At 31.8% G+C, this 61,973-nt stretch overlaps 1 protein-coding gene and 1 pseudogene across 1 annotated transcript; both read right to left on the reverse strand.

Annotated features, from left to right (window-relative positions):
- Window positions 1-35,651: 35,651 nt before the first annotated feature.
- LOC120154146 lies at window positions 35,652-38,327 on the reverse strand (annotated as a pseudogene).
- A 1,453-nt stretch (window positions 38,328-39,780) lies between these two features.
- LOC120153896 lies at window positions 39,781-42,082 on the reverse strand. Its single transcript, XM_039165759.1, has 4 exons — window positions 41,377-42,082; window positions 41,197-41,334; window positions 40,856-41,048; window positions 39,781-40,464 (listed from the first exon to the last, which is right to left on the reverse strand). The coding sequence occupies exons 1-4, from the start codon at window positions 41,890-41,892 to the stop codon at window positions 39,989-39,991; spliced, it is 1,323 nt and encodes a 440-aa protein (XP_039021690.1). The 5' UTR covers window positions 41,893-42,082; the 3' UTR covers window positions 39,781-39,988.
- Window positions 42,083-61,973: the final 19,891 nt, after the last annotated feature.

Genomic DNA, 61,973 nt, shown 5'->3' on the forward strand with positions numbered 1-61,973 from the left:
TTTATCACAAGGAGGAAAGGAAATATTCATTAAATCAATACTGCAAGCCTTGCTAGTTTTTGCAATAAATTGTTTTTTACACCCCGAAGACTTATGTGAGGAACTAGAAAGAGTTATGGCGAGCTTTTGGTGGCAAAAGTCTAAAAAAAAAAAGGAATTCATTGGTGCACGTAGTATCAACTGAGTAAGCCAAAAGAAAAAGGAGGAAAGGGTTTTCGTAATTTGGCAAAGTTTAATATAACCCTTCTAGTAAAACAAGGGTGGCAACTCCTCAATCAACCTATTACCCTAGTTAGTAGAGTGTTCCAAATCAAGTACTTTCACACAATAGATTTCATGAAAGCAAGAATGGGTAGCCAACAGTCATATATATATGGAGGAGTATATGGAGTGTGCGATGATCAATTAAAATAGGAACTCGATGGAAGTTTGGAGGCAAAACATCAATTTCCATATGGGGAGATTTTAGGCTCCCGGAATCCCCACCGAGACGAGTGGAATCACCCAGAATTAAAGACAGGGAAAATGTTTCTAATTTGATAAATACAAGCACAAAACAATAGTGAGAGGAAATTGATTGATAGCATGTTTTCGACCATAGAAGCAAAGAAGATAAAAACATACCACTCTCAGGGTTTGAACAATCTGATGTATAAGTTTGGAGCGGGGAACATTCAAGAGAGTATACAGTAAGAAGAGGTTACCGAATGTTGTTAGGAACAGAAGAAAACATTGTTTCTAATTCCAAAACACTTCAACAAATTTGGGATTGCGAATGTTAGAGAATATACAGTAAGAAGAGGTTACCGATTTAAGGTGCTACACGGAACCACCGGCTGATCATTTTTTTTCTTACTTTCTTTAAATATAAAACAACTGTAAAATAAGCTGAAGAATAGTTAAAATCTTTACAATGAGGACTTCAAATTTAAAGAATTTACACTTTATAAAAAATAATACAAACCGCTCTACTGAAACTACGACTCATCTGGACAATAAAATTTACAAATATACATGCCCTTTCAACATGCTGAGACGTACTTTGATCTGCACTGGTCTGAACTGGATTTTGGTCTATCTACTGCTCCTCACCTGTTGGATCAACTAAACTGCCCACGGAAACAATCCGAAGGCTGAGCTAACTAGCTCAACGACATACTAATAGCTAAAACATACTAATTGCATATCACTGAAAGGCTAGCTATCAAGTCTACTGATCTGACCTGCTTAGTGAATATCTTTACGATATTCTCTCTCTACGCTACTATAGACATCATGGTGAGACTGAGGGATTACTGCATCTCAGAGCTCACACACCCCTCTAGTCTACTGGAATAAGGCCCTCAGAATTCTGCATAGGACACCATATCCCTAACTAACCCACCCCTCGCAAGTGTCAGGCCTCGACCTTAGTCGGTTTTAAGGGCCTTTCGCCCTACCTAAGGATATATCCAGACTGTATCTGTAACACCCCCAACCCGTTATCCGACCCGGATACGAGTTTGAGGCGTCACATTGCTTTACAAACTTTGACTTTTAAAGAAAACCGAAGAAATTTTAAACTTTCCTTAAAATAACATTGTTACTTTACATAAGTTGACTAAAACAAGACACAACTGATCAGAGCATTTGTAACTAACATATTTCTTACATGCCAACACACTACATACAACAAAATACATAATGTGACTTTACTTCTGATCTGATCATTGAATGGAGATATGTTGCTCTGCAAATTCCTATTCTTTATCCTCTTGCTCTTCGGAACCTACGTGTAAAAACACTTACACGCTAAGTCGTAGACTTAGTGAGGCATAATTACATAATAAAGAATTACTAAAAATATAAACATGCAATCTACTATCCAATTGCAATTATACTATCATATCATCATTTATCATACCACATATGAAACAATGTAAATCATAATAATGCCATATTAAAATACAATCATACATATACTCTTTATGTCTTGTTTAAGCCCATATACACTATTGAGAACTCAAGGTATACGAGTACTATGAGGTTGTGCACACATATAATGTCACCACAACTCAATGATTGTCCCGAAGGACCTATCCAGAGGTCATAAAGAACCTCGACAACTGTCAATAGGTCCCAAAGAACCTAGGTAAACTATTCATATGTTCCTTAGAACATAGGTATATTGTCCATATGTCCCGGAAGACATAGGTAATTATGTCCATATGTTCCGTAGAACATAGGTAAACCCTCGAATTTTGGCATGTCAACTATACCCCTAACTCTCATATCACATAACATGGGCATTATCATTTATAACATTTCATATCACTTGTTCTTTCTCTTCTGTCACATACCACATGTATGTGTAACCATATATTTCATATCATATCACATGTATCACATATTGCATATTCATGCAATCATATAGATCATGCCACATAGCTTATATCATTTCTCATATTCATATATATATATTTCACTTTCACATATCACATTTTCCTTCTCTCATGTTTTTCATATCATGTCTCTTATAACCACATATGTCTGTCTTATCTCATATCATATAATTCTTTAGCTTATATCTTATATCACATGTTTATATCATATAACCTATGTAATCACATATATTATTTATACTAGTTCACATAGCTTATTTCACTAACATGTATTCACACAATTCATGTAACATATGCAATAATATATTTATCACATACACTCATGTATATAAGCTCTAATATGGAAAATAGACTTACCACAATTCATATAGTATATCCCATAGACATGTAACTTTTCATGCATGTTCATTTCAAGCATATCACATAATGCATATGATATGAATTCATATCATGTTTCATAATATTGAATGAATCATGTATCAAAATATTAAATCTAGACTTATCGCAAGTCTAGAACTGAATATACTAACATAATCATGTTATGCATATGCACTCACCTTAGCCTTGTTTGAATTGAATCAATTCTAACCCTTCGATTACTTTGAAGCAAAGTCACGTTCAATATCTACATTATTATATATTGATGCATATCAGTATTCCACTTGATATACGTTAACCGTTCATTCCTTAGACAAAAAAAAAGGCTAATTTCATCTCTTAATGAAGGTATGTATCGATGCACCCTATAGTGTATCGATGCATTCCTTAACGTGTGCATCGATGCACTATCTATGCATCGGTGCACAATTTACATTCGATGTTTTCTTCTTAATGGGGTGTACCAATGCATTACCTGTGCATCGATGCACTCATTGCTTTCAATGTTTAATTATTTGAGAGTACATCGGTACACATTGAATATGTACCAATGCACACAACCCAGAATTTCCATTTTCAACACGAAATTCACTCTCTTTTCAACTCAACTCTTATTATTTCACTTCCTTTAATATCCCTAACTTGCATACATATACTTACACTCATTACTACTCAATAACCACTTCTTTAAACTCAAAATTCAATCCTCCACATAGAATTCAAGAATCTCACTCAAATTTCAACTTGTTCCAAATCTAATTCTAACTCTTCATCTTCCTTAATTAGGTTGATGGCAAGTCAAATTCAACTTCTTATTCCAATTTTGAACTCTATTTATAAATTTCATTCAAGAACTCCAAATCCTTAAATCCTCCTACACTTTTCATCTTGTTGTTTTAAAGCAAATTAAGTTTTCATTAATCTTACTTAACATCTAATAATCAAAACCAAACTTAAATTTCAGCACATAATCAGCTCAAGAGAAAACTCACCTTTGTTGGCTTCACACGTGAAGAATAAGAGAAAGGAAAAGAACTCTGGAAACCTCTAAACTTTGTTTCCTTCCTTCCACGTGTATATATATATATTATTCATAAATATTTTTCTTTACAAATGACCATATTATCCTTTCATTTATCATCCTTTTCAATTTGATCCTACACCACATTTCTCATATAAGTCTTTAAACCATTCAATTATTCTAATTAAATCACCAAATTTTGAAACCTTACAATTTAGTCACTAACCCATTATTGAGGATGTTACAGTATCTATACTTTCGACTCTACTAGTTTTTCTAAAGGAACTCGGATATCTGAATCATTTCCCGATCATAAAATAAGGCTAGTCTTTAATTAGTTGCTTTCTATGTTTGAATTAAACATCAATTATGTTCTCACTTGTAGTCTTATTTGTTGATATATTAAAGTGTTGGGATACCTCGAGTCTAATTCCCTTAAAAACTGACCTTTTTGCCCAAAACAGACTAAAAGTATCGATACTAGCTAAGAGTATCGATACTCATGCAAAGGTTTCGATACTTTATATAAGTATCAATACTTTTAAACATTCTGTTCTACCTAGTTTCGATACTTTCTATGAGCTTCGACACTATGAACCAAAGTTTCAATACTTTCTATGAGCTTTGAAACTATGAACCAAAGTTTCAATACTCTTGTAAGAGTTTCAATACTTTTGCCCAGAAAATATGATTTTACCCAGAAATGAAGAACAAGTATCGATACTAACCCTATAGTATCGATACTCTACCTGTAGAAGTCATAAAACAATCACGAGAAACTCTATTTTTTAATCCCAAAGACCTAGTGAGGTCCCCAAACATTCTTAAAGTCTTATGTGATATTAAGGCATCATAACTAAGGCTTAGAAACATGTTGAAAACATTAAACATAAAATATATCTTGGAAAGCTAATAAACATGCTCATACTCAACTTTCAAGCTAAACTTCTTTCTAATGTTCCTATAACTGGTATGAAAAAGATAATAGTGTGCTATTTGGATTCTTTGGATGCTAAAACCTCTCTCAAACAACTAGGAATCCATCTTTCTTTTTTTTCATTGGCTTTTGAACCCTCTTCAACCTCTTTCACTAACAAGGTATAAAAATGAGTTATTTACTCAACTAGAGGATGGATAAAACTTAAATACATTCCTTATAACCCAAATCATTTCCTAAAATGGCTTGAGTCACTTGATTCCTTAAAACCCATAAAAACCCATTTCATAAATCTTAACCAAAACCTAAGATTAAGAGCTTGAAATGAAGCATGGGGGAAGGAGAATAAGAGTCTTATCTTGGTTAATTCAAACTAAGTTTAAAACTCCTTAAAGCTTGATCTTGGATAAGGAGAAGAAATTAAGAAAAAGAGTCTGGAGAAGAAGAAAATGGGAAGATATTTTTGGGGAATGGCTCACGTGAAAAACAAGGGAGATAAGGGTTTTTTAACCTTTAAAACAAGCTATGGATAAACTACACTTTTAGTCTTTCTCCCTTTAACTCACTTTTAAAAACACCATTATCCTTAGCCTATTGGACCAACCTAAGCCCAATACCCTTAATAATTGATCTAGTTTAGCTTGAAAAATCTAATGGGCTCTATCGACGGGTTTCAGGTTGATCGAAACTACTGACATGAAAATAGGGGCATCACATGAGCAATATGGCAGAGATTACATTACCATGGCCATGACAGAGTGCCCAATTAAGCTTTAAGGAGTTGCTAAGCTGGTTTTTGGAAAAATAATCATTGTGGTAAACACGCGGAAATATTAGTATGCATACGATTACTATGGTATGCTAGAAATAAGAGAACACGTGAGGGGGAAACAACTAGTTCAGATGATAGAGAATGGCAGCGGGTTGTTGAACGTTGTTTGTCGTTGAGGAAACAAACTTGGAAAGATCTAAACTAGATCAAATAACGAGAGAATGGGAAATCAATGGTGACAATTAGGGTATATGAGGAATTAAGGTTTATGAAAAATTAAGACAATAGCAAGATTAAGAAAAGGAATATTAAGACAACAAAGATAAACAAAGACAACGAATGTAATATGATGGGAATAACTAAGCCAAAATTATGGTTTTCGATAAAATTGTTCCTTGCACAGAAAGAAACAAACAAATACTCGTTAGAAAGATAATAAACTATAGATTAAATATATGCAAAAAGAATTACGAAAGGATTAATGAATCTAATGAAAAACTAAATTAAAAATTTCCCCTGATAGGTATAGGGGCTAAAGTAAACTTGTATAATGGTGGTGGTAGATGATTTGATGATTGTAGTGATGATGGTGATGGTGATGATGATGATCGATGGATATGTATCCTACGAACCCTTCTAATTGTAATTGACTAGTCAAACTTGATAATCGACTTAAAATAACTTAATGACGAAGAATGCTTCGAAGGCATAAGACAATCAACACTTGCAAAAATGAACTCTCATTGTATTATATTCAAGAAAAGATGTGATTATAATGGTGGGAGGAACATCCTTTATATAGTGTGAGGGGTCTTCTTCGTAGTTAGACTAATGACTAGAATAATAATAAAAATAACAATATAATATTATCCTAATTTCTAATAAAATAATAATAAACTAAAGATAATATTTTAACTCTATCTTAATTCCTAATAAAATAATAAATCTAATTATAAAAGATAATTTTTCATCTTATATTAAATTATATTACAAATAATCAATAAAAATATTGAAAATATGTAATATTTACAAAATCTCGTATTAATCATGCATATGAATTTTTGCATGTGTTGTCTTCACTAAAATGAGTGTATCTTGAGTTCTTAATATCGGATTGATGGGATTCAAGAACCGTTGGAAAGCTAAGATAGAGTTGGTCATATCTCCAAAAGATATGTTGACCAAATAACACCTAGATCCATGGTTTTCAGAACCGGACCAGTTAATGAACCGATCATGCTATCAGTTCACTGGTTCAACCGGTCGGAAGAATCGGACGACGTCATAATTATTTAAAAAATTAAATAAAAATACCAAAAATATTTAATAAAAAATAATTTTGTATATCACAAGTCATATTCAAAGCAAGTCATAACATATATGAGTTAAAAACCATAAAATCAAGTAAAACAAAATGATTCAAATTAACTACAACATAATATTTAAGGTAAAACATATTAAATAATAAATATAATTATATAACTATAATTAAAAAATAAATTTGGGGCTAAAAAAATCATAACAAAATGATATTGTTTGGTTTAATTTTTTTTTTTAAAACAAACTCACATGGCTAAGAAACATAGAAGAGCTTTCCAAAAATCTAAAGAGTAAAAATATGATAACAAAACAATCTCACATGGCTAAGAAACATAGAAGAGCATCCCAACTAACTTCTATAAATAATAGAGGTAATTTGACATTCAAAATCATGGAGCCTTTTGGTGAGCATAGAGTGAACTATTCTTTCACTTCAATCAAGCTCGAATTTTAGGCTTCAATCGAGCTTCTAAATTTTTTTGAGTTCAAGCCTTTTCGAGTTCAAGTTTCAATATTATATTTCGAGTTCAAGTTTCAATATTATATTTCGAGTTTGAGTTGAACTTGATAATTTTTAGTTCGTGAGTTTGAGTCGAGTTGAGCTTACTTTTAAAGTTTGAGTCGAGCTCAGCAATACTCGAGTTCGACTTGGCTCGTTTAACAAACGACGTCGTTTGGTTTAATTTTAAAAAAAAAAATGGCTATTTTTCTCGGTTTTTACCGGTTTTTTCCGGTTTTCAGCCGGTCCGGTTCGAACGGTTCTGACCGGTTTACTAGTAGCGGTTCAACTGGTTTAGTTTGAACCTGACTAGGCAATGATTCTCGGTTGAACCGACCGATCCAGTCCGGTTTTCAAAACAATGCCTAGATCTCATTCAAAAAACCGTCGCAATTTGGTCCTGAAAAAGTTTCAACTTGTGTTGTGGTGATCCAAGTAGATTTTGGAGGAAATATATGTGGATTTCCTTCCTTGAATTCTTCAATATTCATATGGATGTGTAGGCCCTTGATGATGAAGGCTTAAACTGCAGTCTAAAACTTGTCTTTAAGAAGTTTGGTATGTCCTCGTGTGATAGGACCGAATGGAAGAGTTAGCCATCTTCCTTCACTTGAGACGTGGGGTGCATGTATTATCTCCCTCCTAATAAGTAATTATGCTATCACTTGATTAATTATAAAATGTTTTATATATAACGGAACTTCACAACTATTCATCTAAAGTGATTATCAATAAAGAGAAAACCTTTTAAAAATAAAATTAAGAACGTAGAATGGAATAGTTTTTTGTTCTTTTAGATCGATAATTGAAGAATTGATGTAGATAGGGTAGGAATGGCAATGGGGTGGGTTTGGGTTTGGCTCGCCCCGTCTCCGAACCCGAAATGAATCGTCATCACCGACCTCGACCGATTCCCGTCGGGTTTTTTATCAGGGCGCCCCGTCGGGGATTTTTTTTGCCCCGTCCCCGAATCCGACCCAAAATATTATATTCAAACCCGAACCCGAAAATATATATATAATTAATATAAAAAAATATAAAATATTATATATATATATATATATATATATATATAATCGGGGTGGGGCGGGGATACCTTGCCCCGTTCCCGAACCCGATCCGAAAAAATCCACGATACCCGACCCGATATCATTCAAACCCGACCCGAACTTGACCGGATTTCGGGTTTCCATGTCGGATTCAGGTCATTCTGCCATCCTTAAGATAGGGTAGAGAGCCCTCTTATTTTTGTTAGGATTTCAATGTAAAATATGAAGGCAGCCCATGTGATTCCAAAATATGATGGTGATGTATGTACACCCGTACTACCAAATGTATATTTATTTACTTATTTTTTAAATAATAATAGTATTCGCAATTATCATATTTAAAATGAAATTAATCGAGTTACAAATGGATTTGTTTTTTGAGTATGGAATAATAGATTTTGTTGTCCCCAAACATATATATTTTCAAATAACTTAGTTTTTTTATTAATTTAAAGATATTATAAGTGGTAGTATATTTTCTAAAGACTGAATGTTTAAATACACTACAATCGTTAGTGGTTAAACCTAAAATCTCTCGAGATAACAACTATCTCTTTAATCACTCAGTAAATTTGTATTTTTACATCTATATTATTTGTTTTGTCGTATATATTTAAATTTTATAACTATTTCTTTTAGTTATATATATCATCTTCAAGATTTAAACATTTTCTTAAAATATAATATATCTTATATTTTATTTAATGTATTTTAATTAAATTTTTATTACTATGTTGAAAGTTTATCACCATGTTCAAAGTTTGAACATATTTTATGACTATTTCTTTCGGACGGCTTTTCCCATGTTTAAGATTTAACTTTATATTCAACTCGTTAAGTAATTTTAATAGTTAAAAAATATTATTATTTTTGAAATTTTTAGTTAAAGTAATTATATTTATAGGGTATATATTTTTTCAATAGTTAAAAGGGATTATAAAGATATATACAAATGTGTTTTAGGATGGGCACCTTGAAATCCAACCTTTTTATATTAGTTGTCAATTTTACAGATAATGTTTACATTAAAATCTTATTTATGTTCACCTCATACCAAAAATTTCTAAAACCATATAACTTTCATGTACATTATCATCAATAGTATTTTATAATATAGTCGACAAGCTAAAGAGTTTTGTTTAATTGAAGATTTGTTTCGAGTTTGATCAAAAGCAATTTCTTACATTTTTTTAATAAAAAAGGTTTTAGTAAGATAATATTATGACATTTTCAGTGAAATAATACAAAAAGAAAATAGGAATTGTACTATAATGGAAAATATTTATGGTAATACGACAATTTGAATAGAATTGGACAAACTCGTCTATTGGTCACGATAATTTTATTCAAAATCGTCATTTGCTGCACAAGAATAAGAAGTTAATTTTATTATTGATTAAATATAAAAATATCATATTTTTGAAATGAATATCAAGATTCGAATTTATACAAAAATAAAATAATATAAATGTTTTTAATCACTCTATCAATTAATAAATTTAAAAAATATATATTTTTAAACATAACGATTATCACCGATTCACCGGTATTATCGAATTTGCCAACGTTTATGGGACGACTTGGGTGTCGCCTTGAAAGACGCTTGCATTGAGGACTAATTTCCCTTCATACATGAATTGTGATTGACGAGGGGGCAACGATTTGGGGGGTGGGGGGGATGTTGCTAGTGGTCTCTACAATTCATGTGAATAAATTAAAAATAAAAATATTTTTTAACGATATTTATTTAAGGGGCGAGGAAGAAAATGTATCTCTTAATGAGTATTAAACCCATAATCTATGAAAGAGTGGAGATATCAACATAAAGTTTTTAATTATATGCTCTAGAGATTGTTGCAAATTTGAAAATACATTGAACTTCAAAATATTCAAACTATAAACATGAAATATTCAAATTTATATGATTTATTTAGTAATATTGTGTATCATATATTAAATCTATTATAAAATAGGGTAAAGCACACAATGGTCCCCGACTATAAGGTTTTATTAAGTTCATCGATTATTAAAAGTTACAAAATGATCTTCCGACTATAGAATATTACTTTGTTATGTTCATCGACTATTAAAAGTTTCAAAATGGTCCCCCAACTATTTATTATGTTCCTTTAATATAATGATTGAGATGTGATAGTCTTTGAGATTCTATGATAAAATTTTATCATATCACATTCAGTAGGTTAGCATTCAACTCATAATACTATCAATTTTTAGTAGCAAATGACGAGTTTAGAACATAAAAATAGTCGGGAGACCATTTTGTAACTTTTAATAATCTACGACTTAATAAAACAATACCTTGTAATCGAAAATTATTTTTGTACTTTACCTATAATATATAATTAAATATTTAGACCAAGAGTACACACTTAACAAATATTTGAACAAATCAAATTCATCATATTTCATTAAATCAACGTACAAGTCTTAAATAAAAATTAAACAAATTTACAAAAAAAATAATAAAAAACTTGCATGATTAGGAGACGCAACAGTTTGTTATTCAAATTCTTTATACAAGATCTTTTTATGTCCAAAACTAAATTTTTCGAATATTTTTATTTTTCTAACGGATGTGATAGATCAAAATCTTAAAAATAATAAAACTAAAAATACTAGATCCTCACATTATTTTTAAAAAAATGTTGATACTTAAATAAGAAAAATATATAATAAAAATATTTTTATATTAAACTATTTAAACATCAAACTATTTTAGGGTGATATTTGAGTAAAACTGTCATAATTGAGGTGGTGACGTGGAGAATGGTGAAATGGGGTAGGCACCAGGCAGGCATGCGTAAAGAATTGGACTTTGGAAGTCCGGGCAAATTAAGACAACAACTGAACAGAAGAGCAACCTGACAACTTTTATGTGATGTGGGAGTGTGTGTGTGTTGAGATAGCTAAAATCTGATTGCTTTGCTTTTCAATTTGCAGAACGTTCCATCCATGCACATGCATGCATGCAGTTTACAAATATTTATTTATTTGTAGCTAATACTTTTCACATTTACTACGTATAATGCACATATATATTACAAATAATATCATATTTTGATAGTTATATTTTTTTGGTTGTCATCCCGGTTCTAATGTTTCACCTTTACTAATCCGGATCAACCCGTGTCGCATACCTGACTTTGATAGGTGAGTCTTCGAGTAGGGATTTTCTGCATACACAAGGATTCGAACTTGAGATATTACTTAATCGATATCAAGTTGCTTACCACTCGAACCAACTCCTATTGGTTCAATATTTTGACATGGATAGACATATTTTAATAAATTTTAAAAATTATATATGTATTTTAAAATATTTAATATGATATATTTTTTGACAAAATCAATTACATGAACTATGTATTATTATGGTATCTCTAAATTTTTATTGATTGCTTTTTCATTTACTAACAATGTTAACTCATATCATAATATTACACAAAATAATATTTCGAGTACGACACTAGCTAATAGTATTAACTCAAGTTCTTAGTACTACACGAAATTGTAATTCAACTACCATATCAATCATCTTGGAAAAGTACCAAATTGCATATTTTAAAAGCATAGGTACTAGACTGAATATTTCATCAAAATATAGATATCATATTAGATACTAAAATATGTACATGCACGACATTGAATATTTTAAAAGTATAAATATTAGTATCATATTTTGTATCGAATACACTATAAATTAAAATATGAGATCCAAAATAAGACATGAATACTATTAATTTGGTACAAACTATATCCCATCATCTTTATACTGAAGGAACCTCAAAAGTCATGGATAGATAAAGTAAGGTTGATTCTACTAAAAAATATAAAATATAAATTTTTATTTTAAAATGTTAGCATTGATGATTATTATTTTGGATAAATAATTATTTTAAAAAAATAATTTTGTAAAGATACTTAAATAATTTTAATATTATCAAATATATTAAAATAAAATAAAAGTAGTATTTTGGGGAAAAAGTATTTATAGTGGTACATTAAATGAAATACAATTTTTTGGAATTTTGAAAATGCCACTTCATTGGGTGAGATTTGAATTATCAAATTCTCTTTTTGAAATACCTTGTAAATTTTGAAAATTTATGTTATGGATAATAAAAATATTTTTAGAATTTTAAAAATATTAATAAAAATAAAGTCCTCGCAGTTCATCATCTAATTACACTTCTAGAGTTATGAATTACTTGAATCCTATCGAATATATATTTTGATATAACAAATAGAGACAAAAATGATTTTGGATTTAGTTAAATTTGTTCAAATATTTCAAAAAAAATCAAAGTCGAACAAACTTGAAAATATATTTTAAAGTTTTTAAAACCTCAAAAATATATGTTATTAATTATTTTGTTTTTATCAAATATTTTTTAGTTGCTTAAATTATTTTTTAAGTATTTAAAAATATTTTAAAGCTTTTAAAACATGTAAACATCATTATTTCACTATTTGATATTGTTTACGATACTATTTACAACACTTTTCATGAACGGATAATGCTCATGAATAGTTAGTATCAATATTGCTATTCACAGTATCAATACAGTGACGGTTGTATTTTGAAGGAGTAACAATACTGATACTTGAGTATCAATACTACTAAGTGCACGGGCCTAAAATTGCTCAAAAATTCACCTACAAACGACTCCAAACATCCTCTAAAGGCTACAAACTCATTCTTCCTTATAAATATTCATCAAGGAAACTTTAAAAAGTAGGAGATGAACATCCAAACCTAAAGATCAAGAGAAAAGAGCTCCAAGTATTTGCTATTTCATTTTCTCTTGTATGCTTTGTAAAGAGTTCTATTGTAAATTTTTAGTATTCATCCTTTTAATAGCCTAATTGTGCAAATACATTTGTCTTGTGAGATTTTTTCATTGTTTGCTAGATTTGTATTCCTCTTAGGAAGAGTGTAACTCAAAGTTCTGGGTATAAATTTTGAGGAAAATGATTCATAAGATTTTGAGGTATAAATCTTAGTGAATTGTGTAAGGTTACTATTTGTCCTTAAAAGAAAGACAAAATAGTGAATTTGTAGAAAATCCTTAGTGTGGATAGTTAAAGTAGTGGATGTAGACATATTTTAAAAGTAGAACTACTATGAATCGATGCATAAATTCTTTATCTTTCGGTTGCTTTCACTACAATATCTTGTTTGCCAATTCATTAACTTCTTTGTAGTTTTCAGTTGATCGATTCGAGCCTAACAATAGTATCAAAGACTCGTCTCCATCGAAGGTTTTATAACCATGAGTAAAGATCGTCAAGCTCGAATTCCATCATTTCAAGAAAAAATGTCTCTAGTTGGTGTATTAGAACAATGGTGATAAAGGTAAAAAATTTGATCGTTCTAATCACACAAAAGGAATGATAGGTAACCTTTAAACTTAATTTTATTTATTATGTTTTATGGTTGTCTCTATGATTTTTATGTTTTAACCAATGGTGGAACACAAGCTAGACTAGAGGGGGCCATGACCCACCAAAATTTTAAAATTTAAAATTTATACCCTTAAAATTTTTAAAAAAAATAATTCGCCTCCATATTTTTTAGAAATTCAGATTAAATTTAATGTTCTTAATTAAACACACTCTCATAATTTTTAAAAATTCTCATTAACCCTCTCAAAATTTTAAAAAATTTAGTTAGAAATTTAATTTTAGTTAGACCCTCTCATAATTAAAATATTGTTTCCGTTAACGGATGGGCGGTGGTGTTGAAAGAGGAAACTGGTCCGCAAATCAAAGGGAACACGATGACGGCAGCAATCGATGATGCATCGGTTTTTCTATTGAGTACAGTGATTACCCTTCGTTAATCACTCTATTTCAATTAGCGACTACTCAATTAACCATCTAAAAACAGTATGCATCGTCGTGAAAAATCTCACTAAAATTCATATTTTTTTTATTTGTTAATGATTTAATTAAGAAATGGAGAATCATGACTATTCATTTCTACGAGTGTGAATGAAGAGCTGTTGTTTAGGTGATTGAGAATAATCCCACATATTTTAATCATATATGGGATACAATTTCTATTAATTTACAGTTTAGTAGTTTATTCTACAAGTGTTAAGATATGTTCTGTAATTTTATTTTATTTTTAAAAATATTTCAAGGGATGACTTATTAAAAAATATTTTATAAATTTATGTTTATAAAATTATACATAAAGTTACGCGATTGATAGTCATTGATTTGTCAGTATGCTTGAGTTATTCTAGACAAGAGTTGTTTCAAAAGAGAGATTAAATATAATAATACTGATATTTGTTTGCACCCATAGTAGAAGATATTAATTTTGTTTTTACTTTTGAAATATTTATTTTTTAAAACTTAATTTTGTTTAGGTTTAATTATAAAAAAGTGTTTAAACAATACTTTTTTTGTTTAGGAGTATAATGTATTGTCAAAATAAATGTTTAATATTTTCGATGTTATCATTTTAAATGTCTGATTTTGTTAAAAATCAATAAACCAATCAGCGTTTGACACGTGATATTTTTTATTTTTTTAAAATAAAATTCATAAATTAAAAAATCCAAATTTTTTATTTCCATAAAATATCCCAAATTTATAAAATTCCAATATGCCCCTAAAATCCCTAATCCCTAAATCAGTTTATCGCCGACCACCATCATCACTAGCGATCACCTACTCACCCGCCAAACATCATGTAATCTGATTGTGATTTAGGGATTTTAGCCTTGTGATTTATAGATTTAAGATTCGGATTTAGGGGTTTGTGTTTATGAAATTTAGAGATTAAGACTACGACAAGGGGATGATCAATCAAAAACAGATAAGTAGGCAACAAGTGACGGTTGATGATAAAGTTGATGCTTCTAGATTAAAGATTTTGACTCTTTTTATATTTAGAGACTCTTTTAAGAATAATAATAATTTTATATTTTTAAATATATTTTTAAAAGATCTAGAAACTTGTCATGTGTTATATTTTAAGTGATTGACAATATTTTTTGAACGATCATGACAGAAGATATACTTAAAATGATAACGTCAAAAAAAACTAGACACATACTTTAACCTAAAAAATCTAAGCATCTAAACATAAAAAATATATCAAAATTGAGATTTTTTCATTAATCTTTTTGTTTTCTCTAAAAATTAGTTCATTCGTCTCATTTATATTGTCAATTGTTGACTTTTTGACGTAGTTTTAGATAGAAAAAATTTGTGTAAGGAATGTGTTGTCGGAAAATTAAAATGATAATTTTATATGAAAAAGTTAAATTTTATTTTATTGGGAAACTAAAAAAAGGGTAAAAAGGGAAATTTGTCTAGTAAAAGTTGTTAGTTTTTTAAAGGGACAATTTGAATAAGACAATTTTAAAACATAAAAATGAACAATTTTAATGAGACAAAGTAGTATAAAATATCACTAATAAAAATTAAATATCTACGTACGACATACAATTTAAGTTAGAGGAAAGCCTTAATTAACATGCTTAGCATAATTAGGCTTAATAATTGATTGTTTGATTGCATGACTCGATTTCAAAACAAGGCAATATTCCTTTATTAGGGGATTAATAGTGTATCTTCCGCATTATGTCTGGGGGTGACCACTGTTAATTCCCGAAGTAAATCAACATCATTTTTAAAATCCTGCGTCATTATTTCTAAATTATCGAGACATTTTTTGTTTATTGGGATCGATAACGACACTTCCACTTGTGCCTAGGGGTGGTCGCTACTGATCTTGGTAAATCAACATCCTTTTCAAAATTTTGCATATATAGTGGATTTTGAATTAAATAAAACTTGGAATTTAAAACTTTTAATTTTAAAATATAGAGTAATCAATTAGGTACCAATTTTTGATGTTTTGGGTGTTAGTCTTTCCCTATGAGTAGACCAAAATTTTGTATTTTTAGTAAAATACAAATATTTTATTAAAATTATTTGATTGACCGCGACACCCATATTTTCCCACCATTTCAAAAATCTTTTAAAAAATCCAATTATTGTAACTAGTCAATTTTTTCCCGGCAAAAGGCCAGTTGCGACACTGCTCTATGATCGAATAAAACAGTATAATTTATACTAAAAATGAAAAGAAACATACTTGAGGGTTTTTTTATTGAAAAAAAGGACAACATATAAGCCATAGCAAGATATTGTAAATATGATTTTAATTATTAAATTATTCATCAATATCAGTAAATAAAAAACCGGCATTTTGACATGTAATTTCACGTAAAACAATGAAATTCATTGAACCCGAAAACAATATTAATTTCCACAATCATAATTTTCAAATCTCCTGGAACCCCACGTAGTTACTGCTACGTGGGCTGTCTTGCATATTCAGGGTATGCAAAAGTGTAAATCAACAAACCATGGCATGCAAAAGCAGCTAAATTTTCGCAACTATAATTATAAAAAGGAAGAGGGTCCAAATCATATTAAAAAAAGCAGAGTTTATTCAATGAAACACTGTCTCCATTTCAATAATGTTGCAGCCTATAGTGAGTGAATGCTTATGATCACGAAATTTCGACATGCATATGTGGGGGCTGCTTTTCGAATGATGCTACCGACCCCATGCATTATAATGATGATAACCTCTACCGATGGGATTGCTCAATAATTACATTCATACAAAGACATTTACATCAAATTGTAAGGGTGAATGTATAATTTTTTTTACTGATGTCAAATTATAATGAAGATGATAATAGGGTACTTTAGACAATGTCACTTCGGTCGGGCACTTTAGGGTTAAGAGAGTCAAACAAAGGGTTGATTGCTTAGCCGGAAAACACCCAAGAAAAGAAGCCTACCCAATGCCAAGCTTTCTTGGTTGAATTTTTGTATTTAAAAGTTGTCTTATCGATTTGTGTGAGAGTGAGTTGTCACCTTTGAAATGCTTAATCATGACGCTTAAGAAAAGTTTGAAGGCTTTGATTTAGGCATTTATTAATTTCAGATTTCCTGACTTCCTTTTTGTTGCCCGAAAGCATCTTTCTTTTTTATACAAGTTATTATTATGGTGATATCTTTGATTCCTGTAATCACATATTTATATTATTATTTTATTTTTAATATTATATAAAACTACAATTATCATCACATCAAATATAAATTTATAAATTAATTTTTAATTTAAAAAATTAGTGCTAAAAATATTAACTTTTAATTTAAAGATCAATTACCACTGTGTTCATATTTTAAAGGGACCCACAAATCAATATGAATTAAATCAAAAGGTTTAGGTGATCGAGAAGAGCTAATGAGGAAAGGTAACCTAGACTACTTTTCAAGAGGACATACAAAACATTGTTTGACAAAATTATCACTCAAAGGAGTAGCATAAAAAAGGAATCTTATGTAGTTTAGTAGTAGTGGCATGCCCTAATCGTGCATGTCAAAGCATTATATTATTAATAGAAGAAGCAGACATACAACCAGACAATTGAGAATCAGATATACAAACTTAGGATGACAAAATAGAATTACAATGCTTAGAAGAAAAACCAGAAACAAGATCCTTCAAATAAAAAACATATAGGCCACGAGACTCCCTATCAATCCCCCCTCATCTTCCCAATGAAGAGATCCTACAAAATACAAAAATGAGGATAGAAAATAATGTTGCAATTTAAATCTTTGGAAAGCTTTGACACAGATAAAAGATTATGGTGAAAGTTAGGCATAAACAAAACATTTGGAATGATATTAGTGGAATCAAAACAAAAAACACCAGTGTGTGTAATAGGCATTGATTTACCATCAGGTAAAAGAACACAACAGGAACCAGAAGCACGTGAAGTAGGAGATTGCAAACATTGGATATCAGACACCATATGATCAGTAGCACCTATATCAAGTATCCAACACACAGAATCAGAATGAGCAGGTAAACAACTAGAACAATACCTGCTAGGTGGACTGATGTATCAACCGAGGAAGACATATTCATAAGCTCGAGAATATGATTATACTGAGCTTTGGTGAAAATCGGAGCAGTATGAGCATTACTAGAATCACCAAAACGCAATTCACGATCAGAATCATCCAAGGATTTATTGGTAACTAGAGCAGCCTGATAACCCTTCTTAGTGAACTTGAAATCAAGGGGAAAACCATTTAATCAATAACAACTTTCAAGCTTATGGCCTTTATTTTACAGAAATCACAAATCCTATTGAATCGTCTTTGATCAGAATTTCTAGAAGCATTGGAATACATTGCAGTCACTTTTGAAATAGGCAAAATCCCAGAGAGCTGAACCTGTTGTGCTTCCTCTTGTACAATCATATAATAAACTTGGTTAACAGTGGGTAATGGTAGCATAAGCAAAACTTGGCTTCGAATCGCTAAGTATTTGTAGTTAAGACCCATAACTACTTTAAACGAGTGAAATAAGCAGAGACGGTTGAATCATCTTGAGATAGCTTTGCAATTTCCCAATGCAAGAAAAAATCTGAGATTCGTTAATCTTATCGAACCGCTCCTTCAAATCGATCCACACATAAGCAACGCTTGAAGCGAAAACAATTCTGGCGGAGAGATCACTACTTGCAGTATTAAAAAGCCAGGATAAGATGAACGCATTACAACGTTCCCACTGAGAGTGCAAGGACTCATCATAATCCTCTTTACGATAGGAACCATCAATGAAACATATCTTATTATTCGCCAGCAAAGCAATCTTCATTGATCGATTCCACACATTGTAATTGTTAATGCCAACCAAACAATGAGAAACAATAACACTGCCCAGAGTATCAGAGGGTGCAGGAACAAGGGGTGATTGAAATCAACCACTGTTTAGGTAAGAATGAGAGAATTTTATTTAGGTAAGAATGGGCAGAAAGGAAGAAAACGACCCAACGAACCTGGCTAGATTGATACCATGTTAAAAAATACAAGCTGATATTTGGGTATAGTTATTTCATTCATTTGTTCAGGACTCCTCCGGGGCATCTTCATTTGTAGCAGCAGCTGGGGCATCATCGGTTTTGTATTTCTTTTTCTTGCTTTTCTTTTCTTATCATCCTATTTATTAACTTCTCTTAAGTTCAACTTTTATTTTTCTTTTTTTCACCTAGATCTACCTGTAAGTGTCAGTATTTATACTCTGCCTATTGGTTTTCTTTGTGGGTTTTCATTATTAAGATTTGTATTTTCCATTTTTTCCCCAGAAAATAGATAAAGACTTGTGTTTCTTTGATTAAGATTTACTTGCAAGTGTAAACCTTTCAACTATACCTGTTGATTTTCTTTCTGGGTTTTCATTTCTGTGATTAAACACGATTGCTATTTTCACTTTTCGTTTTCAAAATAAAATTTATTTCTTTTGTTTTTCTCCTTGCTAATATCTGTTGTGAAGTGTAAGCATTGATCACTCGTTCTATTCATATATATATCCAACAATTTCAGTTGATTTTCAACTTTTTAATTAGTGTTCAATTTTTAACTTGGGTTCTTGTTTTTGAATTATTAATAATTTTGTGTTATCCTAATGAGTTCTTTCGTATAGATTTAGCATTTGATCAAATTCTCTTGACTTATATTTTTTAAGTCTGTTTATGATAGGAATTTATTAAATCTTACCTGTTGGGGTTGTTAAATTTATAGATCTTAAGTGTTCTATTACTTAGATTGACATATTGGGATTTGGATACTAAGTTATAAGTCCCAGTAACAGAGGGGATAATCATTTGTTTGTAGTTGTAGACCTAAGTATAAGTAAGTTAGTATTAACTTGTCTTGAAGCTTTTAGATTTGTTTTTTTATGGTTTTATATGAGTTTTTATACATGAGATCATTTTTCTAGTGAGTTGGCAAACTTTAATCTCTGTGGGTTTTATCTAATTTTGAAGCAAAGATTTTACTGTCATATGCACATGTTTTAGTGACTATATACTTAGTTTAATTAAACTCCAACCTTTTTATCTTTTTCCCCCTTTCAATACTAGACTTTTAACAATAAAAATAAAAATAAAAATAAAAATAGTATTATATAAACTAAAATCCTTTTTAGTAACCAACTAGGCTTCTTAGTACCCCTCAATTCTCTAGTGTTTTTTTTGTGCATCTTCTGTCTTCTTTGGATTCCTTTTTCATAGTTCCTCATAGCTTCAACTATAGATGATTACTTGAGGTCATGTCCTTCTTTTAGATCCCATAGGGTGGATAGGGGCGGGCTCGATAGAGTGGTGTCAAAGAGACTAGACTTAGAGTTTGTACGTTGAATACAGGCACATTAAATGCTAGGCTGCTGGAGCTGACCGACATGCTAAGTAATAGGAAAATAGATTTGGCATGTATTTAAGAGACTATGTGGAAAGGGGCTCGCGCCAGAGAGTGTAACAGTTACAAGTTGTGGTATTCAAGAGTAGATAACGCTAAAAATGGGGTGGGTATCTTGGTATCCGCTAGACTCAAGGAAAATGTAGTTTAAGTTTGTAGATACTAGGATAAGATCATGATGTTTAAGGTTATTATAGAAGCAGAAGTGATGAATGTCCTTTCAGTGTACGTCCCACACGTTGGTCTAAGGGAGGGGGGAAAACGCTGCTTCTGGGATTCGTTAGATGATGTACTTAGGAGTATTCCAGAGGACCAAAGAGTTTTCATAGGGGGAGACTTCAATGGCCATATAGGTAGTGAAATCGATGGGTATGACGGTGCTCATGGGGGTTTCGGCTTTGGTAGTAGGAATGAGGCGGGGCATATGTTTCTTGATTTTGCTACTGCACACAATATGGTGGTCACTAACTCCTTCTTTAACAAGAGAGATGTGAACTTGATTACGTTCCATAGCAGGGGACATTGTACCCAAATCGACTACATAATGGTTTGAAATCGGGATCGATGGGTTTGTATTGACTGTAAGGTGTTCCCTGAAGAGACGTGCATCACAACACAGATTATTGATTTTGGAGTTTCGCGTACGCCACGGGAAAATCACTCTTAGGAGGGCTAAACTAGGTAAACCTAGGATACTTTGGAAGAACTTACATGGAGCGATAGCTGATGACTTTAGGAGTAAGGTTTTGTCTCATACATGTTTTAGAACTACAAACTCAAATAATGCAGATATGTTATGGAAAAATATGGCAAATTCAATCCGAGAGGTGGGCAAAAACACCCTTGGGCTGTCGACAGGGAAGGTCAAGGAACATAAAGAATCTTGGTGGTGGAACGACGAAGTCCAAACTAATGTGAAGACTAAGCAAACTTGCTTCAAGGAGTTGCTACAATGCAATGACGACGAAGAAAGATCAAGAGCTAAACAACGATACAAGGAGGTAAAGCGGGAAGCAAAGAAAACAGTGGCTAAAGCAAAGGATAAGGCATACGAGGAAATGTACAAGAGATTAGACACAAATGAAGGACAAAACGACATCTTCAAGCTTGCAAAATCCAGGTAGAATAGGAAAAATGATCTAGGTAACATTAGGTTTATTAAGGATAACAATGGTGTTCTTTTAGTAAAAGATTATGATATTAAGAGGGTTTGGGGTAGTTACTTCTTTGGCTTATTTAATAATGGTGCCTCTCCCTGTAGAGATAGTAACATTGATGGGTCAGCCGATCATCATACTACGGCCAATGACTGTCCTACAAGTAGGATTGGGATTGAGGAAGTCAAAATGGCCCTTAGAAAGATGGGGAGGGACAAAGCTGTCGGTCTAGATCAAATTCCTATCACTGTGTGGTTGACCCTAGGATAAGAAGGAGTTAAGTGGTTGACCAATATCTTTAATATTATTTTAGAGACTGTCAAGATGCCAGAGAAGTGGAGAGAGTCTACGGTGATACCAATCTATAAGAATAAAGGAGATCCCCAACGTTGTGGTAACTACAGAGATATTAAACTACTCAATCATACCATGAAGCTATAGGAAAGGGTGATAGAGGCTAGGTTGAGACAGGTTACTAGTGTAACACCCCCAACCCGTATCCCAACCCGGATACTAGTCAGAGATATTACATTGACTTTTAAAACACAACTCATTACAAATAATAGTAAAATACTTGAACTTATATTACGAAAAATACAATAATATACATATGGTAATATAAGTTTACCAAAATATTCAGAGCATACACAACTTAACTCTAAAATTACATGCCAACATCCATTTTCATGACAAAATGACCTACTGATTAAGTTGCTTCTGATCTGATAGTTACAGGAGTAATGTTGTCCAGCTGCTTAACCTCGATCGTCTACTTTATCGAATCCTACGTGTGAAACACTCACACGCTAAGTCATCGACTTAGTGAGGCAATATAATAATAATATCAATAAATATAAAGTAATTGCCAAAATAAGATGGGTTGCAAGATGTAAGATGTATGTAAACAATGTTTCCAAACCATGTTTCTTACACATATACTTATCAAATTCGCATTCATAAGTTCGCCTTAGTTAGTTCATTAGCCCATGGTACCATACAGAGAACCTAAGGTATGTGAGTATTGTGAGGTTGTGCATTATGTTGTCACCACAGCTCATATAATTGCACCTAAGTGCCACGTAGAATTGCACCGGAGTGCCGCGTAGAATTGCACCGTAGTGCCATATAATAATGTTCATAAGGACCACATATCATTCCTTAAGAATTATATACATATGCCAAGGATCAAGTATGTGTCTCACCAGACCTCACACATGTTCCAAAGAATACATATATGTTCCGAAGGACCACATATCATTCCTTAAGAATCATATACATATACCAAGGATCAAGTATGTGTCTCACCAGACCTCACGCATGTTCCAAAGAATACATACATGTCCCGAAGGACCACATAGACCCTCTACCCTTGGCATGTCAACTATACATATAGTTCTCATTTACATAACATGGGCTTTCACAATATATCTAATTTATATCACGTAGACATATTATTTCCATACATTTATCATATAACTCATATAACTTTTTCTTTCATATTCATGTCTCATAATGCATATGGTATGGATTCATGTCATATATCATCATATGAACTACGATCATGTATCAAAATATTGAATCTAGACTTATCATTCCTTAAGAATCATATACATATACCAAGAATCAAGTATGTGTCTCACCAGACCTCACGCATGTTCCAAAGAATACATACATGTCCCGAAGGACCACATAGACTTATCACAAGTCTATAACTGAATAAAATACATATTCATGCTATGCATATGCACTCACCTATATTTCTTTGTCTTTCCCTCGATTGATCCTACTTGTCGATGGTTCTGGAACTCGATTAGGCTCAATATATACATAAGCAAAATTTTCAAGATGATTATCAGATGCCTAAGTCTTGAAATTAACCTCCAATAGCCTACCAATTTAAGGGATTGATAGTTTAGTCTCTCTTCTTTCTTCTTCTTTTTCATTATGGGGGAATCGGTTCCCCCTGGGGTTATCGATTCCCCTCTAGCATTCTGGAAATTCATATTCGTTTGAGGGGGGATCGATTCCCCTTGAATGGGTACCGATTCCCCTAGCCCAGAAATCCCATTTTGAGCTCGAAAATCATCTTATTTCAGCTCAAACCTTCCTATTTCACTTCCTTTAATACTCCTAACTTTAATACACATACTTAAACTTATTTCTATTCCATAATCACTTCTTTAACTCCAAATCTAGTCATTCCTATATAATTACAAAAATTATACTAGTTTTGCAACATGTTCAAATTCCTATTCTAACACTTTCTATCCCTTAATTAACTTGATGACAAGTCAAATCTCACTTCCAATTCTTATTATGAACTCTAATCTAAGATTTCACTTTTCTACTTCCTTTCTTTAATTCTTCATATACTTCTCATCTTGAGGTTTTAAAACAATTTAAACTTCCTTTAAGCTTAACTATTGCCTAATGGTCATGAATCAACCATAAATTCATCAAGAAATTCACTAACAAGAGAATCTTACCTTAGCTTGGGTCTCACGTATGAAGAAGAAGAAAGAAGAAGAGGACTCTGGAAGCTTGTTTTTAATTTCCTATACTTCCACGTGGTTAATATAATACTAACCCCAATAATTATATTACTATAAAAAAGACCATTTTGTCCTTCTAATCTTCCTTCTTTATAATTCAATCCTACACAAAATAACTCAAATAAGTAATTGAACTTTTCCATCATTCTACTTTAAATCACCAAATGCTGAAACTTTACAAATTAATCACTAACCCGGCATGGATGATGTTACAAATCTCCCCTTAAGAAAATTCGTCCTCGAATTTTCAATAAGAAAAGAGATGGGGATACTGATTCCTCATATCCTCCTCACGCTCCCATGTTGCTTCCTCTACTTTGTGATTCTTCCATAAAACTTTAACCAATGGGATAGTCTTGTTCCTCAATTGCTTAACCTCATGAGCTAAAATTTGAATCGGTTCTTCCTCATAAGTCAAATCTGGTTGTACCTCGATCTCTTCTGGGTTTACGATATTGGAGGGATCCGATCGATATCTCTGAAGTATTGAGACATGGAATACATTGTGAATCTTTTCCATTTCTGGTGGTAAAGTCAATTGGTATGCTACGGGTCTCACTCTTTTTACAATCTCATATGGTCCAATAAACCGGGGACTTAACTTTCCTTTCCGACCAAACCTCAACACATTCTTCCATTGAGATACCTTTAAAAACACTTTATCCCCAACTTCAAATTCAATATCCTTTATTTTAAGATCAGAATAGGACTTTTGCTAATCAGAGGCCACTTTGAGGTTATGTTGAATTTCTCGAACTTTCTGTTCTACATCTTGAATTAAATCCGGACCAAGAACACTTCGATCTTTGAGTTCATACTAATTTAATGGAGTACGATATTTTCTTCCATATAATGCTTTATATGGGGCCATCTTTATACTAGACTGATAACTATTGTTGTAAGCGAACTCTACCAGTGGTAAATACTTTTCCCATGATCCTTTGAATTCCATTACGCATGCTCTCAACATATCTTCCACTATCTGAATAGTTCTCTCTGATTTCCCATCAGTCTGAGGATGAAAAGCCGTACTAAAGTTTAAACGAGTCCCCAACGCTCCATGCAAAGATTTCCAGAATCTATAAGTGAATCGAGGGTCTCGATCAGAGACTATGGAAACATGCACTCCATGAAATCTAATAACTTCTCTAATATACAGCTCTGCATACTTTTCCATAGAGAAATCTGTTCTAACCGGAAGGAAATGCGCTGACTTAGTTAATCGATCAATAATTACCCAGATTGATTCTCTTTTGTTCGGAGTCAAGGGTAACCCTGAAACAAAATCCATCGTAACATTTTCCCATTTCCATTGAGGAATGAAAAGCGATTGCAATAATCCTGACGGAACTTGATGCTCAGCTTTGACTTATTGACATATCAAACACTTAGACACAAATTCGATGATGCTTCGTTTCATCCCTGACCACCAAAATCGATCCTTCAAATCCATATACATCTTGGTTCCACCCGGGTGCATCGTTAATGGACTGCAATGAGCCTCTGTTAATATTTCTTTCTTCAAGTTGTCATTGTCGGGTATTACAATATAGATTTCCATCTGACTTAATCTCAAAGTCTTTAATCTCTTTGCTCTTTACTTGCTCAATTATTTTCAAACACGTTTCATCTTTACTTTGCAATTCTCCTATTCGTTCCAACCATGCTGGTTTAAGGGTTAACTTTGCACAAAGACCACTGTCTCCCGTTAAAGATAATCTTGCATCCATAACTCATAAAGCTGCAAACGTCTTTCTACTCAAAGCATCTGCTACCACGTTAGCCTTTCCGGGATGATAGTCAATTATCACATCATAATCTTTTAAGAACTCTACCCATCTACGTTGCCTCAAATTCAACTCTTTTTAAGTCATCAGGTACTTCAGGCTCTTATGATCCGTATATAAGTAACAACGCTCCCCATAAAGATAATGACGCCAAATCCTGAGAGCGAATACTACAGCAGCCATTTCTAAATCATGAGTGGGGTAATTCTTTTCATGTGGTTTCAACAGTCTCGATGCATACGCTACCACTTTCCCTTCTTGCATTAATACACACCCCAACCCGTTATGGGATGCGTCACTGTATACTACAAAATTCTTGCCAGATTCCGGTTGAACCAATATCGGAGTTTCCGTCAGAATTCTCTTTAAAGCTTCAAAACTTTCTTGACATTCAGAAGTCCAAACAAATGGTACATTCTTTCTCATCATCTTTGTTAAAGGCAACACTATCATCGAAAAATTCTTAACGAATCTTCGATAATAACCGGCAAGTCCAAGGAAACTCTGAACTTCAGATACATTCTTTGGAACTTCCTAGTCCATTATAGCTTTAACCTTTTGAGGGTCTACTCTAATCCCAACTGCCGAGATCACATGCCCCAAGAAAATTACTTCGTTTAGCCAAAATTCACATTTGGATAATTTCGCATAGAGATTTTTATCCCTGAGAAATTGCAAAACTAGCCTCAGATGTGCGCTGTGCTCTTCAATGGACTTCGAGTAAACTAGTATGTCATCAATAAATAAAATAACAAACTGGTCCAAATAGGGCTGAAAAATCCTGTTCATGAGATCCATGAAAGCAGCTGGTGCATTCGTTACTCCGAATGACATTACGATGAATTCATAATGACCGTATCTCATTCTGAAAGTCGTCTTCGAAATATCTTTCTCCTTAATCTTCAATTGATGATAACCCGAATGTAGATCGATCTTCGAAAATACCGAAGCTCCTTTTAGTTGATCAAACAAGTCATCAATGTGCGGAAGGGGATACTTGTTCTTGATGGTCACCTTATTAAGCTGTCGATAATCAATACAGAGACGCATTGATCCATCATTCTTCTTAACAAATAACATTAGAGCTCCCCAAGGTGACACACTTGGTCGAATAAATCTCTTTCCTAACAACTCTTGCAATTGATTCTTTAACTCTTGCAATTCTTTCGGAGCCATCCGATAAGGTGCCATTGCAATTGGAGCGGTTCTTGGCATTACTTCAATTTGAAATTCTACATCTCTATCTGGAGGTAATCCTGGCAACTCAGCCGGGAAAACTTCAGGGAATTCTTGAACTATTGGAATCTCCTCTAGCCCTTTCTCTATAGCTCTTAAATCTATCACATTTGCAAGAAATCTTTGACATCCCTGTAGCAATAGCTTCTTAGCTGACATTACTGACATTATATTTGCTAAGGGATTAAACTTTTCACTGCTCACACTAATCTCTGTTCCTCCTGGACTTTTTAGGGTTACCTTTTTCAATCTGCAATTAACATCTCCATAGTAACAGAACAACCAATCCATTCCCAGAATCACTTCAAACTCGTCAAAGGGTAATTCCATCAGATTAGCGGGGAATTCAATTCCCTGAACCTTTATGGGACACCCCTTACAGACTTTATTCACCCGAGCACTATGGCCTAACAGAGTTGTTACTATAATCTCATTACTCGTAGCTTCTAAGGGAATCCTCAATTCCTTTACTAACTTACTTGTAATATAAGAATAATTATAACCCGAATCAATCAGTACCAATACTAATTTATCGTACAACTGAAAAGTACCTGTTATAATATCAGGGTTATCACGGTCTTCACTTGTCTTTAGATTGTACACCCGTGTGGTTGATTGAACTTCAGGTTGAGTAGAGAATTCAGACGGGTTCCTTCCTCTGCCTCTTCCTCGTCCTCTTTGTGAGGAAGAACCAACTCTTTCAGATGGTGCAAGCTCACCAACTATCAATGGACAATCTCGGATAAAATGTCTGGTATCTCCGCATCAAAAAAAGTCCCAGCAGCCATCCGACAAGCCCCATAATGGTTTTTCCCACGGTGCTGACACTGTCTTGCTTGACTCGGAGTAGATCTCCCAGCACCAGATCCCACTGACTGCTTCTGTCTAGGTTTTGCCTGACTTGCTCCCCTAGCAGAAGATGCAATTGATTCTGATCTAGCTTGTGATCGAAATCCTGAGTCTCTTCCCCTTTTTGATGGTACTGGGGCTAGAAGAAGCACCCGTTCTCTTTTATGTCTGAACTCTAAAATCCCCGAATCTCTCATTCTGAGCTCTTTCAAGAGCATTGGCACGATTGATCACCTCTTGGAACGAGGACAAATTTAATACTATCAGCATCTCTTTCAATCTAGGGCGTAAACCCTCCACAAACCATTCACAAGCCTCTTTTTCAGTAGGCACAAGCTCGGATGCAAACCTACTCAACTTGTTGAACTCACATTCATACTCATATACAGAGCGGTTCATCTGTTTCAAATTCAAAAACTCATGCTTCATCTGTCGAATAAATTGATCTCCAATGTTCTTGTTTTTAAATTCATCTAAGAATAAAGACCAAGTCAATTGGTCACTGGGCATCCTCATGGTGACGTTCGTCCACCATATTCTCGCCTGACCCCTCAACAACGAGACAGCTCCATCTAACTTCTCCACTTCAGAACAGTTGAGACCATCCAACATGATTTTTAAATCATTTAACCAAAGATCTGCCGTAACCGGACCTTCTTTGGTTTCTCCCTTAAATTCAGAAGCTCCTAAACCTCTCAACTCTTTTGCTACATTCATCCTTTGAGTTGGTGGAGCAGGAGGTTGAAGACGCGTTAGAATAGCGTCTAACGTTCTGAAGAACATATCTTGATCTTGCACAGACACTCCTTGAGATGCATGTTCTTCACCTTGCCTGGCCAGGGCAGGTGAATTACTGCTTTCAGCAGGCCTATCTTCTCCGCTTCACTTCGGGAGCTATTATGTCCGGACATCTAATAAGAATAAACACATTGTTCTATTAGAAAAACAGCATACTCATACTATACCAGATCAGAAGTTCTCACTATTTGTTGGCATGTATTCCATTTAAAGACTCTATAGACTCTGGTTTATGCCTAGAATCGGCTAAACCATAGCTCTGATACCATTAAATGTAACACCCCCAACCCGTATCCCAACTCGGATACTTGTCAGAGATATTACATTAATTTTTAAAACACAACTCATTACAAATAATAGTAAAATACTTGAACTTATATTACGAAAAATACAATAATATACATATGGTAATATAAGTTTACCAAAATATTCAGAGCATACACAACTTAACTCTAAAATTACATGCCAACATTCATTTTCATAACAAAATGACCTACTGATTAAGTTACTTCTGGTCTGATAGTTACAGGAGTAATGTTGTCCAGCTGCTTAACCTCGATCGTCTACTTTATCAGATCCTACGTGTGAAACACTCACACGCTAAGTCATCGACTTAGTGAGGCAATATAATAATAATATCAATAAATATAAAGTAATTGTCAAAATGAGATGGGTTGCAATAATAAGATGTATGTAAACAATGCAATAACCAAAACCATGTTTCTTACACATATACTTATCAAATTCACATTCATAAGTTCGCCTTAGTAAGTTCATTAGCCCATGGTACCATACAGAGAACCTAAGGTATGTGAGTATTGTGAGGTTGTACACTATGCTGTCACCACATATAATTGCACCTAAGTGCCACGTAGAATTGCACCGGAGTGCCGCGTAGAATTGCACCGTAGTGCCATATAATAATGTCCATAAGGACCACATATCATTCCTTAAGAATCATATACATATGCCAAGGATCAAGTATGTGTCTCACCAGACCTCACACATGTTCCAAAGAATATATATATGTCCCGAAGAACCACATATCATTCCTTAAGAATCATATACATATACCAAGGATCAAGTATGTGTCTCACCAGACCTTACACATGTTCCAAAGAATACATACATGTCCCGAAAGACCACATAGACCCTCTACCCTTGGCATGCCAACTATACCTATAGTTCTCATTTACATAACATGGGCTTTCACAATTTATCTAATTTATATCACGTAAACATATTATTTCCATACCTTTATCATATAACTCATATAACTTTTTCTTTCATATTCATGTCCCATAATGCATATGGTATGGATTCATGTCATATATCATCATATGAACTACGATCATGTATCAAAATATTGAATCTAGACTTATCACAAGTCTAGAACTAAATAAAATACATATTCATGCTATGCATATGCTCTCACCTAGATTTCTTTGTCTTTCCCTCGATTGATCCTACTTGTCGATGGTTCTGGAACTCGATTAGGATCAATATCTACATAAGCAAAATTTTCAAGATGATTATCAGATGCCTAAGTCTTGAAATTAACCTCCAATAGCCTACCAATTTAAGGGATTAATAGTTTAGTCTCTCTTCTTTCTTCTTTTTTTCATTATGGGGGAATCGGTTCCCCCTGGGGGTATCGATTCCCCTCTAGCATTCTGAAAATTCATATTCGTTTGAGGGGGGATCGATTCCCCTTGAATGGGTATCGATTCCCCTAGCCCAGAAATCCCATTTTGAGTTCGAAAATCACCTTATTTCAGCTCAAACCTTCTTATTTCACTTCCTTTAATACTCCTAACTTTAATACACATACTTAAACTTATTTCTATTCCATAATCACTTCTTTAACTCCAAATTTAGTCATTCCTATGTAATTGCAAAAATTATACTAGTTTTGCAACATGTTCAAATTCCTATTCTAACACTTCCTATCCCTTAATTAACTTGATGACAAGTCAAATCTCACTTCCAATTCTTATTATGAACTCTAATATAAGATTTCACTTTTCTACTTCCTTTCTTTAATTCTTCATATACTTCTCATCTTGAGGTTTTAAAATAATTTAAACTTCCTTTAAGCTTAACTATTGCCTAATGGTCATGAATCAACCATAAATTCATCAAGAAATTCACTAACAAGAGAATCTTACCTTAGCTTGGGTCTCATGTATGAAGAAGAAGAAAGAAGAAGAGGACTCTGAAGCTTGTTTTTAATTTCCTATACTTCCACGTGGTTAATATAATACTAACCCCAATAATTATACTGCTATAAAAAAAACCATTTTGTCCTTCTAATCTTCCTTCTTTATAATTCAATCCTACACAAAATAACTCAAATAAGTCATTGAACTTTTCCATCATTCTACTTTAAATCACCAAATGCTGAAACTTTACAAATTAATCACTAACCCGACATGGAGGATGTTACAACTAGGGTTTCGGAAAATCAATTTGGTTTTATGCCAGGCAGGTCTAGTACGGAGGTGATTCATCTACTTCGACGGCTTATGGAGAAATATAGGGAAAAGAATAAAGATCTTCACATGGCGTTCATTGACCTTGAGAAGGCGTATGATAGCATACCCCGAGATACGATCTGGAGTACCTTGGAAAAGAGACGGACCCAACTGCTTATATCCGGGCGATTCGTGATATGTACTGTAGATCTACTACATACGTCAGGACTATAGTTGGCGACACCGAGGCTTTCCCGGTAGAAATCGGACTCCACCAGGGTCGGCTCTTAGCCCTTACATCTTCGCCTTGATTATTGACGACATCTATTGTGTGACACCAGATGGTGTTCAATGGTGTATGCTTTTCGCTGATGACATTGTCATAGTTGCTGAAACAAAAAAATGAGCTGAATAGTAGACTGGCTACCTGGAAGAAAAAGGTTTAAGGATCAATATTGAAAAGACATAGTATTTATGTTCAAATTTCAGTGGGAACCAAAACGATGAAGATGTATAAGTATGCATCGATGGATACGTTCTACCCTCAAAGGAATATTTCAAGTACCTAGGGTCTATGATACATAAAGATGGGGGTGTAGATGATGACATTACACACCATATAAAGGCGGGATAGCTAAAGTGGAGGGCTGCTACTGGAGTTTTGTGTGACAAGAAGGTGCCTCTAAAACTTAAGGGAAAATTTTATAGAATGACAATAAGAACATCGTTGATGTATGGATCAGAATTTTGGCCAATCAAGAAGGATCACGTAAGGAGGATGGAGGCCGTAGAAATGAGAATGATTCGTTGGATATGTGGTAAGACTCTGTGGGATATGACACCAAACTCTGCAATTAGGATATCCTTGGGGGTGGTGCCTGTATCCAAAAAATTAATGGAGGGAAGACTACGGTGGTTTAGGCATGTCATTAGGCGACAACCGTCGGATGCGATCAAGAGGGTAGAGTCGATTACAGTCGAAGGTTCCAGAAGGAGATGACGACCAAAGAGAAAGTGGGTAGCCTGCTTGAGATCTGATTTGAAGGATTTAGCACTTACCGAGGACATGACCTCTGACAGGAAAGTTTGGAGACTTAAGACCATGGTAGCCGAGTAGTGTGGGTCACAGCCATGGGGTGTAGCATCTCTGTCTTCTTTTTAATGCCTCTGTAGTAATTTCCATGACTTCTACTTCTATACGTTTCTATCATTGGAAGCTATGAAGGCCCAGAACTATAGTAGAGGAGTAGTGTTGCCTTAGTTTAAGTGGTAACCCATTTGACTTTATTCATTCTAGTAGCTTGCTATCGCTGACTACTTCCTTCCCTTCATGTTTCATCTTTTTAAATTTAGTCGGGACTTACATTTCTGTCTATATGCAGAGATTATTACGCAGGGATTACTTCCCATTACAGACGCGCATATGAAGACTGTTCAACTATGTATTTATTTATTTATACATGCATTGTATTTTATCTTTATTTTTAATTTCCTTGACTGCCGGAGGTATTCCACGGAAGCTGCTCTCAACCTGGCGTTGGGGGCAACCTACTACACTACCTCCCCCTTATCCCATTATATGTGGGAATAGGATTTTGTTGTTATTGTTGTTGTTTCATTCATTAAAATTATTAATTTACATCAAAAAGCTCTTCTTATATACAAAGAATATGTTGTAACTAATCTACTAACCATAAGCTAACAAACTAACAAACAATAAACTTTACAGCTAAGCAAAGCTAACTAACACTTTTCTACTTTTCTACAAAAGTAACCATCACCAAAGAATTTTCCATCACATATTTATAGTTCATTGAAGATTTCGGCATTTCTGGACCTTACCAGCTCATTAGACTATAATATGTGCTTTGTAGGTGAGCCTTTGCTTTACGAGGTGGGCTCGAAATTCAATTCCAATATTTGATTGCGCTCTAGTTGGACTCTTACCTTTATGGATTGGGTCAAGCCTAGTTTTGTTGATGTTCATCTTTTGATTTTTCAAGAATTTTCCAATGAGAAATTACAAGTGGGTATAATTTTGTGGATTTCACATCGCACCTGCTCTAATTAGGGCATAAATAGATAAGTTTAGTGAGTAGTGGATAGGAGTAGATGTAAAAAGTAATATCCATCGTGGGTAGGTGATAGATTTAAGACTTTACATGCTCCGCATCTGCCCATCCGCTAATTACCTACATTATAAATGTTGGACCATAATAAATTTAGGTATAATTTCAGAGATTATTCTATAAATCTTAATATTTTATAGGACATGACTTATAATTTAACCAAATGTTAGGGCATAAACTTAATTAATCTTTGGTTTTTTTGAATTAATCATTGATATCCGATCTATTGACTGACTAATCCATATCAGGTGTTGTAAAGGCAAGGGCTACCCTCCCAACCCAGTTTGCTCCATTCGCAAACGCCAGGATTCGAACCTCTGACCTTACTTAAGGGACCTAGTGCCTCATCCCACTTGACCAACCGGTTGTTGGTAATCTTTGGTTTATTTTAATATGCTTCTTAATTGATGTATTTGTTTTATATTTTGTTGCTTATGTAATTTATGAGGTTGTTGTCAGGTGGGTATGTGCGGATATAGGTAGGTACAAGATGGGTGGTGGGCATCCAATTGGGTAGTCAGTATGGGGGTAGATTTGAGAATGTATCTGCATGGGTGTGAGTAGATTTAAAAATGTTACCCGTCGTGGGTGATAGGTAAGTGGTAGATACGAAAATATTAAGTGGATATGAGGATGAAGAAGAGGTATATATATATTAATTTATTGATTTAAATTAGATTATTTTGAATATAAATCCATCCAAATTTCACCAACTAAAAGTATGGATGCAAATAATTTTAATATTCTATAAAATATAAATATTTTGATTCCCAATATAATAAATAGTTAGATTAAAAATTATATCATACAAATTATTTAATAAAAATTATTTTATATTTTATATTTTGAAAATTAAATATTATAATCATATATTCGTATATGAACCAAACGACTTCCATAGTAAATGAATTGTCGTTATTCCTTGAGGTCCCAATTTCGAGTATTAGGAATGTAAGGGGTGTGAGCGTTCAATATCAAATACTAGAGAGTTATATTTGAACATATATTATCCTATACTTACCTCATATTAATAAAAAAAAATCTTAACCATATATTAAATAATATTATATTTTGTTAATCTCATTTTTAATAATAATGTAAAATTTCTTGATCTAAATATTTTTTAAAGTAGTGGTTTTTAATAGGTATGAAAAAATAGCTGCTAGAAATCTATTCATAAATTTCTTAACTAATTGACAACACATGTATGCCATACAAAGATAGCGGTTAGAAATCAAAATCTCTAAAGATAACAAAATTTATTTTTATTATCGATATCACTTGAAAGAAGTGATCGTCGAGCCGGCGGACATCGATAGGACCCAGTTTGGTCTCTAACTCCTCTTTTTTCGTTAAAGAAAGAGAGGATGTCTTCATCGACATTGGTGTCGATACACCGTTTTAGTAGTCGAAACCTGGAGCCAGCTTCCAAACAGGGTCAATAGTTTCACCTACTCAATTTTGAGAGTAAGGATCTTCATACAAGGGAGCCGAAAAAGAAATGTTTCTCCCTTTTGAAAGAGAAACTTGATCGGCATCTAAATCTGCTCCCGAGATGTGGCGAATGTAATCCCGATGAAGCTGTTCTCTCTTTTTTAGACTAACAAAGGGAGGAATTGGAAGACGAGTTAAAGTCTGCCGATGGGGGTTGCTGGGGATTCAAATAGATATTTTTTTTGGATACCTATATAATTAAATAATTTACCTTTAGAGTAGAGAAGGGATAATGTCATCAGAAGACTTGAACAGTGAGAAGCATATGTTATCATATATAATATAATCTTTGTTTAAGCAAAGCACAATGGTCAATAATGGTTATAATTTAACATTTGATGCTGCTTAAATCAACATCCTTTGCTGTCTTGTGGTCCTTCAATCAAACACCCTATGAGTTCAAATTAAGAAGCATATAGATTAATAAGAAAGAAACAGTAGAAGGCAACCAAGACATATATACGAACACGATTGCATGGTTGGTGGGGTCAGAACACAGAAGATGGTGAAATGTCAGCATCCGCCGTACCATGTCGGACTGGTTCAGATGCCTGGGTTACAGAAGTAGAAATGCAGCATGGATAATCATAATTAAAGTCTAAAGAAGCAGCAGATGAGGCAGCCCAAGTCGCTAGGTGGTGTGCCACAAGATTTGCAGATCGTCGAATATAGGACACCCGGATGTTAGGAGCGGCATCTAGTAATGTTTTGGCCTCCGTTAGGTGATAACCTGCCTCAGGCAATAGGCGGACGAGATTGAGTATCACAATATTAAACTAAAGTCATTTGAGAATCTTATGTTATTTGAAGATGCTATTTCTAAAGTCGTGAATTTTACAAATTACCAAGAAGGAATGTAGTTGGTGAACGGTTGACGATGTTGGTTGCCAATTGTGCTGTTGGAAGGACTGGTTTCTCGGTTCTTCAGATTGAAATTCTTAAGCCGCTTGATTGTTGTATAAAACAGGTTAAGATCTTCACGACTTGAAAGGATGTGATTTTGTCATCTTTATTCTTATTTTATAAAAAAAAATTATTATTTTAAATATTATATAAACTTATTTTTTTTAAAAAAAATTATCACAATTGTACATGTGTCATTTATCAATAAAAAAAGTTAACGGTGTCGAAGCTTATTTTTATTTGTTCACTTCTAAAATGTACACGAAGTAAATGACCATTTAATGAGGATCAATTTCTTCAATTTATATATTGTTAGTGACCTGAGGAGTATTTAAATTCAATTAATTGTAGTTTAATATGTTGGACTTAAATATTCACGTTTCCAAACGTGCAAGGGCGTCGGTCGGACCTCACAACAGGATTGAGGATGCTCCGGCTTGTGTTATCCCAGCAGCTGCTGAAGATGGTAGATTTTTGGGGTTGTCTTTTATTGAGGACTATTTTCATATCTCTACATCGTCCTCATTTGACTCCTGACCATTGTCCTTTCAACGATGTGAGCTTGTTATGGTTGGGGTTCTTGTGTCGGGTTGGCTTTTCTTCATTTTCCTTTACTGATTCTGTTTTGCACTAGTTGTTTTCTTGTTTCCTTCGTATATTTTGTTCTACATATTTTGCCCTGCTGGCTTTCCTTCGTAATTATTGTTTTTATCAATAAATGCCAACCGACTTCCCTAAAAGAAAAAGAAAAAGAAACCTTTAAATAATGAAGAGGCTAAAATAATTTTCTTGTTATAATATATGGACTGCTAATAGACTTTAACTGAAATAGCTGTCAAACCATTTTTAAGGGTTATTTGTGTAAAATTTAATTTCACAACCCGGCTATTTTAGTCTTTAAATTTTAACTCATACATGTACTAATCAAGTGGCATCCGTGATTAATGAATTACTGTTATTCTTTAAAGGCCATGGTTCAAGTATAAAAAATGTTAGGGATGTAAACGTTTAACGTCGAAAGGTTAAAAGTTATATTCAAATAAATATTGCCTTCACAGATTAATAATAAACACTAATCGAATTATATAAACTACTTTATGTAATTTGATATTCAGTTCCATAAAATCACCTTGTTGATTATGCATGTTGACTAAGGCTCCCTTACTTGCTTTGCCTAAATTCCGTCACCTGACAAAATATTGGATGAATTGTCTTTGCCTTTGAAATCTCATTGCTAAACTTTGAATCAAAGTTTCATATTATACATCAGTTTTTGATATCATAATCTCTCTTTCTCATCTGTAGGGATTTGGATCAGTTCTAACATTCGAAAGAGAATGTAATTCAATTGATTGAACTCTGAGCATTCTACCGTAAAACTTTGGAACCTTAGCCAACGGCCAAATATAAAACCTGCAGAAGCCCGACCATCATTATATATATCATATAAATACACACCCATTCATATTGTACGGACGGAATAAGCATTAAACATTTACATATATCAAGCCTGCCCAGTGATCCCCTTATTATTATTAATATGATCAGTATTATCAATTATTATTGTTTTATTTTGTTTACTATATTGTTATGAATGGAAATCCAACGGTTGTCAGAATCTCCATCGTTATCGGCCGGAGGCTGATAGGTAGCGGCGGCGTCCAAGCGAGTAGGGCTAAGCAGCATCCCCTCGCCATACTGCAAAGAACATTAGGCATATCAATTCCTCGTCCACGAAATCATCAAACGTTGAACGCTTCTCAGGCGCCACTACTGTTGGATTAGTGTTTCTCAAAGCATCATACGCAGCACCCAGAGCCGCCGCCACCGCCGACTGAATATCGCGCGGAGAACTCGGAGCCGGCACTGGCAACGAGGCCGCCGAGTTGGGAAAATTAAGTTCAGCATGTCGGCCTTTGAGTGCAAGAGCGGAGACATCGTAAGCAATAGCCGCCATTTCAGCAGTTGGGAATGTACCGTGTTAGGATTCCTGGGCTCCCTAGTTTCAGACACCCATTTCCCATTACTCCTACGCCTCACTCCCTTGTAAACCGGGCGCTGTCCCGTTGCAGTTCCGCCTCCTCCGTCACCGCCAACACTGCTGCTGCTGGAACTTTTGTTGGGTTTGGAGCAATGCATGATGATAAGAGAAATCGCGGGAAGAGTTGGGATTCGAAGATTAAAGTGTGAAAGTGCAAACCAGTTATTGATGAACTCCTATGTCCCCATAGTTTGGGTGTAAGGCAGATGTGTGTTGGATATGTGGGTTGCCCTTATTCTGTTTTTGTTTGCTAACATAACTGCCTATTTATTGTTATTCAACCTTCACTTTTATTATTAATAATAAAAAAAACCCTTCACTTTTATTATATTCAAGAATTTTTTTGTCATAATACAATCTAATATCAAATCTATTTCCAAGTTCCCTAAATTTATTTTTTTAAAGCATTTTCTATTTTCTTCGAGGTAGTTTTTAAAGTGTTTTTATGTTTAATAATCGATTAAGTTTCGATAATCGATATTAAATTCTCGAAACGTTTCCTAATAATATATCTCAAAATATACTCTTAAATTTAAAATGAAAGACTAAATTCTAGAACAAATTAACCTAAATGTTATAGAACAATAAAGAAATTTAATCTAAATTTTCAAGCAACGGTAACTTAATTTAAGACTAAAGAACAATAAAAAAAAATGTTATAGAAGTATAACATTTTTAGTTAGGCACAACTTAAAATGTTGACTTTTTTTTAGTATTTTATGGTTACACACTTTCATCATAACATTTTTTTTTACAACGAAAATGTTATCTTCTTCATAATATTTTCAGTTCAACCGAACATATTAAAAAAATTAACATTTTAAGTTACATTCAACCGAAAATGTTATGATTTTTATAACGCATTTATTCTCTTTCGTTCCTTAACCTTCAATTAAACTATCATACGATAAAACTATACTATAAAGGCAGATAATTTGAGTCAATTGAATTCACCTGGAACACACATCTTCTCAAAACCAATGGGCTTTTCTTCATTGCACAGCACAAAGTTAATGTTTTAATCTTTTTGGATTAATTGATTGCATCATACGAGACAAATTTATGATTTGCAATATTATCTATCCTTGAACTTTAAAATGTTATAATTAATTTTTTTGTTGTTGTTAATCTTAATATCACCTTGAGAGTTAAATATTTGATATAACGTAACAGAATTGATGTATGTACACATATTTTTCTTAGTCATTGAATGACATTACACATACATTCTATTAATACAATTATTTAAATTTAAGTCCTTTAGGAAAAAAATATATTATTCCCTTTAATCACTAAAACAATTCAATAGATTTATTTTATTATTATAGCCAACAAAAGGATTCTTCGAAATAGCTAAAATTTGGTTGTCATTACCAGAACAACGAACTGACCTAAATTGTCCTTCAGACCTGGGAATTTTGCCCACGTTTCGGTGTTTGGAAATGAATGAAAAACAAATCAATAAAGAAACCAGTGGTGGTCAATTAAAACAAGCAAAAGATGTTTGTTTTAATCAATAAGCCTCCCGTATTCCTTTCTGTATTCATCTCAGTACAAAAGTTTGGCCTATATTCTAAATGTTTGATTCAACCCAGGGACAAATATGGTTTAATTAGTTTTAGGTCACTAAATTTTTTATATCATTACAATTAAGCTCTTGCCCCTTACAAAATTTGTATTAAGAGCTAGATATTGTGCATATTATCCCATTGAGGCCATGATCAATGCTAAATACATGGATATTATTGCATATACATAAATATTCTGCTATTATCCCGACAGCATGTCAGGCTGTGGTTGTGCTTCTCTCTAGACTCTAATTAGCACATGATTTTTCAAAAAGGAAAATCACCTTAGCTTCAAAATAATTAGCCATCAAATTCAAACCCCAGTTAAAAAAACTAGTTCGTCACTCAACTCTTGCATCAGTAATCCGAAGATGGCGAGTTCGACTTCGATTGCCGTCTCTCGGATCTGTTCTTCATTTCCTTTCCAACCCTCAATCTGATCTCTTCTGAAATCTTGTTCCACCATCATGTCAATGGTGTTTGACTGTACATCTTTCCATGAATCCAGCCTTTTGCATACCCTTTCCATTGCCGCTAGTTTATCGGTGGAACCATTACATTTCGCCGTCTCTTCCTCGGCAATGAGATCGGATACTAGCCTTTTCATGCAATCTGGGATATGTTTTAGATTATAGTCATCAATTTTCATTTCGCTTTCTGATGAAGATGACTCGGCATCATCATCATCATGTCGCTCTTGCCCTAAAATTCTTTTCTCGAGCTCGATCGGATCCAATTCAGCCAGTTTCTCGAATCTACAAAGTTTTTGCAGGAACTGCTGCTTAGCTCCTGGTGATGAAACAAGAAAAGGGCGTCAATATAACGGTAAACATTGTTAAGATAAGCATTGAAATTAAACCCAGAAAAAAAATCTTCAAAAGCATCAATGTTCAAACTAAACCCAGAAAAAATTTCAATTGTGACAGATCCCCAAACTTTGAAATGTGGGTCCCAGTGAAGTTATGACAAACAATGGTGTCTGTTTCAACAGGTCAGTTTAACCTTACCTTGAAGTACAAGGTAACATCTAATGGCTACAAAATCTCCATGGATCACACATTACACGTACCATCATCATCATCAAAGGCTATATTCATTTGAAAAACCTTAGCTCTACCAAGTACCAACTTCTTTTATGGCTAACAAGTTTAAGCATTGAAAGCAATTAAAAGAAACGTACTTTGTACTATTGCATAGGTGCATTCAAGATCGAAACGGTCCATCCCATTATCACCGTCATCGTCCTCATCATCGTCAGCATCCACATGCCTATCATCATCCTCGAATGGACAATCCAAAACAGAAACAGGGCTGCACTGTTCTTCTTCTTCTTCAAGTTTCAACCTTTTCAAGCTTTCGTAATTTTCTTTCTCCTGTTACAGATCGACACACCAGCCATTGGATAAGAAATGTTCATATTGTGGTCTTAGTCCCTATACCATACTCAATGTACTAACCTAAGAGTTGATGTTATAATTAACCAAATTGATTACAAGTAATCTTTGAATTAAATGTACTAACCTCTCTTTCACGGCGGCTTGGAGATGGGGTTGTTTGAAGCACGAAATGGAAAGGGCTTTGAGAAAAGTGCTTATCAAAAGAATCAAAAGCTGAGTTATATTCTAAAACTCCATTGGACATTGATATCTCTTCAGAATCCTTTGATTTACAACAGCTACACGAAGTGCCCAAGTCCATATCCATGGATTTTTCTTCATTTTTCTCTTCACTTATTCCATTAATTTTCCCCAGAGTTGAATCCCACCTCAAAATGTCCTTGACTGAAACTTTTGATCCACTGTTAACTGTTTCACGCTCTGGGATTTTGTTCCTATGAGTTAGCTTCTTCAGAATGGAACCAAATAACCCAAAGCCAGTGCCATTGCTGCTTTTGTTTCGGGATTTGGTTTTTGATGAAGATTGCTGTTGAATTCTAAGAGCGGCATCAAGGAGAAATATGGTGTTGGGTCTTTTGGGTTCAAACAAAGGGGATTTTTTTAAGTCAGGGGAATCATGGGTCGATAAAAAACAAGCTTTTTTGCAGAAATTCGAAGGAAAGTTTGAGTTTGGAGAGATGAGTTTTCGTTTGTTGATTTGGAGATGAGTTTTAGGCGATGGTTTCTTGAGTTGACAACGCCTATCGGCAATGTAATTCTTGAGAATAAATGGCTCTTGATCTTCTTCCAGCAACTCGTGCAAGAGCTTTTGAGCCATCATCAAAAACTTTTCACTTCGACAAATATAAATTATATATGGAAAAAGAACAATCTCGATAAGCTATGGGTTCTAGCTCCGTGAAAGAGTTGAAGATAATTCAGCTTCAAACCAGGGAAAAAAACACAGCAAAAGATAGATTTTTGATGATGAAAAAGAAGGGGTATAAATAAATAAAGAAGGAAATATATATATATATATATATATATAGAGAGAGAGAGAGAGAGAGAGAGAGAGAGAGAGGGGGGATTATAAAGGAAGGAGTAAGGAGAGTTCGTGGATTCAAATCTTGAGGTTTAGGGTATCGAGGCAAGATTGTGATAAAGAAAACGATTACTACTCTAAAATAATACTGAAAATTATTACATTTTAGACGTATTTATCGAAAAATAACTGATTTTTTTATTTATGTGTCGGATACTATTAAAGAAAATTTTATGAATTTAACCCTTTTACCGAAAAACCAGACGATCACATGGGACACTTGGGATAGGACGCGGATCACATCCGAACCTTTTTGGGATGGATGCTAAATTCGTATAATTTTTTTAAACAAAATTAAATATGTTATTAATTTTTGTTAGTATAATATTTATGTAAAAATATCAATTTTCTTTCTTTTTCTTTTTTAAACAAATGTCTACATTAAAATGGTTAAATATGTTTTTATAAATTATTTTATAACTCGATAAATTTTAACTTTTACATAAAAATACACAATAAAATTATGTCTATCAATTATCACTTGACACTTTCTAATGTCTTTTTGATACTTTCAAAATCTTATATGTATAGTTTAGTCTATAAAAACTTTAAGGATAATTAATTTAAAATTTGAATATTTTTATAAAAGTTTTATAACTAGTATTTCTTTTGCAAGATGATGATGATAATAATAATAAGAAGAAATATTTTATAATTTAAAAAATTATAGATTTTATATATTTTTGAAAAAATTCTTAACTTTTAAAAATAATAGTTTAAAAATATAAAAATAAAATTTTAATTACAATTGAGAGATCAAATGAATTATTATTTATTATTTATTATTTTTTAACAACAATTAATAATGTGTATTAATTTTTAATAAAATTAGAATTTAATATTTATTTTATATTTTTTTAAATTAGTATTAGAAAAAATATTTTAAATATATAAGTGATATTTTTTAGTTTTACCTTCTTCTTTTTTATTAAATTTTGTTACAAGTTTACAGAGTAATACAAAACAAAGAAAAATCTTTAGATTTTCATGTATGTATTTATACTTTTCTTTTATAAACATTTTATCATATTTTTTTCTTAATTAATTTGAATAATAACATAATAAATGATTAATTTAAATTATAACTTATATATATACTCCATTAATTGGTCGATGACGATGATAATAAAGAAAAATATTTTATCATAATTTATAATTGATTTTTAATATAATAATTGAAAATACATTAGTTATAATTATACCAAATATTTTAATATGTTTTATTTTCATCATTGATATTTCAAAAAATTATTTTTTATTATTATATTTTTAATTCGTCTTATTTTAATAATTGAGTAATTATTTTGATAATTTATGGTCATAATACTTAACTTTATTATATAATAACTAATTAGCTACTTCTTTAATAATTCGTGACGTTTTTACACAAAAATCACCATAACAAAAATTAATTACATATCAGACACTATTTCATAATTTTTTTACGAATTTAACACTCATCCCAGAAAGGTACGTGTGATGATCTGCGTCTTACCCCACGTAACGCCACATCAGCGTCTTACCCCACGTGACGCCACATCAGCGTAAAGCGCGGATTATGTAAAAGGTATTAGATCCATAATATTTTCTCTAATAATGTCTGACACGTAAATAAAAAATTCAATGATTTTCGGTAAATACGCCTACATTCTACACAAAAAGAAAAAAAAAGAAAAATATATAAATATAAATAGAAAAAAAAAAAAAGCAAAATAAATAGCTGAAAATTGTGGAGAGTCATTGGAGTAAAATGAAAAAATGGTTTTGTTTTGTCCTAAGAAACTATAGTCGCACAGTATCTCCTATACAATTTGTCACATTGTATTTGTATTAATAATAATTCTATATTTATCCACAATAAGTTGGTATGTAAAATGATTAAAAGAATCATTATTGTTTTTAGATGTCATAAATTTGAACATTAGTGATTATAGCAGGGTGATTGAGCATTTATAGTCAAATAATTGAGAATATTTAAAACAAATACTACTTTGTAATCACATCAGCTTAATAAAAAAACCCAACACAATTGTTATTTATATTTGAAAACTAAACCCTAGTTTCATTTATGATAACTGTCGTTTTTCTATCAAAATAATTTCGTCTTCTTAATAAGTATAAAATGAAAGTAGTATAGAGAAACAGTGTCGATCCACAGAAACTCTGGTGTTTCTGATTTAGTTGACTTTTTTATTTAGAATAATATAAAATTTTAGATAATGATAAATAAAATAAATTAATTAATTAAATATAAATTGTTTTAAAATGAAGATAAGGATAAAATAATAAATAATAATGAAAAAGATAATAAAGGGGGATTTTTTAAATTGATTAAAGAAATATAATGAGATAAAAATTAAATAATCAATTAAATAAAATAAATTGAGATGAAGAAGACTTATAGTATGAACAGGCTTAAGCTTTGCTTCAAATTCCTCGAATTATCGAAATAGATATTTACTTCAAGATTCACGTCGGCTACTTGTCTACAAGGACAAATCCTTGTGACAATGCTTTGTATACCGAATATCCAAGTGCACTCTTAAATTTCGGTTGGTGAGTTGATCTAAGCAACAACAATGTTGTAGATCTTTAAAACGTTGAAGTTCAAAAAGCTGTCGACTCGGATTATTTTGTTTCAACAATAACTGATTCTGATCTCAGTTTTCTCTTAGCAAGCAATTTTGCTAAGTGTGTTCACAGGAAGTCGAATGTGCTTCAATATGCCGATCCTTCTTCCCACGTTAACCATAACAACATCCAGACCAACACCGACTTTTGGTTTTGAAAATCGTTTTGATTTGAAAAGAAGCCCAGAAAATAGAGAGAAAATCTGAAGCGATTTAAGTGTCTTACAATTCTCACGTTTGGAATTGAGCATTCGCTTTAACCTTCGGCTTAAAAGAAAATTAGCTAATCATGACTAAAGTCATACTTAGCATATTTGAAAACAAAACTTTAAAATAAAAAAAAAATCGAAAACTCGAAAGAAAGTAAAAGAGATAATTTTATAAAGATAGAGAGAATAAGAAGAGTAAATTCTCTATTGTTGAGAGATATGTTTTTATGCTTACACTGAGAGTGTATTTATAACCTTCAAAATCCTAAAAACAAGCTAAATATAATTTCTAAAATAATATCATAAATCCTAATTAAAACACTTAAAACTATTTAAACTAAAATACCTAAAGCAAATATAAGATAAAATATATTTAAAATAATATCCTAAATCATAATTAAAATATTTAAAACTATTTAAACTAAAATATCTAAAATAGAGATAAGATAAAATATATTATTTAAAATAATATCCTAAAACATGAGTTTAATTCAAATCCGAATTGCAGAAATGTGTGGTTGATTCATTCGTTCTTCTAGAAGCGTTGACTGGACCTTCTAGAATGTACTGACGTCATCGCCACATCATATGCTTCATGTCCAAAGTCATGCCCACTAATTCAGCTTTGATTCTGAAAATAAAAAAAATACATAATTCTGTCCTTTAGTGCAATTTCCAAAATCTAGTGTACTGCACAGAAAATGAATCAAAACGAACAAATAAGCCACAAAAATAATGATTACAGAGCAATTTAAAAGCAAAATAATAGCTAAATAAAACACTTATCAATTTCCCTCTCACTTATTCAATGCTTGTCCTTAAGCATTCATCAATTAATACATCAAAAATCGTAAATTGACATCTTCAATCTCATGTTATTCCTCAAACTTCCAGTTGAACTAAGTCCATGGCATATTCTGAATTCAAGTTGCAATCAGGCAAAGACACAACCATTAAAATTTAAAGTAAGCAAGATATCTAAATTAATTTTCAATTTCAATGAAACATGACTCAATACCTCACAAAGATTCACACATATCCGCTCAAATTGTTTGGGGTAAATAAAATCGCTCAAACCGAAACTAACCAAAATGTTATCATAGGCTTGGAATCCAATCAAGTCTCCACTACTAAAAGTGAACATAATGCTATAATCAATGGGCCTTTAAACAAAATGTAACGAGGCTTAGGTTAGAGTAGGGAAAATGCCAAAAAAAGGTTTAAAATGTCAAAACAAGATATCAAAATAATTAAGATCAATCTACGAATTAACATGAAGCACAATGAAATATAAAACAAGGAAAAAGAATAGATGAAAGGCAACTGAAACGATCGATTTTTTCTTATTCTTCTTCTTTTTTCATTTGAACGAAGGGTTTTCTTTTTTCTCTGTTGTTCAAAACAGTGAACATCTTTGTTTTTTTTAAACAATGGTTTTTTTTTAAACAGTGATTTTTTTCATTTTCTTTTTTCCCGTGGAATAAGAATGATACAAGATCTCAAATCTCGAGAAGGGTGTGAAAAGAGAGGAAAATAAAAAGAAAGGCTTCTGGTTTAATTATAAGGTGTAAAACAAGGAAAGGGAGATATGCTCAAATGTGGTTCACTAATAGATATATAAACGGATAGGCTTTTTGGGAAAAACGGTTTATCCTAGGTGCATCTATCACATTAAAACATTACGTTCAACATGTAGTCTCAATATGCATTATGATTACAAGTTCTAGAATATCCTAATTAGTCCGGCACACTCAAGTCAAACAATGACCAAGAAACAAAATGTATGCTCGTTAGGTTCGAATCTCACAAGAAAAGTTTATATGCACTGAGTCAAGTTCATCTCTATCAACAAAAGCATGAAATATTAATACTCATAAAAAATTCACCAGCTATGCCAATTACCAATCATGTAAATTAAATTCGATCAAAACATGGTCATAATCCAAAAGGAAACAAGAGTATAAAATGAAGTTCAAGAATAAAAACCAATGATCCCAACATATTAATATCATAATATCTCAATTTCAAACAATCAAACAAGTCAAGGAAAAAAATTTGAAATGCGTATCCTTCCCCCTCACTTAATTTGGTTTGTCCCAAAACTTCGAGAAGAGCCTAGGCGAAGGTAAGAAAGAACCTCGGCTAGGTTGGCTTCAATAGTGTCAAGGCGACTAGACACGCCTTGCATCACGGCTCGCATATCCGATTGGGAACTGGCTGCTGGAGGTTGTTCAGTCCGCCTCATGTACACGCACCCATTACGAGGTGTAATGGTGTCGGGAGGTACAATGTGGGGGGCAACGGGAGCGAGAAGTCTTATTGAGTCCAAACACCTAGCATCAAGTGGATCCATAACAAAAGCATGAGTAAAATTTGAAGTGTCAAAGGTCAATGGAAACAAACGAGATGCTAAATGTGTAATATAAGGTCCAAGAATCAAAGGTTGATTGGTTCATACAAATCGTGTTCTAAGGCTTAAATACAATGATAAAATAAACTAAAAAACAACTACAATAAATGAAACATAAAATATTACCTGGAAACTTCCTAAAATTAAATACACAATGATAAAATTGTCAAGACAAAAAAACTTATCACACATATCAAATATTTTAACCTTAAAATATATAACTTTTCGATTGTAAGCTTAATCGTTTTTAATTTTTTTTATTACACTCTAGTTCTAAGGTTTCGCATTGATTAATTTGAGCCGACTCGAGTCGCATATTTGACTTTGGTGGATGAGTCTCCTAGCGGAGATTTTCTGCATACACAAGGACTCGAATCTGAGACCTTACTTAAACGATATCAAACTGCTTATCATTTGAATTAACAGAAACTTATCGTTTTTAATTTGATAATAAATAAGTACCAACTAAATCATTAACACAAAAGGGAAGATATTTAAATATATAATTCTTTTAATATATCAATATCGCATTATTATAACCACATGAAAATTATTAAAATCTAGGCTGATTTAATATTTCACAAAAAGAACTATTAACCGGCACACATTTAACTACCACCAATGTTTTTTTTAGTGCATGTACTTGTATGTTTTTCGCCATATAATTGGCGTGTCATTTTAATATACTAAACAACAAATGATTAAATAATGTTAACTTTTCAGTAATAATTGATGAAAACAGCAAATTTTCAACCTGCTCTACAACTTCCATGAACTAGTTTAAGGAAGGGTAAACTATATTATTGATCACCTAATTATTGTTTCATTTTATTTTGACTATTATTTTTTGAAATTTTATCAATTATGTCGTTTAAATACATCCAATCAAGTCACTTGTCTTTAACTGTTAACAGAGAAGGTGATCTGAAAGTTAAATTTTTTTATATAATTATAGATTTAGTCCTCAATATTTATATATTCTACCAATTTGATCATAATTTTAATTTAATTTGATAAATTTAATCCCTCAATCAAATAGTTGTACATATCACAATGTGATTTAGGGTTATGTTTAAATTTTTTTATTCTTTTTTACTCAATTAGATGGTAAAACATGTCACGTTCTAATTAAATTAAATATAGAGAGATAAAAAAATATAAAACGATTTAAACATGGGAAACTGTGTGACACTAAACCCAATTATTGATGATGAGTTGAGTTGCAACATTCTTTATATTTTTTATTTTAGTTAGTGACAGCAAAATAGAAGCAAAATTAATCAAAATATAATTCAAACCCATGAGTTACAAAGAAATTTAATTTTCCTTAACCATAATGTCAACTTTCATATTCTATTAGTCATCAACTATTCTATCTTTCTATACATATGTCCTTCAATTATTACATCCTTCTATGTATATCCTATTATAATTTATAATTGAACACATTTCACGTATAACTTAAACCATTATTAATATAATATTTAAATTAAAAATAATTTTAAGATTTTTATATGTTAAAATTAATTTTTTTATTTTATAAATTTATATTTATATTAATTATTAGTATTATATTTATACCTTAATTTATTAAATATGTTTTATTTTTACTTTAACTGAAAATATATTTTAGTATTATTTTAAACTAAAAATATATTTGAATTTTATTTTAAGTCAAAAATATATTTTATTCTTAATTTAGCCTGTTAAAAATATAATTTTAGGTAAAAATATAATATATACAATTATTAAAAATATAAATGTAGAAAAGAAAAAATAATAAATTTAGTTTTAAAATATAATTTAAGGATATTAGAGTTGAAATTATGATTAAAGACAAATTAAATTCCCAAGTTATAGGTTCAAATCCTCATTTAATCAATTTTGTCTCTTTTTTGCTGCCTTATTAATTCAGATAAAATATATAATTTGTGTTGCATCCCTTTACCGACAAGTGGGTTTTTCTTCTTCCTTTATTTCTTTTCACCTTTCTATATGGGTCTCAAGTTTGATTCATCATGGTGCCTTTCTTCTTCCTTTATTTCTTTTCACTAGATTAGAATATATATGCCACCATCTAATAAAGTAAAAATAAAATAAATAAAATTAAAATAACTTTCAATCACGTGGTGATAAGTGTCACCGTTTAATTGTGATATTAAATTTATTCAATTAATTAAAATTATTATCAAATTGATATAATTTATAAATATTAAAGGTTAAATATATAGTTATATCAAATTTTTTAACTTACGTGTACCTTTTTTGTTAATATATAAGATAAGTGACTTGATTGAATATATTTTAATGGTTGAGTGACTCGATTAATAAAATTTTAAAAATAATAATCAAAGTGAAAATAATCAATAATTAAGTGGTCAATAGTATAATTTAATTTTAAAAAAACATTAACGAGCACGTAGTGGATCAAAAATTCAAAATACCATGAAAATTCTCCCCTTCTGAAAATCTGCCACGCGGCAGACAAGGTCTTTTTATGGACAGATGTCCGTCTTAGAAACCGAGCTGTTACGAAAAGTTGTAAATTCGTATTAATTTTAAAAAATTTAACAGTGTTAAAAATTTAAGGTCAAAAAAATAATTAAAATGATATAAACATAAAATAAGATATACTCAAAGAAAAAAAATTTGACGTAATTAAGTTTTTTCTACCTTCTCAGATTATATGAATAATAATCCACTACAAACAAATGTCGAGAACACGAATAATATAAATACATGACGTTACATACATTCCAAAACCTTGATAAATATATTAAAAATTGATATATCCCAAAAAACACTCTTTCAACATCCATATAAAATTATCTATGTAACATAAACTCTAAAGTTACATGATTAGCAAAAGGGTTATATCCAGGGACGAAAGCAGAAATTTAGTCTAGGAAGTGCGAACTTAAGAAGTTATATTAAATTGTTTAGGGGTTCCAAAGTATAAGGTAATTTAAAAGTCTTAGGGGTGCAACCGCATTCCCCAACACTCCATCGATCCATCCTTGATTATATCTATGTAAAATAATTCTCTCTCACATAACCTTTAAAACTAAGACATGATCTCATTTACAGATTGAAATACTTAGTCATCAAAAATTCTTATACAATTTATTTAATAAAGTAAATATTTATATTAATGCATAAGAATCTTATTTAATATAAATATTTATTTTATTAAATAAACTTAATTACAAAATAATCTTTCATCATTAAAATTACAATAAAACATATATTAACTACTGATTATGATTTAGATCAAATATGAAAATAAGGTTATAGAAATAGGAAAGATTTTACTAAATATTTAATATAATGTAAAAAGAAAATAATTAATAGGTTAAAAGGGAGGTTTTTAGGGTTTTTTTTTTTGTTGAAATGAATGAAATTGAATTTGAAAAAGAAAGAATGTTTGACAGCGAAAAAGCAGCTCCTGAGATCTGCAAAATGGACGTACTTCCCACCCCATCATTACTCTCACTTTTTACTTTTATTTTTTAAAGTAATAAAAATATTTGCTTTTATCCCTCTTTTCGCCCTTTTTACGATTAACTTGTTTTCGGGGATTTACAGTATCAGTGACTCAGTCAGTGGTCACCCCCACCATTCCATAAGTTCTAACTTCTACTAAGAAGATATCAATAGATTTCCTTATGTAATGTTTTGAATCTTTACTAAGTGAATTTAAATTTGAATGATGTGTTAAAAATTCGAGTTAAATTGAATAAATTTATAAATTAATTTAAATAAGTTTAACAACTCGGCTCGAATAATTTAAAATTTAAAAAATTAAATCAAATTAATTATTGTTCATCCCTAATTAAGTTGTACATGATCTCGATGAAACTTATGTTTATTAAACCTGGACAGTTTTTTTTTTTCACCCAAAAACAAAACTTGGTGAGTTTAGAAGATAAACTTTAAGTTTTATTTAAAATCGTTTTTATTTGCAAATAACATATCAAAATGTATCGTAAGCTCCACTCTATTTTTAAAAGTATTTTTATGCTATTTTCGATATATAAATTAAAATTTTAAACATATTTTTAAACTAGTAATAGAATTTAATTTAATCGAATGAGTAAAGATGAAATAAAATAAAATCACAATAAAAAAAACAAGGGATCTACAAAATTTTACAAATATAATCACATTAATCAATAAATTCTTTTAAAACTATCAAAAGAGTATAAAGTAACTACTAAATAATAAAAATATGATCATATAAGAAAAGATGTCATTATAATTTTAAAAATACATTTCTTGAATCAAAATATTAAAAAATATTAAAAAATATTAAAAAAAAGAGACCAAAATATAAAAAGATCTCTTGTTAGAAAAATCAAAATAGTGTACCATCTTTCCAGTAAAAAATATATATTGTACCAACTAATATAGGTGAGTACAAACCGATTTTTTTATTTAATTTACATTGTTTTAAATCATTAGCTAAAAGGTTAAAAAAAAAACTTTAGAACATTAGAAAATCAATTACACCCCCATTGAAAAATCAGTTTAGCACTCCTGTTATCCAAAATCTTTGTTGACTAGGATCCAATTGATAATGCTATTTAAAATTATTATTTTTGTTTAAAAAGTTCTTTTTGATCGTAAAATTAATATTGAATATGCAAAAATTAAAAAATACGGTAGGGAAACTGGTTTCGATCCAACTACAAAAGTTGATATTTCTAAATTTTTCATTTTTAACTTTACATTTGAAATCAAATTTATATTTTTACATTTATTAATGTATGAGGTCCACTCATTTGTCATGGAACTTTGAAATTCAATTTTCTTTATTAATTATGTATTTATATTTTTTTAATAAAATAATACTATTATCCTTAAAAATAATTTATTAGTTAAGAACTTATTTTAATCACTTCAAAATAAATAAAATTTATGATTTCTATATTAAAATATTAATGGTGGGTTATTTTAAAATATATTTTTGTTATAATTGTATATTTTTATTTGTATGTTTATGTTTTATTATAGTTTAAATTGATATATTTCATATATAATAATATTTCTTAAAATTTTATTTATAATATATATCTTTTATGATTTATTTTTGAATGGTTAAAAAGATAAATATATCATTTAACTTATTTTATTTTAACTTTTAAAGGAGTTATAATAGTTAAATCGAAATGATTAAAATATTATTTTAAAATTGAAATTGTAAAAAATATTGATAATATATTTTTTAATAAAATATTTTGTATATAAAAATATTATTAATAAACTATCTTAATTTTTTTATATTGTTATTATAGTTGAAGTTAATATATTTTACATATCATAGTATTAACAAATGTAAATATAATTGAAATGCTATATTTTCAATTTATAATATAATATCTAAAATAAATATTTTATCTTTTCAAATTTATATTTTAACATTAATCTCAAATAAATAAATTTTAAATTACACTTTTAAAAATTATTTTTTATAATAATTTAAACATTCATTTTTTAGAAGCAGTTTCAAGCTGAACCCAACTCCTAGCTCGATGTAAAGATTTTATTAGGTGGTAAACTGGAGGATGAATTTTCACGTGGCAGTCCACCCGGATTTGATCCTATTTTGTTTTACACGATACATTAATAAATAATAAAAAGTTAAAATTAAATTTAAAACAATATAAAATTTTCAAAATATTTTAAAAATAAGAATATGTTTTTCCAAATTTTAGAATACTAGACAGTTGTAAAATTATTGAAGAGAGAGAGAGAGGGAGAGAGGGAGAGAGAAATAAAGATAAAAAATAAATAAATGGAAAGCGACAACGCAAATCCAAGCAACATTAATGTTAGGAAATCCCATCTAAAGATTATAAGAACAGATTTCCAGTGAAGACAAGAAAGGTAACAGTGACCCATAAATGCACCGTCATTCGATGCACACCTCCAATTTTGAAGCTTTCGTCCACATCACACATGTTCAATGATCCACGTATCAGAGATTGTCTGCTCTTTTGTCCGTTTATGGACCCTAACCCTCCACCACCATGCCAAACCCAGGCCTGCCGCCAACCCTTTTTAAAGTCAAACATCAATTTTGTGTTTTTTTATTATTTTTCTTTTTGTTTGAGAAGTCGAAATATTTTATTTTTCATAAAAATCAATTTATTTATTAACAATAACAACTCATAAAAAAACATGGGTAGAGCAAGTTCTGCTTAGAACAATAACATAGGATACCCTTTGAAATAATTCCAAAGTGAAATAATTTTGCTCTGATTCACCACAAGATGACAAAGGACAAGAAAGAGTATATATGTAGTATTTTAGTGAGTGTGGTATAAAAGTTTGACCTTTGACTCACATTTTCGTAATATATTCTTAAAAACACATAATAATGTAATGTTATTCCATGCCAATATGTCTCATCTAAAGGTGGCATCGAAATCTTCTTATATTTTAAATTAAAAGGGTTCTCTTCATCTAGTCATGAGGTGCTTCATGGCGACTGCATTTCCCCAGCCCAAATCAAACCTAAATATGGAATGTGTTGATTACATATACATAATGAATTCAAATTTTAGTAATAATAAGTGGGCTGGAAGGGAGAAAAACACGTGGTATTAGTTTAAGGGTCCATGCATGTGACGTAGGTGAAGGAAATATCAAGGAGGTTTCTATCTTTCAAACATCATTTGAACAAGAACCCGCCCTTGTTTTGCTGTTGGGAATACAATTCAAGCATGCATTGTATGTTGAGCCATGGAAATAGAATGCAAGACGTGAAATGAAAAAAGCTGTTCTACAAAACATGCCTATAAACATAACAAGAAGATTTTATTCTCATATATTGTCCTGCATCATACATCAAAAGTAGTGTGGTTAAGGGTTAAGAGGTTTAGCTTTATGTTTTAGATCCGACTAGTGTGGATTCCTATTAGAGCCCAACACCAAAGCTAGTCAGCGTCCTTTAAATGGGTTGGATTATTTATCAACAACCCAAAAAAATTGGATAAGCTCTAGGGTAAACTACACATTTAGTATTTAAACTATCAATTTTGGTCTATTTTAGTATATAATTTTTTTATTTTTCAAAATTATACGTAATGTTTAGTTATTGTTTCATTTTAGTACTCCACCATTAAAAACTTAACGAGTTTAGTACCTAAACTATCAATTTTTGTCCGTTTTAATACCTATACTTTTATTTTTATTTTCTAAAACCTAACGTTAAGTTTTTAACAGGGTGCTAAAATGAAATAAAAACTAAACATTAGGTATGGTTTGAGAAAAAAACAAAAGTTTAAGTACTAAAATGTCTAAAACTGATAATTTAGATATTAAACTCGTAGTTTACCATAAGTTCTATTACTATATTTTAACTACAACAAGGGTGTGGCGGGAGATCCTTTGATTAAAGGGCTCAAGTGGATTGATGTATATGAAGGGTGGGGAAAAAACTATCTTAAAACATGCTTTCATTACAACAACTCAAATGCAAGGTGCTCACCAGTTCGAGATACCAAGCTAGAAACCCCAAATTCATAGTATTCGGGTAATTCCGGTGGAACAGAACATCGTATCAAAGCCCAATTCAAGCCTTGGAAGAATTGATGTTGCTTGATCTCGGCAGCACCTTTTTCCGTTCCCAGTCGATTCTCTAGCTGCTTAACCAACATCCTTCTAGTGAGATCCTTTGCCTAGAAACTAACATGCGGGATGTCCGGGAACTTAAGGCTCTGCACCACCACATTAGCTAATGTCTATTCGTTCCCTGCACCTTTAAAGGGTGTCCTACCGTAGAGAAGCTCGTAAAGAAAGATACCGAAGGTCCACCAATTGACAGCTGCTTTATGACCATCTCCTTTAATAATCTCAGGAGCCAAGTATTCATGTCCCGACAAAAGTTTGATCTTGCATCCGTAGGCTCAGTCATAAGCTGTGGCAGTGATCGGTTTGATTTTGCTTGTTTTAGCACCAGTAGGCAAGAACATAGAACCAAAGCATGAGACTTGACATGATGGTACGATGCAGAAGGGTTCGGTGCTGCTAGATGCTATGCATGGTCCGGATATCATTGCAGTATCAATATTCGGAGATTTCAGAAGAGTTGGACTAACTGTGCACCTAAGTGAAAGGTCAAAATCTGTGAGCATTATGTGTCCATCTTCTCGAACCAGAATGTTTTCGGGCTTCAAATCACGGTAGATAACTCCAAGCATGTGCAAATTCTCCAGAGCAAGAAGAACCTCAGCCACATAAAACCTTCACACAATGACACACACACACACACACACACACATATCTATATATAACCAGTTCATAAATATACAATAGACAATGATCACCAGGCGCTTTTCTCTTATTTCATTATCACAATGGAACCTTCTTCCTTTATTCCTTCTTCTTTTAGTTATTTTTTGTCCTCAATCATGAAGATGTTTCGAACAATTAGAAGGCAATCCTGATATAACTTGAGTTCTCATCATGTAAACATCTTACCTAGCTGCTGTCTCAGGAAAACATCTCCCACACTGCCTTGTCGAAGGACATGGAGATCTCCACCGGGACAGTACTCCATAACTAAACATGGTAAGTTATCCAATGTGAATTGGGCATATAAAGTAGGTAAAAATGGGTGATCAAGTATCCTTAATATTTCCCTCTCTGTTTAGGCCCTCGACATTTTCTTCCTTCTCGCCAAATAATCATTGTCCATGACCTTTATCTCAAACAAACAGTTTGTACTGATAAGCTCAGCAAGATACACTGTCCCGATATCTCCACAACCAAGCTTCTTTAGAAGATTGAAATGTCTCAACCCCAAGACCCTTTCCTGCACCGAACGTGACGAATGGCTTCCTGTAGAAAATAGAAACACATGGAAAAATTCATCTATTTCTCATATATGCAAGAATAAGATTACAACAAGTATTTATACGAATCTTCTAACTGTACAACTAACTATAAAACTGACTTAAACTAATTACAATCATACTCTCAACACTCCCCCTCAAGTTAGTGGTTGAAATATATTTTTAACCTCTAACTTGCATAACAAGTATTCATGTTGCTGAACACCTAGAGCTTTGGTTAAAATGTCTGCAATTTGTTTTTCATAAGAAATGTGCTTAGTCTGTATCAAACCCTTTTGAATAACCTCTCTAACGAAATGACAGTCTATTTCAATATATTTGATCCTTTCATGAAAAACAAGATTTGAAGCAATTTGTATAGATGCTCTGCTGTCACAATACAGAGTGATTGGTCTGCCATTGTTCATTCTGATCTCTTACAGGAAACCAATCAGCCATACAATTTCAAAAGTAACAGAGGTCATACTCATGTATTCTGCCCCAGGAGAAATGAGCAATGATGTTTTGTTTTTTAGATTTCTAGGATATCAATGAATCACCTAACTTAACACAACATCTTGTTACAGATTTCCTAGAAACTGGACAACAGGTCCAGTCAGAATCACAATAAGCTGAATTACTCTCTCCTTTTGCAGCCTTGTACAACAATCCCTGTCCTAGACACTTCTTCACATACCTCAGAATTCTCAATGCTGTCTCCATATGCGATATCTTTGGCTGGTGCATGAACTGACTTAAATTCTGCACAACAAAAGTGATATCTGACCTTGTGTGGGTCAAGTAAATGAGTCTTCTCACTAATCTCTGATAAACAGTATTGTCATCTAAAACCAAGTCTTCAGTCCCACCATTAAGACCATTATCAAAATCCACAGTGGTGAACCTTGCATTCTGCTCCAAAGGTGTGGGAGCAGGTTTTGCTCCCCCTAGACCTGATTCTTTTATTAACTCCATAGCATATTTCATTTGGTTTAATATGATACATTCTTTAGATCTCGTGATCTCAAAATCAAGGAAAAATTTTAAATCTCCTAAATCTTTCATCCTGAAATTCTGATTCAATAATGATTTCAATTTTGAAATTAAGATGCTTCTATTACTAGTAATTAACAGATCATCAACATTTATCAACATAATGATTTCCTCTTTTCCTTTTCTCTTAGTAAAAACAGAATAATCTGATTTACACTGATTATAACCAGCCTTCAACAATGCATTAATAAGCTTCATGTTCCATTGCCTTGAGGCTTGTTTCAACTCATATATTGATTTATGCAGCCTACACACCACAGATTCCTTCTGGCTGCAAAAACCGAGAGAAAGCTCCATATATATTTCTTCAACTAAACCCCCTTGAAGAAATGCATTCTGCACATCAAATTCTCGATTAATCTGTGATACTTCAATGCATATTGCATAAGAATTGAAGTTGTTGAAGACTTGACAACGGTGCTTCAACGAATATACGCCTTACGTAAAGATAGAAGTTATTGAAGAATTTTTATGGATTAAGAATTATTGTAATTGGTAATTAAAGATAGATGTATATTTTGACCTAAATTATAATTGGTAATTAAGTTAGATTTTATTGTAATTGTTTTTGGTAAGAATTCTTATGGATTAAGAATTATTGGTGGTTAAATATTTGGCTTTATAAATAGAGATAATGTCAAAACCTAATTAGTGAGAGATAATTATCTCGGAGAGATGTAATCTTTCTGGGATCTCTGTAATTTTTTGGGTTTATGTTATAAGGATTGAGATAGTTTTTGGGATACACCGAATTTTGGGATACATCGAGTTTTGGGATACATGTGATATCATATATTTGTACTCTTCGTATTCGCTACATCTATAGTGGATTATTATTAATCTCACCCGTGGAAGTAGACAAGACCGAACCACGTTAATTCTCGTCTTCTATGCATGTCTTAATTTATGTTGATATCACTTTGATTATTTTTTCGCTTTTAAATTCTAACATGATGTAACACAAAATTTTTAAGTGACTTTTTGATCAAGTTTTAACTGATTAAAATGATACTTCGGTTACCAAATCATCAGCATTATTGATCACAAAATGCATAGAAATATGGTTTACCAATGAAATCAGTAGAGACTCGGCCGTCAGAGAAACCGCCGGTAGGTTTCCCCGGAAAGATAATTCCGTAAGGGAATTTCCATGAATGTGCCAAAGCTACTTGCTGTTTCCCGTGTCAGCATACGAATCCCCAAACACAAATAATTTCTTTTATCCATTTCCCAAAGCGCATATTCGCGATCCAGAGGAAGCATACGCATTTTATAGAGAGCTAAAGCTTTCATTGCATGTTTGGTCGTCCATTCTGACCGAGCTTTAAGATTTTGGTCACTTTTAACTCATTAATTGTCTTAATCTAAAAAGAGAATGTTATTATTTTTAAAAAAATTCCGGATTCATGTTGGTTCATCTGCAATTTATAGTTTGAATATATACGTTAAAATAAATCAAATCCTATATAGAATATAAAAATGATTAAATATAAAAAATGATTATTTTTTAATTTTAAAATTTTTAATATTTAAATTTATTTTAAGAAAAATTGATTTAATAAAAATTCAAACTAATAAAGATTTAAGCAGGCATCAACAAAGAAATGAAAAGTCATGACCACTCCCATTACCTCTTTTCAAAACCAAACTCATCTGTACAATTAAAAGGACTAACTGCAAATTAATTGTAAACGTGAGACACGTTGCTATGTATGGTTTGGAATAAAAAGGCTTATGGGTTATGGTTGAAGGTCGCCCTCAATTACAAGTGATAATCGAAACGTGGGTTTAGGATATCAAGGGAGTTTGGGATTGGAAATGAGAGGTGATGATTATGTGTGTATGATATTGTATGAGCATGAGGTAGAAATCTAAGTAATTTGCTCTAGGGTATCACTACCCTTGATTATGATATCGATCGTATTCTTCCGATATCGATATTGAATGTCGGGTATTGATACTAACTATAAAATTAAAATTCAATGTGTCAAATTGATTTGATATCGTCTAAAAGTATAATATCATAAGATCAAATATCAATACCTTTAATAAGATATCGATTCTAATGTTAGTGAAAAGAATGTTTTACCCTTTTAAAACATGTGAAGATGATGGATTGTTGCTTAACATATGTAAAAGTAATTAATAAGATGCATTAACTCATTAAATTATTCAAGTGCCCTTGAGGGTACAAATTATTAAGAAAACCTCTTTGTAAGTGTAAAATTATGAAAATGTCATATGAGATTAATCGATTGAAAATGGTAACTTGCATGAATATAATGAGTGATTGACAGAGTTTCAATGTTTGGCCTTCTAGGCGTAAGGGTATTTATCTGTTGACATTAATGACGTAAGTGAGATTATTTATTGATCTTATTGACATAAGTGTGGTTGCTTGTGTGATTTTATTGTGAATGAATATATTCATATATTTTATATCTACTCATGCAACCTTAGTGACGATTGAAATATATGAATATCTATACGATAGTAGTGATGAATGAATATATACTAATCGACATTAGTGACAAGATGACTCCTAATAACAAGATTTATTTAAATATATATATATATATATAATGTTGGAGGAGTTTGAGAGATATTGTTGTATTATTGAGGATGTGATTGAGAATTTACTTGAAACTATTGATGAAAGTTAACGACCAAGCCCAATAAAAGACCAGGGAAAACATAAGACTAACATTATTAAGTAAATGTAATCGGTTGATCTTATGCGTGTCATATATTAGATTTATATTATATATATATATATATATATGTGTGTGTTGCTCATCATAATCCTAATATGTTTATGTTTATGAATTTTATAATATATTCATAATATACTATTGAAATTATGAAACTTAACATTTAAATATTTTCATTTGTAAATTAATAAACCATGTGTGGAGCAACAGTCCTTCAAGATTTTCAGTATATACCTTCATGGTATATTATCTAAGTACTTCATCATTTCACATATTTTTATACTTTTACTTTATATATATATATATATAGATATTTAAAAATACTGTAATATAAGAATAAATAAATTGTGGAATTAATATATGAGGAGTATGGGGGGACCGTGACGACGGTTCGAACCAATAAAAGACCATCATTATGAACCTTGGGACGACCTAACCAACATCATAAAGCCGAAAAAAGGAAAATAATAAACCATAATTCGTAATTATCCCTCTTTAAGTAGTCAATTATAACGTGATTTTTCATAATGAAAAAAAAATCAACCCTTCCACTCTGTAAAAACACAAAGTTCCAGTTTTCCATCATCATTCACTTTACGTCACAGGGTGAGAAAATTTTAATTTTATCCAATATTTTAAAATTTCTAAATTAATTTAATTTCAGTTTAAATTTATATTCTGATATGCTGTTGAGAATGGTAATCACGGGAATCAAATCGAATCTTATTTTATATTTAGTTTTTTTAAAATATTTTTATTTGATTTAAAAAAACCATTAAATCTTTGCTCCCCCAAATGGTCGGCCTCAATTGGTAGACATGCACGATTGTTTGTGCCAGTCAATAGATTCATGGCTCTGTATGTATCTACTGATCTTTTCTTCCATTTCGTCCCTCAAATTTGTCTTCCTTCACCGCTGCAATTAGAAGCCCAGATTTTAGTTTCATTTGTCAAAGCTCCCAACGTTCTTGAAAAAGTTGATACTTTTTTTTTACTGTCTTTTGTATTCTGATTCTAACCAGACATCCTAATTCCTACATATGATGTTTCTGTCTGGTAGTTTGTATTCTTTTAGTTGCACCCAAGGAATTGTCCAACATATTTACAACATTTGTGTGATTTTTGGATGGGTTTTAATTAGTTGACATTCATGGAAAGACTCAACTCAAACCTGTATCTGCAAAAATGTTATATAATGAAAGAAAATGAGAAGCTGAGGAAGAAAGCAGAGACGCTGAGCCAGTAGAATCAAGCACTGTTGGCTCAGCTGAAGCAGAATCTCTCCAATGCAAATAACTCAAAATTCAGCAAATGCGATTCAGTTTTAACCCAAATCCTCCCGCTTCTAGTAATTCCTCATCCGAATTGGCAAATTAAATTCATTTTGGGTTCTGATTTGTTTAAAAAAGAAAGCAGAGACGCTGAGCCAGTAGAATCAAGCACTGTTGGCTCAGCTGAAGCAGAATCTCTCCAATGCAAATAACTCAAAATTCAGCAAATGCGATTCAGTTTTAACCCAAATCCTCCCGCTTCTAGTAATTCCTCATCCGAATTGGCAAATTAAATTCATTTTGGGTTCTGAATTTGTTTAAAATCTGTAGACACTCATTTTCATCCGAATTTGTTTTGTTTCGTTTTCTTTCATATATATTATATATATATATATATATATATATAGTAGTAGTACAGCATAATTTTTTGAAAATGCTTTTGAAATGATATAATATATAATTTTCAGAAAACGGTTTTTGAAAATGAATATATTATATAGTTTTTGAAAATATTTTGGAAATATATATAATATATAGTTTTAAAAACGATTTTTTGGAAATATATAAATATATTATATAGTTTTTAAAATATTTTGAAAATAAATATATAATATATAGTTTTTGAAAAACATTTTGAAAATATATATAATATATAGTTTTTAAAACATTTTTGAAAACGTAGTTTGTATTCTTTTAGTT

The sequence above is a fragment of the Hibiscus syriacus genome, unplaced genomic scaffold (genome assembly GCF_006381635.1).
Source record: "Hibiscus syriacus cultivar Baekdansim isolate YM2019G1 unplaced genomic scaffold, ASM638163v2 tig00111105_pilon, whole genome shotgun sequence".
NCBI classification, from domain to species: Eukaryota; Viridiplantae; Streptophyta; class Magnoliopsida; order Malvales; family Malvaceae; genus Hibiscus; species Hibiscus syriacus.

Bases quoted from the DNA above. Each gene is read 5' to 3' on its own strand.
- LOC120153896 (XM_039165759.1), bottom strand. From the start codon at position 41,892: ATGATGGCTCAAAAGCTCTTGCACGAGTTGCTGGAAGAAGATCAAGAG. The intron at 41,335-41,376 runs GATATGGACTTG...TGTAAATCAAAG, and splicing joins AAAATGAAGAAAAATCCATG to GATTCTGAAGAGATATCAAT. The intron at 40,465-40,855 runs GTACGTTTCTTT...TTTCATCACCAG, and splicing joins CACCTATGCAATAGTACAAA to GAGCTAAGCAGCAGTTCCTG.